This window comes from Sander vitreus, chromosome 9 (genome assembly GCF_031162955.1).
Source record: "Sander vitreus isolate 19-12246 chromosome 9, sanVit1, whole genome shotgun sequence".
Taxonomy (NCBI): domain Eukaryota; kingdom Metazoa; phylum Chordata; class Actinopteri; order Perciformes; family Percidae; genus Sander; species Sander vitreus.
In genome coordinates this window covers 16,857,713-16,918,660 of record NC_135863.1, presented here as the reverse complement: position 1 = coordinate 16,918,660, position 60,948 = coordinate 16,857,713, and the positions used below count along the sequence as shown (strand labels likewise).

The 60,948-nt window shown below is 39.5% G+C and overlaps 5 protein-coding genes and 1 long non-coding RNA gene across 13 annotated transcripts in view; 1 reads left to right on the top strand and 5 right to left on the bottom strand.

Moving 5' to 3' along the window:
* Nucleotides 1-691: 691 nt before the first annotated feature.
* sin3b (SIN3 transcription regulator family member B) lies at nucleotides 692-19,045 on the bottom strand. Of its 2 annotated transcripts, none has more exons than XM_078258977.1 (19): nucleotides 18,541-19,045; nucleotides 17,236-17,342; nucleotides 16,666-16,819; nucleotides 14,336-14,701; nucleotides 13,810-13,965; nucleotides 13,113-13,241; nucleotides 12,841-12,930; nucleotides 12,591-12,709; nucleotides 11,716-11,929; nucleotides 11,239-11,355; nucleotides 10,544-10,782; nucleotides 9,854-10,037; nucleotides 7,814-8,675; nucleotides 5,948-6,117; nucleotides 4,833-5,006; nucleotides 3,378-3,470; nucleotides 3,154-3,248; nucleotides 2,182-2,380; nucleotides 692-2,008 (listed from the first exon to the last, which is right to left on the bottom strand). In XM_078258977.1, the coding sequence occupies exons 1-19, from the start codon at nucleotides 18,649-18,651 to the stop codon at nucleotides 1,772-1,774; spliced, it is 3,816 nt and encodes a 1,271-aa protein (XP_078115103.1). In that variant the 5' UTR covers nucleotides 18,652-19,045; the 3' UTR covers nucleotides 692-1,771. The 2 variants fall into 2 exon arrangements, with proteins under 2 accessions (XP_078115103.1, XP_078115104.1); XM_078258978.1 differs by having other exon boundaries at nucleotides 12,841-12,927.
* Nucleotides 18,026-22,534, top strand: LOC144523430 (uncharacterized). 2 transcript variants are annotated; one of them, XR_013502509.1, is made up of 4 exons: nucleotides 18,026-18,214; nucleotides 21,025-21,118; nucleotides 21,684-22,053; nucleotides 22,176-22,534. It is a non-coding gene; the product is annotated as an uncharacterized LOC144523430 (long non-coding RNA). The 2 variants fall into 2 exon arrangements; XR_013502510.1 differs by lacking the exon at nucleotides 18,026-18,214 and adding an exon at nucleotides 19,131-19,241.
* On the bottom strand, nucleotides 19,385-27,265 carry haus5 (HAUS augmin-like complex, subunit 5). 2 transcript variants are annotated; one of them, XM_078258979.1, is made up of 20 exons: nucleotides 27,154-27,263; nucleotides 26,908-27,006; nucleotides 26,726-26,788; nucleotides 26,455-26,487; nucleotides 25,914-25,938; nucleotides 25,654-25,786; nucleotides 25,338-25,497; nucleotides 25,129-25,225; nucleotides 23,923-24,014; nucleotides 23,761-23,815; nucleotides 23,521-23,648; nucleotides 23,331-23,412; nucleotides 23,064-23,218; nucleotides 22,530-22,692; nucleotides 22,201-22,281; nucleotides 21,877-22,022; nucleotides 21,711-21,807; nucleotides 20,973-21,111; nucleotides 20,700-20,832; nucleotides 19,385-19,662 (listed from the first exon to the last, which is right to left on the bottom strand). In XM_078258979.1, exons 2-20 carry the CDS (start codon nucleotides 27,003-27,005, stop codon nucleotides 19,560-19,562), a joined length of 1,983 nt encoding a protein of 660 aa, XP_078115105.1. In that variant the 5' UTR covers nucleotide 27,006; nucleotides 27,154-27,263; the 3' UTR covers nucleotides 19,385-19,559. The 2 variants fall into 2 exon arrangements, 1 of the variants encoding a protein (XP_078115105.1); XR_013502507.1 differs by having other exon boundaries at nucleotides 19,573-19,662; nucleotides 21,877-22,042; nucleotides 27,154-27,265.
* Nucleotides 27,266-27,827: 562 nt separating this feature from the next.
* Nucleotides 27,828-33,000, bottom strand: LOC144523429 (fizzy-related protein homolog). Of its 3 annotated transcripts, none has more exons than XM_078258982.1 (14): nucleotides 32,936-33,000; nucleotides 32,123-32,240; nucleotides 31,832-31,960; nucleotides 31,603-31,666; nucleotides 31,361-31,491; nucleotides 31,050-31,132; nucleotides 30,773-30,956; nucleotides 30,547-30,612; nucleotides 30,349-30,451; nucleotides 29,955-30,139; nucleotides 29,633-29,866; nucleotides 28,803-28,907; nucleotides 28,607-28,699; nucleotides 27,828-28,512 (listed from the first exon to the last, which is right to left on the bottom strand). In XM_078258982.1, exons 2-14 carry the CDS (start codon nucleotides 32,189-32,191, stop codon nucleotides 28,471-28,473), a joined length of 1,488 nt encoding a protein of 495 aa, XP_078115108.1. In that variant the 5' UTR covers nucleotides 32,192-32,240; nucleotides 32,936-33,000; the 3' UTR covers nucleotides 27,828-28,470. The 3 variants fall into 3 exon arrangements, with proteins under 3 accessions (XP_078115108.1, XP_078115106.1, XP_078115107.1); XM_078258980.1 differs by having other exon boundaries at nucleotides 32,834-32,994; XM_078258981.1 differs by having other exon boundaries at nucleotides 32,838-32,979.
* An 11,026-nt stretch (nucleotides 33,001-44,026) lies between these two features.
* rx1 (retinal homeobox gene 1) lies at nucleotides 44,027-49,638 on the bottom strand. Its single transcript, XM_078258154.1, has 3 exons — nucleotides 49,329-49,638; nucleotides 45,408-45,661; nucleotides 44,027-44,503 (listed from the first exon to the last, which is right to left on the bottom strand). Exons 1-3 carry the CDS (start codon nucleotides 49,636-49,638, stop codon nucleotides 44,027-44,029), a joined length of 1,041 nt encoding a protein of 346 aa, XP_078114280.1.
* A 10,949-nt stretch (nucleotides 49,639-60,587) lies between these two features.
* The window catches only part of matk (megakaryocyte-associated tyrosine kinase), a 14,127-nt gene continuing 13,766 nt past the window's right edge, over nucleotides 60,588-60,948 (bottom strand). For all 3 annotated transcript variants that reach the window (XM_078258975.1, XM_078258974.1, XM_078258976.1), the window contains one exon: nucleotides 60,588-60,948. This exon is cut by the window's right edge and continues 1,016 nt beyond it. The gene's annotated coding sequence lies outside the window, so the exon portion shown is untranslated.

The window sequence follows — 60,948 nt, the reverse complement described above, 5'->3', positions numbered from 1 at the left end:
AGGAGATTGAGAGTGAAATCTAAATACAATCTAAATCTCAATTTGTAACCCAGAGAAGTCCTTAAAGTATTCAGAAGAAAATGGAGATTTGAAAATCTGCAATTGCGTGACGACTGGGCAACTCCTCTAAAATGTCGACTGAATACGTGGAAAATAGCAACTTGTACAATTAAAAGCAACCAAGCATAACAGCCATGCTATAAATCCTACTTTAACACGAGCTTGAGCTCATATTTAGTTTGGGCTAAAAATAACGTAATAATCATTTTCTTGATTAATTAATCAATTATTCATTTTGTCTAAAATGTTTGAAAACTGTAAAGCTCAAGATGAAAAATGTTTTCAATTGTGTTGTTTAGGTCCATCAACAGTCCAAAACTGAAAATATCTTCAGTTGTACAATAATAGAAAACCAACACATTTTCACAATTTATAAGCTAGAAGCAGCAAACTCATCACATTTCTGCTTTAAAAGTAAATTAAACAATAGATTATCAAAAAGCAGATTTATTTTCTGTGATCTATCGATCGCATCAGCTCTAATTGAGTTTTTATTGATACCGTATCAGAGGTGTCGTTTCAACTCCATTGCCATAATAAAGGCTCTAGTTTCTGTTTTGTTATCAACGTATTGCAATTGTACATTACATTTCTCTCAAAACAAACAAACAACCTGCCCGTCAACATCTAAGAAGGTCACAACTAGGTTGTTTATTTTATGATAACTGATACAGGATAAATGTTATACATTCTATTTTAACACTGATATTTTGCTTTTATTTTCAATGTCAGTATGCCAAAAAAAAAAAAAAAGAAAATACAAAGTAAACATTTAGTATCATGAATATGATACATAATTTGACTGCGTCCTCCATATTAAACCAATTAATTTAAGGTCTCCTTGTTGCCTTGGTGATAACTTGTTTAGCTACAACACAAAAAAGGGAAAAAATACAAAAAAAACAAAATGCAAAACATCAAGAGTTGGCTGACAGCAAACACTGTAAAGAACCACATGATCTTAAGATGTATCAACTCATGTAGATGCATATATAAAAATACAGGATCCCTGTTATATATATATATATATATGCACATACAGTAACAATGCAATTACTAGAGTTGTAGAGCCTGTACTGGGCATACAAACAGACAAAATGAAGAGAGCAGGATACACATACATACACAATTACCATTATCTCTCCATATAAACACGCATAAACCAACCAACCAACAGAAGGCTCTCTGGCTTTAGAAGCTAAAAACTACACTTGACTTAAAAAAAGAAGAAAAATAAACAGACATTCACATTTCTGAAACAAATTTCATGATCTCATAACTTCTCACCTGATCAACTGTGTCCATCAACTTTTAGTGCCACCAGAGAAGCTAGAATGATAATGATGATGATGATGAGGATGATACTGAGGATGATGAGCTCCGTTTGTGCCATTGTGTCCGACTCGTGCCAACAATCAGGGCCGAGTCTACTCTCACTGATTACTTCACTGTCTGTGTTGGTCCTTTTTCTCCACGTCATCAGTCCTCTCACTGTGCACTCATTCACTGACTCACTGTCCACTGGTATTAACAGTCCAGAGTCTGCACTGTGTTTCTTCATCCATCAGTGAAAGTGAATGAGTGGACATGTAGTGGAGGAAGGTGGAGAAGTGGGACTGCAGCGGTTTATGTCTGTGTTTAGTGTATGAATGTCCTGTACGTCCATGCATTTACCTGTGTGTGTACTGAATGTCCATCTCTATGCGGGCCTCTACGGGGAGGCTGGGGCTTTGCTACCGCTGTAATGAACCTGGTATCTGTTCACCGCTTGCCCTTTCACCTCAGTCGATAGGCAGGTAGTCTTGCAGGGGATCATGTCCTCTTCCTCCTCACCCATTAGCCAGTTCTGCACCGAGCGGCCAGCCGAGGCCGTAACGTGATTGGCCAGCCAGCCCTGGTGCCACTTGTCAAAGCGTTCATGCTGGCTCGCTGCCACTCTGTGCTGCGACTGCGGAGGAAGAGGAAAAACTGTCAGACACCAAGCAGGATTTAACAAGCTGAAATTCTACAAGCAAGGTTTCATTTTCCTGACACGCATCGTGACCCAGATTCTTCACATCCCATCTTAGACTCTTACAACAGGAAAATAGCGACTGAAAATAAATGCAGACTCCAGTCTACCTTCCTGGCCTTGACGAGTGCTCCTCTGCGGTACATGTAATCCTCAGAGTTCATGACAAACACCATCTTGTGAGTGTTGAGTTTAAATCGACAGTCCAGACTCCCGGCGTTCTCCACGCCCAGCTGGCGGTGCCACTCTCTCCTGCAGCGCATCGCCTCCACCTGCCGCACCTGCCAGCGACGGAAACGACGCAGGTTCCTACAAGAAGACACTCATTTATTAAAGCTTGACATACTGATTGGATTACAATGTTTGTGATTGACATACAGTACTTTGAGAACAACTGACTGACATAAATTAGACCCTGTTCATTTTTTTAATACATTTTTATCTAAAATGACATCAAAGTCAGATTTAATGTTTAAAACAGAAACTTCACTTTTCCAAAATTCGAACATTGTAACTTTGTATTATTTAAAAGGGTTTAATACTTACTCAATGTCTGAAAACAGTAAATATATATACAAAGATTTTGTTTAACAGAACACTTCCTTTCATGTGAAAATTCCATCTAAAGCAGATAACAGTTATTTCAGCACTGATAAAATGTTTAAAATGTGCACCGACATACAGGTAAATTAGAAGACCTGTAAAATCTAATGTAATCACACACATCAGCACAATATTTACCCTAAAGGTTAGTGTATGGAGTTCAAGTTCACTGAAAACGCATAATTTTAGTCGTAGGAAATGTCACATAAACTTGGTGCTGACAGTGTGCAGAAATTCAAACTTCTTTTGGTGTCTATGTAGTGGATGCACTGTACTAACAGGTGTTTTTTAAACATTTTGTCCACTGACAAACTGGGAAAGCAGAGATCTGTTGTAAGTGCATGGACCGAGTGACCACAAGCTGATCTGTCTGTGTAATTTACACAAGACAACCTTTATGATTTGGATATGCACAGATTTAAATAAGAATTGGTCTGGTGAAGTCTAAACCTACAAAAAAAATGTTAAAACCATTATACCTAGGAAGAAATACAGGTTTGAAGAAGTAGCCCTCGGCTTGAGAACACAGACTGGACTCAGTTCCTACAAACTGTTCCATGTAGCTCGACAGGCACTGAGAGAGAAGGCAGCAGAAACATTAATAACTGTACAGCAAGATCCATTACGATTCATAAATGTGTAACTATATCATATTATTTATTTCAAGGTGTCTGTACCAGTCTGTTTGTAAATGTGTGTTTACCTGTACATCTAACGGGTCATCAGCCTGGGCCTCCTCAGTGTCCAGCAGCTCAATGGTCATCGTCACACGACCCTTGTTTTGGAGAAACATCACCTGATGACACACACAAACAAACAAACAAACAAACAAACATCAGTAAACCACCTTGGATCAATTTACAACAGCTGAATGAAATCAGGAGTTTAAAGCTAGTGCAGAACTTTTACATATAAATGAACGTGCGTTACATTCAAGCCCTTGCCAAACAAGTTCACACACTGCAGATTAAACCTATCACTGCCAGGGAAAGCTCTGTATTTCTCAGTATACCGGAGTTGTGGTGTCTGGTTCCTGTGGTGCACCAGATGCCAAATGCTGATGAAGCTTATTGGTACTTAGAACAAGTCATTTATTAACTCTACAATGTCTTTGCATGAGCAATCAACCAACCTTGCTCAGTCACTTACAGTTCTTCACAGCGTAGTTGCTTATTCTGGCTCTCTGATTGGTTACACGGTATGTCAGTCTAACTGTATTACCCAATACCTTGACAGGCAGGAAAAGGGGAGAGACCACAGCGAGGCGCTGTTATTATGAATCCCACTGCTTTTCTTAAGCACACTAACAGTGTTTGTGTAATTACTCTCACTACCAGAGGGGGGAGACATAGGTTCCACACTCCAGCTTTAAAGCTGTAAAAATCTCTAAAGAAGGCGTTGTTAGAAGAGAAAGGTGCTCCAATTATATGTAACTGAATTCAAAGAGACCATGTTCATCTTGCTGTAGTACAACTGGCTGTATATAAGAAGTGTCGCTTCCACATCTTTATGCAGATTAGTCATAACATTGAAGGTAACTGTAACTAACTTTGGCTGTAGCAATAGATACATTAAGAAAATGAGTCCTAAAAAAGAAAATGATCAGGAAGCAGCACTCTCTGATCAAAACACTCCATTTTAAAAATATCTATAGTAATGTGCTTTGCTCTTCTGGGGACATTTAGTGTTCCGTTCTTCTTTTTTTTTTTTTTTACTATCTTCTAAAAATGAAGTACTGTACAAGATTGAACAAGTATAAGCAGCAAAATTCCACTGCAGTGAAAATGGAGGCTGATAATAGAAAATTGTGTCACTGCCTTAAACAGCAACATGTTAGGGCCAAATATGTAATTCAGTACTTCATTAGTCTCGCTTTGCCAGACCGTCCACACGCTGCGGACCGGAGGAGGGTCTGGCTAGTCCACACAGCATTGCGGGATGGGACGTTTATTGGCATTTCTTTAAACCAAATCACAATCGTCTTGGGCGGTGCTAAGCGCCAGACGGAGCCGCTGCAAAATAGTCATGCGAGAGAAGACTCAGATTGGACAGATATTCTAGCTAGCTGTCTGGATTTACCCTGCAGAGATCTGAGGAACAGTGAACCATAGTCCTCATAAATAGACTAATGCTTCATTAACCATGACTGTGTTCTCACCTTGAAACAGTTCTCCTCAGCCATGACTCTCTCAGCTTTCCACTGGTAGCTGGTCTCCCAGGCTGCTCTAACGCACTGCGAGGACAGGTTACCCCCCGCTGCCCCCCTCTTCCTCTCAGCCAGGTAAAGATCAACCACCTGCAGACACACCTCGTCGCTCACTAGGTGCTGCAGCTGAAATAAAAAAAAGGTGGGGATTAGAATACGTTAAATGTTGAAAATGTCTTTGTTGTTTAAGACGAGTGATCAGCGTGACAGTAAACTGGGCTTACTCAGCTCCGAAGGCATCAGAACATTTAGATAAGGTGTTGAAGAACGTTGGGAAAGGTCATGATGCGTCTGGTATTATTCTATGCTTATTCAGAACCTGGGGGATGGAGCCTGGTCAGCCCTCAAGAAGGCATGGGAAAGGGATCTGAGTATTACACTGGATGATGAGGAGTGGGACAGAATTGGTAGGAATATAAAAACTATGTCACACGATCCGCCTCATTCAGTTTAAATGTATGCATCACTTCTATTGGACTCCCTCAAAATTGTTTAGACTTGGATTAAGAGACACACCAAATTCTTGGAAATGTAAGACAGAGGACGGCCAATTACTTCATGTTCTATGGTCCTGTGATAAGGTCCAGGAATTTTGGATAGGGATACATCATAACCTGTGTCGGATTGCAGGGACCCAGGATCTATTCAGCCCAAGATTATTTCTTTTGGGAGATGGGTCAATTTTAAGCGGGATAGATAAAAACACAAGAAGCTGGGTCCAAACCAGTTTAATGACAGCCAGACAGATTCTTCTGAGAGTATAGAGGAACAAAGGGGTACCTTCAATCCAAGAATGAGCTTGTGAGATGGCGAAAGTAACAGCACTTGAAAAAAATGTCATATAAACGGTTTGCAAGATTAAGTGTTTACACTAAAAAATGCTCTTTGAAGGGCTCCTAGGAAGCCATATACTTTCATCCGTGTCTAAAATTCTGTATGGGTAGGGGGCGATGGCGATTAGGGGGTTCAGATGGGGAAGTGATGTGTCCATGTCGTGAGTTGTATGTTTTGTGTTAAAAAATAAATAAATAAATAAATGTTAGTCGTAAAAAGTAAACTCCGCTTACCTGCCGAATGATGTTGTGGATGACCTTGTCGATGGTGAAGCCGATGTAGGCGTGGATGGTGAACATCTCTCTCAGTGTGTCTTCATACTGTGTGGAGTCCAGGTTGCCATCCAGCAGGCTGCGCACCATATCCAGGAAGGCAGGGTAGTACTCCTCTAACTCCACCTCACCTGTGGAAGAAAGGGATGTCACATGTGTTACAACAGCATGTCTTTATAATGTAATCAAGTCTTCTGTGTAGAGGTGAATGTGGATAGGTTGTGACAGGAAGGCTTGAACAGGAGTTGGACATCCTGTATTCTCCTCTAACATGAATGAAATAACATTTTAAATGAAGTTTTCAACCAAAAGCAGCACTTTAAAAATGGAGGTCAGTATCATTAATTCAAACTGTTGCCGGATACGCATTTGTGCTCTGCGGTCAATTAATCAAATCGCAGAATTAGTTGCAGCACTACTCTGTGGTTCACTTGCTTTAAAAGGCTTACATTAGGAAAAGTGTTTGCATTATAAAATAGCCAAATTTACTGATTATGATAGCTGGTTTACCTGGAGCTCAATGGAAAACAGTGGTTCCCAAACTTCATTAATTACCAATGTATGTTCCAAATGTAACCTGTGTGTTCAAGTGTTGCTGTTGATATAATGTTAATTTGTGGATTTATTTGTTTAATCAAAATAAAAACAAATTTCAAAATCACTTGAGCTACACTACAATCTTTCCACGTACCTCCTGGCAGTGGTGTAGTCTACGTGATAAGCAGGTATACGCAGTATAACCACTAAGAAAGCTCCAGGATTTCCATATACCCACTTAAAAATGCCCTACAACATACTTTCCATTATAATTTTGATATATTTTAAATTGTCATCTGTGTTTTCCTTCTAGCACATAGGCTAAATGAAGGTATTTCCACCGTAAACTGGAGCATAAAAGTGTATCTGAATACAGGAAATTAAAGTTGTTAATGCTCAAAACTTCCCTCGGGGAGGAAATCCAGACCCCACCACTATGATATGCCCCCCCCAAAGGCAGCTTCTGGCCAATATATATATATATATATATATATATATATATATATATATATAGTATATATATATATATATATATATATATATATATATATATATATATATATATATACATACATACATACATACATACATACATACATACATACAGTACAGTATACCCACTACAATAAATTAGCCTACACCACTGCCTCCTGGCAACTGCAGGAGGCAGTGGTACCCTTGGTTAGAAATCACTGGGTTACAATAAACAAATGTCCCAAGATGGCTCAGGCTTTATAGAACATAAAAATATATTTATTTTTTTTCACACCAAAAACAGATAGTGTGACACCAGGTCAAATGAGACAAAATATCACTTAATACTACACTATGTTGATAACCACGGTCAGTCAAACCCACTGAACAGTACATCCATTATTCACTCTTCAAACACAATGCCACTTAAAATGCTGGTAAGGCAAAGAAAAGAATAGCATTACATCTGGAATAATTTTTAAACAAGCCTTTCCCTTTATAGTGCAGTGTGACTATAACGCAACACTGTGAATCCTGGAATAATTTAGTTGAACTGACATCAGAAACAGATTTAGATTCACTTTCTGATTCAGTGCTCATTAATTAAATCTAGTTAACTCAACTCCCTAATGATATACGCAATATGTATATTACAGCTCTTGATCACAGTTCAAGGATCTAAAACAAAACAGTCTCCTACACTCAGATTATTGTCCATGTTGAGTCAGATGTGGCAGCTGGTTGAATCGACTCAAATTAAATACTTTAAATCGTACCATTCTAGGATTTGCCTAAGCAACCAGTAGCTGAACTTACTGGGCTGTTTGAGGCGGAGCTCCATGGCGAGGTCACATGCTTTTTCTCTCCTTCCCTCGGCCATCAGCAGCCTCTCCCTGCTCTGCTCAGCTCGGTGCTCCAGCAGCTGCCGTTCTGCCTGTCGGTAAACCCGCAGCAGCCGCGTACACAGGGTCTGGTGCAGCCGCAAGAAGAAATACCAGTTGTTGTTGACGAAGAAAAGGTTGTAGACACCGTCCAGCTCCTTCTGGTGCTCTGCTTCAGGGTCGCGCAGGTCCACCTTCTCCCCGGTTGCACCTGAGCCCGTCTCCATGGGCGTAGATCCAGGGGTGGATGAGGCAGTCCCTGCAGGCTGGCTCGTGCTACTGGAGGTGGTGGAGGCCTCTGGGTCTGCAGGTTGGGATGGGCTGCAGCGCCTCCGCCTGGACTCACCGTTGAGCTGCTGGGGTTGGGACTGGGCAGGTTGGGGTTGAGACTGACTACCTGTGGCTGCTGCTGCTGCTCCTGATGCATTATTAGAATTACCATTTCCTCCGGCTCCTGCTGGTGGTGGTGCTGCTGCTCCAACTCCTAGTCCTCTCTCTCCCCCCTCCTCAGGCTCAACCTCCTCATCTGTCCAGTCTTCAGTATCACTGAGCTCGCCGCGGCGGGAGAAGTACAGGTCGGGGACAAAGTGCTGGATGATGCGCTTGATGTGGTCCTTGTCCTCTTTGTGGATGGTGGGCTGACGTTTGACATGGTAGATGATGAGCGAGGCAGCGTCCTCCAGGATCTGTTTGTCCTCGTATGTAAACACCATGTGAGGCTCGCTGGACGAGGCCGCACCTGAGCTGTTGCGGCTCTGCTGGCTAACTCCGCCCTCTTCTGTGCTCTGCTCCTGACGCTGAGACACACAGAAAAACACAGATGAATGCAGGTAACTTCAGAAAGACACACTGAAAAATAGTTGGTTTTAATGAGTTTCAATGAACGAATGATTAATCTTCCTACATAAACTTTATGATAATTTCCCTCGCAGCTACTAAGGATGAAAAGAAAACAACATACAAGGAAATGACAAAACAATATCAACTCAAGGTCCATTTATTTGCTTGCTTGTTCTAGAGCTTAGGTCGTATCACACAATCCTCATCAGCAGATTAAGTATACCCACGAACGTTGATTCTTATGATCGAGTCTTGAGTTGAGATTGTTGTGTCAACTCCTGTTTCTAAGCTCAAGAGTGAACTGTAAAGCTCAACTATACAAGGAGACCAAAAAAAAAGGTAAGTAAAAAAACTCTTTTTTAAATGAATGCTGGATATCCTTACCAGACTCTCCTCCACAGCACGCTGGAGGAGAGTCTGGCTACTCCACACAGCATTCGGGGATGGGAGGAAAACGTGCTCTGGTTTACTGGCATTTCTTTAAACCAATCACAATCGTCTTGGGCGGTGCTAAGCACCGGAGAAAAGCTGCGGTGCTGCTGCAAAATAGGCTCAGAAGGAACTTGTTTTGGTGGAACATGTGTACGTTTAAAAGTTGTTTTAGTCGTGCAACAGAAAACTCAAATTGGACAGGTAGTCTAGCTAGTTGTCTAGATTTACCCTGCAGAGATCTGAGAAAAGGTTAACCATAGTCCTCATATCGACCGGAGTTTAAAATGCCAACACAAAGGAAGCCCAAGGCAACGGATATCCAGCCTAAATGAGTGAAATCTGGCGGATTTTCCGGCAGCAACGGAGCAATCCCGGAAGTGGAACGTCAAAGATATAGACTAGGTATCAACCAACCCAATCATTACAAAGGAATCACCACCAGAATAAGGTGATTTCTATTGTTTGGTGGGCTTTGGGATTGAATGCATTTTTTGAAAATGTGAAGGGGTTATATTCCAAGTTAACGTGCTCATTAACAGTTTAAAATATAATGAACAATTGTATTGTGTCTAGCCTCTGGTATGGCTCTACAACCTAGCCCAAAAATTATAAATAAATGTAATTTGATACATTTTCACCCAATTATCTTTTCAAATTATGAGAGCTCTAGTGTTGAGATGGCAAACAGGAAGAAAGTGTTTACCTCATCGTAGACACTCTCAATCTCATTGAGAAGGCTCTTTGACCGCAGGGCTTTCATGTCATTCTGTTTGAAGTTGACTCCTTGGTGGTCGAGGGACTTCAGGTAGGCCTTCTCGTACTGCTCCCTCCAAATCTTATTGAAACCCTGCTGGGCCTCTCTCCACTCGTCCTCCTTGGCTTTCAACCTGTAGGAAAGACACACCTTTAATAAAGATACTTCTATAAATGTGTTACGTTAACAAGTCTGCCCCTGATCTTGCTTGGGCACAATGCAGTTTGTTTGTAAGGGTTAAAGTATCTTTGGGACGGAACATGTCAGTTTTTTTAGGATGCATTCTTTAAACAGCTGTTGCTGGTATAGTTCACCTTTGGTGGGCAGGATGCACAAAGATTACTGCCTGTTAATACAAGGATCTTACTCCGTCATCAAATCAACATTACTATCATACCGTCACTTAGTTCAACCTCCCTTCTGTTAACGTAAGTGTGCTGTCTAACAGCAAGCAACAATCTCCTTTCCATATTCACAATGTTGATATACAAGAAAATTAGAGCATTCTATCAATATGTCTAATTGACCATAATAGTGATGCACGCACAACAAGGTCCTAACCAAGAATTCAGCCATCGAATTTCTTCCATTAAAACGTGTTACCGGCGAATAAATTTGAAATAAAAAGACAGTCCTGACCTCTTGAGCACCACAGGCACAGCGGTAGCAGGACTCCTCTTCAGTCCCTCGATGATCTCAGGGGCTTTGTCACCATAGATACGATACACCGCACGACGCTGGATGACCTCAGAGGTGCCACCCAGGCAGTCGTCTAATCTGAATCGGTCCTGGTCCTCTGGGGAAAGACGGGAGAGCTTCTTCTGGACGCTCTCCAGCACCCTGATGGTGGCCAGATTTGTCTCCAGAACCACATCCAACTATAAGTGGAAAGTTACAGACGCAGAGCTTTTTAGAAGGCAGCCATCAACTAGAGCAATGATTCCCAACCAGGGGTACCCAGGGGGTACTTCTGCAGTTGCCAGGGGGTACGTGGACAGATTGTAGAGTAGCTCAACTAATTTGAAATAGTATAATATTTGCTTAAACGAATACACCCACATTAACATTAAGTCAACAGTCACACCTGAACACATGTGGGCTATATTTGAAACATACATTGGGAATCGATAAAGGGGTACGTGAGTTCATCTGATAGGGCTGTGGGGGTACCTCAGATCAAAAAGGTTGGGAACCACTGAACTACAGTATTAATATATTGTCTTTTACGAGAGCAGGGACACAAACATAAAAACATACACAGTAAGTTGTGATGTTTATACAAACCTCCCTGCTCTACAAGAAGTGTAAATAGATCCTTGTTAGGGTAGACGCACCTCAAATCTTTCGTCCTCGCAGCGATGCAGCTGCTCCTCATAAGGAGTCTTCTTCGAGCTGGCGAAGGTGGAGTCCTCTGACCAAGAGGGAAATGACACCCAGGTGTCGTTCAACACCTACACACATACAGACACATGTAAAATCAACAATGGGAAAACCCTTTCTATAGGAAAATTTCACAATGACATAATATTCTAGCATTTCTATCATTTACTACATTTACTCTAAAAAACACAGCAACATTCCAGCAAAAGGCAGGGAAGAAGGACACGGTATGCATGTAAATAATGCATGTTTCAAACTTTTAAGTATGCGGAAGAAAACTCATTCAACAGACCTCAAGGATACACACAATGCATCTTGTTGAGTAACATTAAATGTAAACAGAAACTTTTATTTACAAGAAAATTCCACGTCACCTTCAAGCAATGCATTGATCTAGTGACAACTCTCTAGGAAAATGTAAGAGGGTGTACCTCCTTGCAAAGGGCAGTGCGCCCGCTGCATTTAGGCTGCTGGTAGGTCTTGGGCAGTGCTCTGTAGCTGGATCCCAGGCGCTTGCAGGAGGCATAATCCACCTCCCTGCCCCCTCCCCCCTCCATGTAGCGATCCGACAGCCCTGACACAGCATGAGAGAGCTCTTTGTCCCCCAGAAATGACTTGAACTGTGTGTACAGTTCTGGAAACTTCCTGGAAGGAGATGGATGAAATCGTGAACGAGAGATAAATCAGGAGAACAGCAGCTGATCAAAAACCAAGTGTTACCGATCAGAATAATCCTACAAATTTGCATTATGTCATGTTAGTTTTATTTCTTTTGGTACAGTTTGGTTCATAATTGGAATGATCATGTAAGTTCCATAGGTAATGATCATATCAGTGCCATTTGCATATACCTTTAAGAATTCTTTAATATGGGTGCCCCAGTAGCTCACCTGGTAGAGCGTGTGCACCATGTATCAAGGCTAAATCCTTACCGCAGCGGCCGGATTCGATTCCAGCCCGGGCCCTTTGCTGCATGTCATCCCCTTTCTCTCCCCTTCCTTTCATGTCTCTCTCCAAGCTAACACTATCCAATAAAGCAGACATGCTGAAAAATCTCTTTTTAAAAAAAAAAAAGAAATTCTTAATAATGGTCCTGAAAGCCTTTTATACAGGTCACATTTTAACAGTGGTTGCCCCCCCTTTCAGTATTACCAGTATGCCTCTTCTACAACACCAGACATTAGCGTCTACACTGTCTGTCTGCTCCCTGCAGCTACTGTATCCAGTCATTTGTACATCCAGTCTCCTAATTTCATTAAACCAATTTAAACATTTATTTAGCTCAATCATCTTTCCATCCACTCACCCCAGGAAAGGAGTGACTAGCTGTAGCAGCTCCGCTCCCGAAACTACTTCCTGGTTAAACAAGGCGATGCAGCGCAGGAAGTTCTCATACACCTCCTGGCTTTTAAACAGGCGACGAACCTGAATCATGAGGGGGTTGACAGCAAAGTCAGACCAATTAATAAAACGATGTGGCAATGGGTCAAAAGAACAGTATGAACCAAGGATAATGAAGGAATTTAACACCACTGCCATGGAAAATGAAGCCTCACCTTATCAAAGAAGGAGAATTCTCTTAAGACTCCATGTTTGCCAACTGAAGCGAAGGACTGATCTTTGGTACAGGAATACTTCATTTTCTTCTAAATAAAAAAGGAAATTAATGCTTAATGATCTTTATATTTATATTAGTTATTAACGTTATTGTAGTTGAAGCATTTGAATTGTTGCTTCGAGAACGCTAACAAGAGTTGAACCTTTTCAAGGACAATAGTACATACATTGGTGCATTGCCTAAGGCGGTTATTCTAAATTGAGAGTTTACCTTGAGCAGTGGGGACATGTGCTGCAGTAGTATGGGCCTGGGCCTCTTTTTGTTCTGTTTGGTTATCGTGTCGTCGTCCTCCGGCCTTTTCAGTTGCTCTTTCCCTCCTGTCAATGAGCTCCCTGTGAACTACAGAAGATGAAGCACACAGGAAATGTGTCACAAAGTGTGAAAAAGGCCCATCACAATATTTCCTAGAGCAGACATAGTTGACATAATAAAATAGCTTGTTTTGTGCAACCAACAGTCCTTCCATTTACTTTCATAGAAGGCTTTTAAAAAAATATTCACATTTGAGGAGCAAAAATTGGCATTTTTTTAATGGAAAATGACTTAAACTTGATAAATCAGTTATCAAAATAGCGGAAATTGAATATTCTGTTGATCGACTAATCTACTAAATTGTGTTAGCTTTACTTTGGACTTACACTTTTAATTACTGTATTCAAAGAGTGTTGAGTAAAAAGCACTTATTTTGCAATACATTGACTGCTAAGAATATATGAGAATGAAACTTTTGAGCAGTAGTATGGAAATAAAAAAAGGTCATTAGCAAATTAGTTGTGATGTGTGTTAAAAAACTAAGAAGAAAATACGACAAGAAAATGTTTTTGGTGCCGAGACAGGACACTGATTGAGTCACAACCTTTTTCATTTTTACATTACATTATTTATCTCTGTGTGCTGCTTTACTGACCAATGATCTCTTGGCATCAGGTAAGAACTGCCCAAACTCAGCCAGCAGGTCTTCTTGCCCCTTGAAAAGACTGGCAACTTTAGAAAACACCTCATCTTCGGTCATCCCACTACTGCCTCGGCCGCCTCGACTTTCCTTCACCTCCAACTGCTCCTTCTGAGGGGTGGTACGGGAAAAAAAATGGTGATCAGAGGTGAGGAATCAAACCTCTGATTAAAAAAAGTTTAAATTATTTGGCCTGGCTACACATGGTAGTCATAGTCTTGGTGCACAAGGAACAGGCTGCTCTAGGAATTTGATACTGGACAAAAACACTTAAACTTTCCAGCTACTTTCTTCGAATTACTAGTATACACTAACAGTGCTGAGAGACCTCTGCTTTGCTAAAACCCTACAAGAACAGTCAAATCTTTAAGGTGGAAAAGGAGGAATGTAACTTCAATTCAGTAACTAAAACCTACATTGCCTATATCATAATACCCAATTAAAAAGCAATTTAAATCACCACAATTGATCTCCACAATACCTGATATGTGTGAAGAATCTCTAGGAAGGCTCTGTAGATCTCTGGGTGATCCAGGAAGCGGTTTTTAATCTTATTTACATAGCTGATGGCACTGTCAAACTCTACGGGGCTTGTCTCTGAGGCAGGTGGGGATACAGACGAGGTGGTCGCCTGATTCTGGCTCTCTCTGCTTGTCAGGGGAAGAGAAAGACGGCTGGGGGGCTCCGGAGGTCCTGCTGGGGTTGAGGAGGATAGGGTCTCTGATGGGGCCGCCTTGACTTCACTGGTCTGGGCAGGTCCAGCTTCAATGTTGGCAGCAGAGGCACTACCTGAGGTTACGGTCACTGCAGAGGTGGTGACACTCTTCCCCTGCTGGCCTGGGGATACCTGGACAGATAAGGCAGTTAAGCTGCATGGTAAGAGGTGCATTAATTTAAGTAACTAAAGTTGTTTACTTCAAATTAGATATGGGGAATAATATCTGCCAATAAAGGCCAGCCCAGATGGTGGTACGGTAATTTTAATACTAAAAAAAAATTAAACACTTAAACCCTTACTTAATTCTTTGAGGAGGAACAGGATCAAAATATTGAAAAACTACAACTCTCAGTAACCAAAACAATTATGAATGGTATCTTTTCACATCTACATATAATATAATGTGGCACATTGCATTGTGGACACTACTTTTTCCATTGCATTGAGAGAATTATTTGGGGCACTATATAGTGCATACATTTGACACTCAAAATTCAGACACTAATAAAATGGCAGATTGTAAATATAGTAAACATGGAGGGATTTCAGACAGTGTTTCCCTCAAATTTACAACTAAAAAGCTTGAAGTTATAAAAACAAATGTTCACACTATTTGACATTATTCATATCGTGGGTTTACTTGTGTAATATCACACACTTACATTGAGTGAAATATTTGCACTATTATGTCAAACAAAAAGATTCAACCAAACCATATTCAGTGACTAATTCTAAAATCAACATGGCCGTTCCACCAAAAACGGTTTTGATGCAAATCTCAAGTAACACTCTGTGTGTATGACACACACCTCCGCTGGTCTTCAGGTTGCCCAAACAAATTCTTTAGTTAAGCCATCCAAACAAAAAAATCTTTTACAGACAAACATACCAACATCATTGGCATTTGGTTCTTGGGATTTTTTCAGAGGGATATGTTTAAGCAGCAAAGTTATATTTAAATTCCTTATTTTGTGTCTTTCTGCATGTGAAACTGACAAACCTGAAAGTAGTCTCTGCATCCTTTATTTTTTTTTTTCTGTCAACCAAAACTGAAAACACTAATATTTAATTACCAAATGTGAACTGAATTGAAACTGAATAACACATCGGCTCAGTCACAATGCATCTAAAACATTAGAAACTTATTCTGTATCTTTGTATGTCTAATTGTAGACAATGTAACCACATATCTATCAAACTGTCTAGGAGAGATACCATCACACCCATTTTTTATACACATTACATACACTCAGTTGCCAGTTTCCTTAGGTACAACTTGCTAAAACTAATGCAGTCTAATACAACAACCCTGTATGGCAGTAGCTCAGTCTGTGGGGACTAGGCTTGGGAACCGGAGGATCGGCGATTCAAGTCCCCGTACGAACCAAGTACGGAGTGTGCACTGGTGAGGTGCCAGTTCCCCTCCTGGGCACTGCCGAGGTGCACTTGAGCAAGGCACTGGGCAGCCGCCTCTGTCTGACATAGGTCCTGTTTGCATGTGTCTGTATTTTGAGCCTGTGTATAATCCAATCCAAATTTATTTTGCTGTACAATCAAAGATAACAAAAAAATAATAATAAACACCAGTTTAAAGAAAAAATGACAATAATTTAAAAAAGGCAACTATCATAGTGTGTTAAAAGCCTGAGAATAAATGTGTTTTAAGAAGGGATTTGTAGGTAGTGTATAATAACAGAGTGATCCAAGGGGCTTAATAAAGTATGTCTTCTTGTTAATAAATCCTACCTCCATGAAGTTATGTTACAACAGTTTTTGTTGAAACTGTTTTGAATAGGTGTTGATTCAACTTTATGATAAATAAAGTGGCAACTGAGTGTATGTGTACAATTCAGCATGTCATATTTTGGATCTTTCAAAAACTTGGGATCTTGACTGCAATTTCAAATAGAGCACCCAAATGAAATTCAGTGTGGAGGTAGCACACCGCTTAAGAATATAAAAGTTCACACATACTGTACCGTTCAGCACACCATGAGTTTCTAATGATGCACCTGCTGAAAGTTTCCTAGCTTTGAAGATAAATAAAGCACTAGTTTTGAGAATTTATCAACTTCAGTCATAGAGAGTCTCACCTGTGTGGAGAACGGAGATTGGAGGAAAGCCACCCCATTCTTCGGGACCTCTATCCGATACCCCGGTGGTAGGAAGGCATTAAAGCCCAAGACTAGGTCTGGGTGTCCATGGAAGAGCTGCGACACGCGGTTTATCACCCCTGGTGTGTCGATGCTATTTAAGAGAACAGGCAGACACAGACATATTAGTGGTGTGGATGACAGAGGCAAATAAAAATTTGCCTTCTCTCTCATGTGCTGCATGAAGACAACCAACTCCTCATAAAAAAAAATAAAAAAAGAGTGTTGCAGCTTTGTTTAAAAAGAAACAAATAATTTATGTCATCCCACAATTAAATTACAAGAGAATATAATCTGCTGGATAATTAGAGTTGGATGATATCTGCAATTTCTTACTTATTGATAATGCCTTAAAATGTGTGGTTGATTCCTTGGTACTAAAACTTTGCAACGTAATCAAAATCTACACAGCTCCACCATTCAGTATCTCAAGAGACTGTATTAGGAAAATACAGTCATTAAAAATGCATTACTAAAACTCATTTAGTAAGTAACTTCTTGCATAAATACCTCTGTGACTTGAACTCTTTCATGATGTCTAGAAACTTGTTGTATATGCCAGGATCATTTGCAAAACGAATTTTGACTTGGTCCAGATATGACAAGGCATCTTCAACCTAAACACAGGAAAGAAAAAAAAATCATGAATGCAGCACAAAGAAAAAGCACCCTGGACCTGTGGAGAAGCTTTTTAACAAGCACCCTGTTTGTGCTGTTGATGAAGAATGATCTTACAGGAATGTCATCCAGCTCTTTAACATGTTGGACAATGGCTTGTCTACATTGTGTCTCATTAATAATTGTAAATGTATTGGCAAGTACTACTGTCAAATTTCAAGGGGTGCCACTATCAAACCGAAATATTTACATTTCTCAATACTATGTGGACATTTATTTATATGAAGTTAAATAAATAGATAATGTTTGCTTTCTTCATTGTCAGCTGAAGTGCTATATCAACAAATGCACTAGTTAACGTTAGCTGTACATAGCTGCACAAGCTGTACAAGTAACCGCTTAAAAATAAATGGGCGAATACAAGAACCACCAAGCGGCTTTTGTTCACTGGACCTCAGCTTTCTTTATTCACTACATCCAAGATAGGATAGGTTACGATAATAAAAAAAAATGTGTGCACAACGCGTTGTCAAAAACAGTCCACATTTAAAGAGGGTTGTTTAAGCTAACGTTAGCCAACAGACAGTCAACTGACGATAATAACTCCACGAACACTTACAACACCTAACGTTACCTACATAACGTTACACATTTATACAATGTGTTTAAGTTAGTTACAGCTGGTCCCTAGCCAACAGTATCGTGTTGGCAAAAACAGCATGTTATATTCAACTAATACGACAACAAAGAAATGTGTAATGAAGCTGCTAATCAGCTGAAATAGCCGTTCTTGGCTGGCCTGGCTGACGTCCTCCACTTTGTTCAGGGAGCTGAAAAAAAAACGAACAAGGAGGAACTTCCCACAACCGAGGTTTGAGTTAACGTTTGCTCACAGTGGCTGTTATTGACATCGTAAATAAGAAACTACTGCTAACTGTGCCACTCGACTGTCACTCAGACATTCATTAATTAAATACAGCCTCCACATCTAACCTTAAATGTCAATGTTTCGGTTGTTTAGCAATGAATTACTTTTAATAGGCCAGCGAGCTAACTAACGTTAGCCAGCCGTCCCTTTCACTTCTCTCGACGTTAGGGGAGAAAGAGAAAAGCCTCAAATCCAATGCAATGATCCGACGAACAAAATGGTTCTGACTCTGAGGGACTTTTCCCTTGTCGTGCCCGTTGTCTTCTTACCTTCAGCTTCTGGAAGTGCTGCTGCTGCACTTGCTTTTGTGTTATAACGTAAGGCTTGTCTTGAATTTGGTTTATTTGCTTCGCGGTGCTGTGCGCCTGAATCTTCGCCATTATCCCGGCGACAGGAGGCTTGAGAGCCACTACCACAACTTGAGAGGGAAGCTTCGGTGTTACCTCCAGTTGTTGGCTAGCCGACAAACCTTCCTCTCGGTCGGGAAGCCAGCCTGCCAGCAAGCAACCCTACTTTGCCTAGCTGGACAGTCTCGCTACAGCGCAAAAGGACGGAAAATCCAGCAGCGTGGAGGGTGATGACAGACAAGCTGCTACTCGCTGCGACTTTGATAAAACATCACCATCGATTTAAACAAGCTGAGACAAGAAGCGTCGGGAAATAAGCTAAGGGACAATGGTTGCCGTTTATCGTATTTAAAATAACTATCGCCTGTCTCTTTAAATTCGGCGGCAGAGGTCTGTCTTGGCGTCCGGAAGCCAGAGTAGGAGTGAAAAATTGAAAAAAAGAGGAGTGAAAAATTGAACTGCGCAGCCGCAACCATGGGAGGAGCCGAGTCCTCAGGAATCAGATTGCTCCACTCCCCCTTCACTGCTACACAGGAACAATGTTGCTCCGTGTGAAACGATAGCTACATACTTCTACATTGTACCCACAACTACAAGAATTGACGACAGACTGAGCACCGACTGTGAGCCAGATCAATACTTAGCTAATTATAGATATCTGCAGCTCATTCAGTGGGCATATGAGCAAACTGCAGCATCGATTCAGCTCGTTCAACAACTTTATTGTATTTTGTTAATGCATTGCAATGAAGACAGGAGCAAATAATTCGGTTTAAATATATTTAATAGTGACTGACTTTCACATGGTAAAACATCAAAAGAAGTGATGAGCATGACAAACATATTAGTGTGCATTTTCTAACTACTGTATTATGGTCATTTTTCCACTGAAAAGGTGCAGTAAGGGATCTCATTTATATTTTTAAACTACGTGGTGTCCCCTACGAGGCTTTGGCAGCAAGTTTCCACCTTCGTAGCCACTGTTGAAAAGTCAGTCCTCCTTTACTGACCTCAGGTAGGACATGTTGGGCTGGCCGATCCCACCTAGATGTTTCAACACACACAAAACAGAAAAAGTTAACCGGCAAACCAGACCTTTTACTCCTGACTGAAGGTATAAATCCAAAATAACACAAATGCATTCATATGTAGAAAAGGAAAAGAAAAAAAAAATCTATCTGCAAGCAGCAAATGTTTAAACCAGAGTTTACTATTAATGAACGATGAAGGAAAACTTATTTTCTTCTTTTCATTGTTTTGGCCATAACTTAAATTGAACATAAATTTGACTCAGCTTAGGGCTGGGCGATGTTGAAATATCTATCACAAATAATAGAAAATGCAATGCAATGTACTGCGTTTTCCTGTTATTAACTAGATCAGACAAATAAAACTGTTTTGTAGTTTAGAATCACAATTGGCTGAGAATCATTGAACAACAAAATTTTGTTCATTTAGTTCAACAAAATATGATTCCATTGAAACAAAAAAAAAAAATACAGAATTATTGACCAGCCCTAATTTGTTAATCTCATTCATGTATTTTTTCCCTCCATAGTAGACTTCATTATGGCAAAAAAAGGCAAGTAGTCAGACAATTAGATAACAAAAAATTCAGTTTAACAGAGTTATCTAAACCACTTATTTGGAAAGCAAAAACAGAAAGACATCATCTATTGCATTGTCAAACTGCGTACACAATTAATGCAAGTACAGTATTAAAGTTGAACCGGGAAGGAGAAACTAATGGATGTTCAGAACAGGCTGTTTCAGTGACATCTTGTCACATTCACGTTCATTTTCACTTGCAAGTGTAGTTTAGGTAGCATGGTTAGACAACAGACTTGTTTAAAACCTGCACGGTTGCTTGTGCTGCTTGCCCTCATGCACTCCACTGCAGAGCTGTGTCAAGCAGGCTCATCCCCAAATCTCAGCAATGAAGCTGGTTGGTAAAATGTTAACTGATAAAAAAAAAAAAAATTCTCCTTAACAGACACTTTAGAAAGGAAACTATAAACATGCTAAATCGTGGTGCATTCATTGTTTTACAATAGGTTATCTACTTCAGAAATGTGCCTCACCAGTAAGAAATGGCAGTTTTGACTTGTGCCCCAGAAGAAAGGCCTTGGGCGCTACGTTGGGCAAGGCCTCTCACTCTCGGTAGCAGAGCCTCCAGAAGCTTCTGATCCTCCTCCACGACTCTGGACAGCAGAGCTAGGAGGCACAGCGTAGACACACAGTAGTTTTGTTGTTACTAAAATGTATAAAAATTCCTAAAACTTCTTTTAGCATTCATTTATTTGCATTGCTTAAGCATGATAAAAGATTCACTCTTGATGAATTTCCCTGATTACCTTTCTGATCAGATGCATGCAGCAACTCTGTTTCCTTCTGTATTTTCTGTAGGGTAGCAGAATGAAGTTGCCGTAACTGTTGGAGAAAATGCAACTCAAGCTGCTGGGAGCGCGCATGGGAACACAATTCTTCTGGAGCCTGAAGTGTAAGACAAAGGAGACAATTTCAAAGTCAGAGAATGAAGCAAAGGACAAAAACATACCATGAAATTAAATGCATCTATATAAAAGCAAAATATAACTTCTGAGTAGGGCTGTGCAATTAATTGAAATTTAATTGTGATTATGATTTCGGCTCCCAATGATCACAAAAACAGAATAATCGAGAAAAACATTTACACAACAACAACGCTGTTGTGCCTCTGTGTAGTAAAACCGATTTTCATGGGTAATATTTTTTATAAGGCCTGCTGGTGAAAGGACTGGGGTCGAGCAATGGCACTTGCAGTCAGCTTGCCAATTAAAACTACTCTGGGCATGTGGCGTTTAAGGAGCAGTGTGAACTTTAGGAGCTGCCAGCACAACTTTTATAGGAATGCAATGAGTGTCTGCAGGCAAACTTCATATGCAAAGTTACACAATGTTTTAGAATGTTTAAAATGCATATTAATGATAATCTATTTCATTATATTCCTCATATGTTTTAATCATTTGCTCTGGGCAAGAAGAGAAAGGAGGAGGAGATAATTTTTTTTCTTTTCTTTACAACAGACTAATGCATTATATGCCCATACTCACCCTGTACTGTGGGAAGGCCAGGCTCTGACACAAGCTGCTAAAGGTCGGGGACTGCAAGCGATGGATGGACAACCACGATGCAGGGATTCTTTGCATTCTGAAACAACGGAAAAAATGTGGAATGACTGGGGTTTACCTCTTCAGGTATCAGGCAACTTATTCTTACCCTTCAACGGTCCTACGGTCCAGAGCAAGAAGCGAAACCGTTCCCAACTGTCGGGCCTCCTTGGAAATTGAGTTCCTTTGACTGCTGGCTGTAGTGGTGACAACTTCAAACTGTGGCACCAGTTTGCCCTGGACAAATCCCTGTAACTGAAACAGGCATAGAAATCCTCAAGAGATGGTAAAAAAAAAAAAAAAGTTTTGTGGAAAAAGGTTTTTTATTTTATTTTTTTAAGCTTGAAGAGGTTAAAACATGTATTTCACCACAATGAAGCAAATCTTATAATAATCTCTCGACATCAGTGTCACAGATGGAGAACATCCACACCTCTGTGTGCCGACGAATCAGCTCCATCTTGGCCGTGGAGTTCCCCTTAATCAGACCTCTGATATGTTCCTGTCTGAGAACCTGGAGAGACACAACAGCACATGTTTACTGATATATATGTTGGAGAAAAACTGACACCTGCGTTCTTATTTCATAAAAGGTTTGGCAAATCAAAATGTTTATCTACAGACCGTTAACCAACCACACACACACACCTAAATAATTACTGATATATTACGGATATATTTTGAAACATGTAGAAAATGCTTGAAACAGGAGTAACACTGGCAAAGGTTATGAGAGGTCTCATATTGTAAGTTCACTCTCACCACTAGTTGTCTGAAGTCAAGGATGCTCTGCCACTGGCTGTGGAGGTTCCTAAGCGCCTCCTGACGGCTTCTGGCATGCTGGTCAAGTTGGATACACCTGTCTCTGATATGATCTCTGGTCGCCGCCTGCATCACACACTGAAGTTCCACTTCTAAAGCTGACCTGACAGCAACAAAGAAAAAATACTAAGTAAATGCTTTAAAACAAGTTTTTTATTTGCCCAGATCACAGCTCTAATTTGACTATTAGCTACTCTTTGTGTTAGCAACACATGTATTGCAAATGCAAACACAAAAATAGCAAAATAAAGACAGAAAACATGCAAAGAATGAGACAAAAAAGAAAAAGAAGAAATTGTTAAATCTTCAGTTAAAAATGCTTGACAAAAATGAGCTACTACAAAATAATTCTGCTCCTTCTTCCTGAAGTTTATAGTCTGAAATGTCATCACCAAAATATTATTCCTGGGATTATAGACTCTTTTCATGACTTGTGGGAACCTCATAAACAAACTCTACAGTGAATCTGCTTACAGTGCCAAGGTGTCAATGTGGAGCTCATCGGCAATGCCAGACACCTCCTGCTCCACCTCCTTCTTGCGGGCCTGCAGCTGATTTTGGAGCTGCTGGACTCTGGAGCGAGTCCGGGCCAGTTCTACCAAACTCTGCTCCACCTCTTCCCAAGCAACCTGGAAATGACAACAAATAAAATAAAAAATGTTTTAATTCCAAATGCAAGGATATGTCCTTTTACTTCCTGAATATTACATTACAGTGTCTATGTGTGTTTGTGTATAGCACCTCTAAGAGGCTCTTAACGGATGGCAACTCATTATCCTCTTCTGTTGACATGTCCAGTAGGTGATTGTTTTCATAGCAGAACCTGCAATTAAAATGCTACATAAATACTCTAACACTGAAAACGTTGTTGTTGTTTTTTTAATAGTCTTAAAAAAGGTAGAGAGAACAATATAATAATGTTGAAGTTTACTGTAGAGCCGTCACATCTTCTGTCACATCCAGAGAGGCGAGTTTCTTCTCTAGTTCGTCCTGCTCTCTGGAAGCTAAATCCTCCAATGCTAAGAGGATGTGGTTTGGCGGATAATCACCCATCAAGTTCTGATGACATGACAAGCAACAACAGGTTAATTCAAAGTGAAAATGTACAGTAAATAAGTGTGTATATTAATACTATAATATATTAAGTGAAATTTGATCAATATGCACTAACCTCCACAGCACTCAGCCAGTACTGAAACACAGCAGTCCTTTGTTCACGAGTCATACTGAGAGGAAACGGAGAGATAAGTGATTAACTCAAAGAAGAAGTTGACAACATTCTGAAATTTCTGAATAGTGGATTTTTCAAATACTGTATCACTGTAATCCTTACTGTTTGGCTGCAGAGTGCGCCGTTTTCAGTTCACTCTCTTGTAAAGACTGATAGAAGTGGACCCTGTCATCACACAGCTGTCTCACTTCACGCTAATGGGGAAAAATAAAAGAAATGGGATTATTTCCCTCAGTCTGCAGCTGATGTATTACAGGCCTCTTGGTCTACATTAGTCAGATTTGTGATCTGTGATTTAAGATCAACTGGAATAACTTCTAAAATATACAGCTGGCAAACATAAAATCAGTGCATATCTCCACCAGCTGTAGAATGATGATATTACTATCAAGATGGCATAACAAGATACATAATGAAACAACCAGCAACAATCCCCCTCATTAATTGCACCCCTATACGATACTGTATATACTAATTAGTTTCCTCTATAGTGAGCTGGAAATTGAGATTTCGTCATTCTTGACAGCTGGAGTCGGATAGTCTGGATCAATGGAAATATATTTCCAGGATAATTGCCTGACATTCGGCACGTGAGCCCTCCGCTTCCACTCTGTGTGTGTTGCCGTTCACAAAATTCCTTTGCTTCGGGAAACAACAAACTTTGAACTAGCAAGCTACACGCTGAAAAGGTTTTGAAGAAAATTTGGATCGTGCAACCAGGCAGGCCTGCTCGGTCCTATTGGGGAACGATTGTAAAGATTTACAAAGAATATGTTTACAGCATTTACTATCTAACTGGGATGTTTTGGAAGCGATTGGTGGGGATTGCTGTGTAGGAAGTACGATTTTGCAGAGCCACCGTCACTGCTTCTAGAGCTTAGCGCCGCCCAAGACGATTGTGATTGGTTTAAAGAAATGCAAACAACCCAGAGTGTTTTTTTTCTCCTATCCCAGAATGTATCTGTGGTGTAGCAAGACCTCAATCCACAGCGCTGTGGAGATAGGTCTGACAATGCGAGACTAAGAGTCGCATAACTGCAGTTGTTAGCAGAGAGTAGTGTACATGTGGGAATTCAGACACTCAAATAAAATCAGGGATGTTAAATATAGTGCACTATATAGTAAATAGGATGAGGATGATTTCGGACACAACCAATGTGTAGCATTTTGTCAGTTTGCCTAGTAGTCACTCTATCTTTCTGACTGTAACATGTAGGTAATGGATAGCAGCAATACATTGAGATAGATAAAGTGCACCCTACTCAACTCTACTCGTTAAGATACAGACCATATTTAGGCAGCTCTTACCAGGACCTGTGCCTCTGCTGCGACTTTAGAGTTGAGGTTGTCACCATCACTGCTGCTGGAAGGCTTATTATCAAACAGCACTTCAATCTCTGCTTTCCTGCAAAACACAACACAGCTCTTACTTATGTACTACATGATTAGTACAGGTGTGTAACTGATCTTACTTCATTCATTTTTATTTTACTTTAACTTTTAATGTTCTGCCTTACCTGGCCATCTGTTCCAATGCCTGGCAGTGCCCACTGACCGTTTGCGTGTCATCAGAGAGCACCTTGCGGCCCAAGATGCAGCGCTGCCTGAAGGCCTGCAGGAGCAGCTCTCTGCGCCGGCTGTCCTCCACCTGGGCCCAGGTACGGCTGATGAACTGCTCTATTGGTAAATTGCAGAAATCACTGGTGTGGGAGATCATTAAATATTGTTTGAGCTAAGCAAACGGCAGCAATGAGCTGGCTTTCCTCCTTCTGCGAAGAAGTAATGTAGTCTTCAGATCAGATACCCAGCCCTTATTGCATGTGATAGACTAACCTTGTGTAGCCAACTGTTCTTCTGTTCCACTGATTTGAGAGTCCAGGTGAGTGATCTCAGCTCTGAGCTGCTCGATCTTCCTCTGAAGCTCTCTCTGCTTAGCAGCCTCACTCTGGCCCTCAGCCTGCTTCAACTGAACATGCAAAAACAAAAACACATCTTAGTTTATCCGTGGCTTTCTTACTGAAAATTCCATCGAGCAGGTATATCTTGAAATAGAAATAAACCACAACAAGGAAGGAAAAGAAGTTGTAGCCTACCTCTTTGTCTTCAAGAACTTTGTACCTTGAAGATCATAAAGTCAAGGAATTTACTGGATAAATGCTGAACACACAGTGGTCGTGGCTGAGGAATTTAGCATACTGAGTAATACCAAGTATAGGAAGTGGGCGTATTTAGTATTTTACAGTAAGTATTTTTGGGGTATTTATAAGACAGCAACAGACAATCAACAGGAAAACAGAGAGAGAAGAAATAGGATGTAGCAAAAGGTTCCTCGCACAGTTTGAACCAGGGACAACCAGGACTCCCCAAGAAAGCATCCCCTATATGTATGCCACCCATGGCAATCACAGACGGGGAGGGTGTCCATGTGGTGGCAGAGAGGCTGTACATTGACAGAAGATACACATAAAAACAGCATCAAGTCTTGCGCAAGATACAGACTCTCTTCTGTCTAAGTGACCTCTCACTCACATCTACAAGAGCAACACAATGACTAAAATGTACACATGAAGTTGCCATGGTCACTGCAAAGACACTGGTGGCTTTCAAATCCTCAATCAGAGCCTGAAAGGATACCACTGGAGATTGCCACGCATGATCCTCACGTTCCTGGAAAAACAGAGAAACAGTCAGAAAGCTGTGATCTATTATTTGCCCATCTTCCAAGTCACAGAGTGTACAGAGGGTGAGACTGCAGTTTATTTTAGAGATTAAGCAATTTCTCAGATGCCATGATGTTCTTTCTTTTGAGCAGACAAATGGAGACTGAGTGCGCTCTGAGATGACAAACAAGAAGCCAACATTACCCCAAGGGGTTACAGAACAGTAAGGCAGTGTTAAGACTAACCTCTGGTGAAAAACGTGTTGGATAATATATTTCCATATTGACTTCCCTGTCCCGATACAGAGCCTATAAAACAAATGATCAGCATTAGTTTGTTCCAACGCTACGAATTAAGCATCAACTGTGAGGACCTGTACGTTAACATACGTTATCAACAGCGATAGTAAAGACACGCTGATACCCACGTTTTAAAATAGCTGTCATTTGGCAGGCTGTCCGGGGACAGATTGAACTCCTCTGTCGCCCAACGTTTCATTTCCCGCACAAGATTTCTGTCCGCCATCCTGACAGGCAACAGAAAGTAGTTAAACAACTTGTAACGTTAGCTAGCTAGCTAGCTAGCACCACCACCATCAGGCTGCATTCTTGTCAGCTAACGTAGTAGCTTGCGTCGTTGACCACATTTAGCTAATTGTAGTGGTTGAACTTACTCTGTTCTTGTTGAGGATGCGACTTTACTTTAATACAGGTAATCGACGGAAATGTTTCTAATTAACTGAAATGTTCAAACTTTCAACTTCCCGCCTGTTCGCAGTAACGTTATTTCCGGTCAGCATATCCGTTTAGACCTAGACAGCGCCGCCTCTAGTCGGTTGTTGTCATGGATACACAAACTGGGAAGATTCCACAAAATAAAAACACAATAATATAATGTATGGTAACTTTACATATACAAATAAATAATGCGTTGGATGATTCAACTTTATTCATTAATGTTTTGTTTTATTTCTCAAATACTCTGTAGTTATATCCCTGGTATGATCACTTTTGTTAGTATGTGTTCCATTGGTATAAATAAATAAATGGCAAATTGTAAACAGTTAAATCCGTAAACAGTTAATTTAACTTCATGGTTGTGAATTAAATTGTGAAATAAACTACATTCAAGCACCCCAAATGTTGCAAAATCACCACTCAAAAGTAAAATCTTGCTAACAATCCAACCATTTTTTTTCATATCATGAGCTGCATAAACGTTATACAATCATGCTCTTTAAGTAGTAATTTTAAGATGCAGCATTACAAAATATAATCTAACAACAAAAGTGCAACTAAACTAAATTAAGTCCCAAAAAATAAATGGAACAGAAACGGGCATTTTTAATGGCAAATAGGAAATATACACCGGTTCTTCAGTTCCATGAGCTTTTATTTCTTCCTTTACGACAAAGAATCAACTATGTAGTATATGTCTTGATGCACAGCATTAGACTTTCTGTCCACAGGAGCAAAACTGCATTATTTTAGCCAACCACTTTTAACCTTAGTATCTAAGGATCACAGTAAACATGGTGCATATACTGTAAAGGCCTTAGTAGGTGATTATGTTTTTGTTTTTTGTTTTAGTTATAATATGTAATAGCAGTTTTCTCCATTGAAGCCATTACAGCCTTCACTGCAATGGCTTTCACTGCAGTGTTAAATAAATAAGACCTGAGTTAAACAAAAACTAAAAATGCTCCCTCTACATTTCAGATTATTAGAACACAAAATGTTAAGTAAGGCCTATGATTTCTTGTTGTGAACACATAACAAATTGAAATCAACCCACATATACATTAAAAAAATACAACATTCATAATGAGAGCACAAAAGTCAAAAAGAATTTTGCAAACAATTGTTAGCATGAAAAAAAGTGCTTGCTGCGATTGTACTGTATGTCCTTAGCACCATGTTGACGAGCTATCCAGTGGTCATGCCAAGATCCACTCAAACTAGAGTTTTACAGTTTTAATATTTGCTTAAAGTTATCGTATCCTAGTGAAGAGATTTAAAACTGATACGGACTCCTGAAACAAAAGATAAAGAAACTTGGTCAATTATTTTGCAGATATGAGGGGACATGTGATTACAGAATGCTGTTCCCAAAAAGTGCTTTCTCACCTTAGTTGATCTTGTTTTACTGAATACGTTCCAGAAGCGAAGAGTCTCATCTCCAGCTCCCGTTACAATCGCCTCACCATCCGGGGACATGGCCTAAATAGAAATAAATTATCACCAGCAAATATGACTAGCTTTTTCATTAACATGACCAATGGCAAGACCACAATCTTATCAGAGAGAAAACACACACACTGACCAGGTAGAGCACTCTGTAGGAGTGTCCTGTGAGTTTGGCAACCTGAGTGAGAGCTGGATATTTCCACACCAAGATCTGGTTCTGAGAGTAGCCATGAGTGCTCACCTGAAAAAACAGGCAATATTATAATCCAAGGAGGCTTTGTGTAACTCACTATTAATAAATGAATTATAGTTAGACACATATATGCTATTACTGCAAATAAACAAGACCATCGTGTTGTACTGGTCTCAACAATGCATATTTTACATGTGTGCGATAACTTCTGTTGTGATTTGGCTATATAAAATTCACTTGACTTGACAGAGGCAACACTTCTTCCAGTGAAAACAGGTACTTTTTTTAAAGTATCTCACAATAAAATATGGAAACAGCGTAAGTAATAAAGAGGTTTATTTAAAAAAAAAACTTTGAGTACACAGTACCCCATACATTCCTAATTTTAGGAAACACTGGCACAAGAGAGACCAACAATTGTCTTAAACATGGTTTATCGAAATGTATCACAATTTACATTCGTCATTGCGTTTCGGAGTATTTACCCCCTTGGACTTGTTTGCTTGTTAAATTGCAGTGTCAGTGGGCTCAGGAATAAGCAGTGTCAGTAATTAGGCTGATAAAAAGCTTGGACTACTGTCAAAGTGAGAAATCTCTGAAAACTGATACAAATGAAGTACAAGTGCCAACTTTTTACAGGCATTGTCTTGACGAATAAAAATAGGCCAGGTAGCACCTTATTCTCAATGCAAGTGTGACCTTCATGACAATTGTTTCTTTATAGAATAAAGTCAGCAAATCATTGTGCACAGTATGTATCTGGAGTCACTTACCAGTTCATTAGCATGTTTGGACCAGGCCAGGTTGCAGACCTGAGAGCCGGTGTCCATACACTGCAGCGGCTGTGAGGTCAGGGTGTTCCAAAATCGAATGCAGCGGTCGGCAGTGCCGCCCCCAGAGGCCAGCAGGCCGTGCTGGTGGGGGGACCAGGCAATGGCTTTCACTGCAGCCAAGTGATCCATATACGTTTGCACTGGGCTCAGCGAGGAGTGGTTCCAAACCAGCAGCTAAGATGACAAATAACAACCACATCAATGGACACAATGAGTAAATGCACAAAGATGAAGGCAAATTTAATAAAAATAACAACTGAACCTTGTTGTCGTTGCCACCAGAAGCGAGCAGCTGATGGTCAGTGCTCCACTTTAAGCCACACACTTCCTGTCTGTGTCCCTGCAGCCGTCTCTCTGACTGGAGTGGAGGGGTTCGCACATCTCTTTGGAGAATCAAACGATCACGGCTTCCCGAAGACAACTGGTCTGCATTCCATGCTAACGCTCCTGCAGACATAAATTTGAATTCATGCTGGGTCATACTCTCAAAATTTGACTAAAATGTCAGGACACAATTATCAAGAATGTCAAGCATTAATAAAGCTTTCTCGTTTTTTTTTACTTCAGTTTATTTGTGTTTATTGTGACTTCGGCATTCCGGTTAACATACTTTATAACCCATGTTCAGAGATTAAACACAGCAAAAATGTTCTCACCAACTCTAGCTGTGTGTCCTTCCAGGGCAAAGAGTTTCTTGCCAGCAGCAGCGTCCCAGATCTGAACATAGCCTTTGTGAGTCCCCACTGCCACCAGGTTACCCTAAAAACATGAAGATTCCTTTTATTCAGAAAAACTAACTGTACTAAAAGTTCACCTTGACAGTTTCCTGTAAGCATAAAGCTGTGTGTACTTACCCTTTCAGACCACCCAACTGACGTGACCGAGTCTCCCTCCACCGATAAATCACACAACCTTGTTACCTGAGGAAAGAACAATTCAACTAGTGATTCACTGTGGCTTAGCATAGTAATAAATGCTGCCAAGAAACACATATATATATATATTAAAATATACAGTACATACACAGCAAAAAACTCAAATTCATGTTTCAAAATCAGTTGTCTAATCACTCTACGGTACCTGGCTGGTACAGGCACTCCACAGGTAGACACAAGTACCCAGCCCGACACTGAGCACGTTGAGAGACGACCAGTCCACCAAGTTGAGGTAAAAGTCATCCTGCAGCTCTGGAGCATCCAGGACTTTAAAAGGGATCTTTGAGATCTTGCGAGTTGGCTTTCGTGGTGAACGCAGCAATTTTTGACTGCAACAAATGCCAAAATGTACTGTTTCTTTGTTTGCAGTGTGATCAACAATAACAGATCTAAAAACTAAATTAAAAAAATAGAGCTTCTACCTTTTGTTGCTGACAGGTGATAGAGAGTAGGGGGAGATGTTGGTGCCATCGTCTGGTGATGACCTCTTGATATTAAGTGAATACTGCAAAGAACACCCAAGCAGAAACCATCATATTCTCTACCAGCTTCAATTAAATAACATAAAACATTGAAGAAAAACTGTTCACTGACTGAATAGTGGTATTCTACTTTTTGGTATTGTTTTTAACCCCCACTCGAGAGCATATTGTACGTGCATCTTTTCCAACATTGTATGATCAATGTGCTATATAATTCAATACATAAGAAGTATGAGGTTAAATTTTCATACAGTGAAGAGACATCTCTTTTCTGGGGTTGATGGCTGTAAACGCCTGTCCTCCGTCTGAGGGTCCTGGATCTTTTCTATTCCTGCTCCCAGCAGCTCATTCTTCAGCAGAGCAGAGTAGGCCAGCCCGTCTGCTGCATGCATAAAAAATATAAAAATGATTATTAACAAAAGCACAAAATGACAATCCTGGGTGAACATAAGCAAGTAATATAATTCGCAAAATAGCATTTACATTTATTTACCTTTAATGTTATCAGAAGAGGCATCCTTTGTTTTTCTGTTCTGACTTGGTGACTTCTCATTTTCCTAAATATCACAAAGATATTGTCATTAATTTGTAATACAAACTTATCTCAGACAGAACATTCATACAGTTATCAACTTTATCCAAACCCACTGTAACCTTTAGACTTTTCTCTTGCAAAAGCACAGACACACTCCTCAACAAATGTACCCACAAACTGTTCATACATTGATCCTGTGAAAGTTGATACTCCAGTTTGCCCCCGCTCTGGTTGGAATGAATCTGTCTCCAAGCTTACTGGGGGAAGATAACGGGGAGCTGGTGGGTGTCCGACCGCACAGACTCTGTGTCAGTTTCTGTAAAACCAACAAATTATTAAAAAAAAGTGTATATGTTTATGAATTTATGGACATTTGGTCAATTTTCTGATCATTTCATTTATAATATAACTTGATAATACCACAAGTTCAGTGTTGTTTGCAAGTTCAGTGTTGCTGTGCAACATTTACAAGACTCACAACAGGGCTCAAGTTGTCATTTTGAGTGTTGATTTGGCGGAGGAGGCGATGTTCATATTCTGGATCCATCTTAACCTGAAACCCTGATCCCACAGCCACAGGCTGGGATGTTGGAGATCTGGCCAACACACAAAAACATGATTTCAACAGTTGAATTTAAATGCTATTTTTGTTTGTTTGTTTTGTTTTATTGCTTGTCTTCTGGAGGGCTTCTCATAATGCAAGGTTACACAGTTAGCCAAAAGGTTATGTAGCTAGTATCCTGAAAATACTGATTTAAACCTGTAAAACCAGAAAGTTAGCAAGGTTGGAATTATAATTCTGTCTTGCATGTTGTTGATAGAAAATTACAACCTTTTACACATCTCACAACACTTTTTAAAAGATATCCTGCTTTGTAAAATACCCGCAGATGATTCTTTTTGTATCAAATAAATAATCATAACAGGATGTCACTTATTTAACGTTAATCTTAAAACTCAGTTGATGCTTGATTTGGAGAAAGAACTAACTTCGTTAACGTTACGACACGACATTTCAACCAGTTCAAAGCAACCAATGACAATTTTTAGAGCCTTGTTCGTAGCTAAATGTCATTGAATATGCTTGTTCATGTTTGCACTGAAAATGTAAAGCTAGGTAACGTTAATAACTAGCGTTAGCTAATTTAGCTGGTTGCTAATCTAATTATATCTGCACAAGACAACATACATACAACAGCGAGCCAGTCCCTGAATATCAGCACACATACGCCAAACAGGAACAACAATTCACGGCGATATCAAATGGATATATGGGTTTAAAGATATTCACTCTCAGATGTGTAATGTATTTCAGTTGAGCTCAGGTGAAAATGACATTGCATTGTGGGAGTTTTGTCACCCCCGTGACGTATAACTTTCAAATCTAAACACGGAAATGCCACATTTGTAGTCAATAAATGACATGACTAGGTGTGTGTAAGGGCGCTTTCATATAGTTCGGTGGACTCGGTGCGATTCGGGGAGAAGTTGTAACATTGTTGCCTTTTTTTAATTTGGTTCGGTTTGCTTTTCACACTGCACGTTGTCATACGCACCAAGCAACACCACATTTATAACTTCTCGGGTTTCCTGGTTCTGTAGGCTATCTAATATTGTAAAAGAAGGCGAGCAGCTGACAGACAGCGATTGAAGGAGAGAGAGAGAGAGATGATGATGATGATGATGATGAGAACAAATAAAGACTGAAAAGTCTGAAAGTTATCATGCAAGGTTGAAATTGCAGGCTAGTAAATGCTCTGTTTTTGGTTCACTTCCTGTATTTGGGTCAGATCGCGTTCTCACGTGAAGTGAACCGAGCTCTAGTTCACTTGGAAGCGAACCGGGACCTCCGTTTTCAAGCGGACAAGAGTTCGTTTGTTTGATCTGCACCAGAGTTCGGATGAGCCTTCACACCAGCCCACACGAACTGGACTATCCGACCAAACGCTCCAGGGTTCGTTTTAAACTGACCTAAAACGAACTAACTACTATCAAGTATTTCACAACCGTAGGCTATATATCTTACTTTTCCATTCACAATATATGTCTATCAGTAAAAATCTTCAGATACATACACTACTGTGCAAAAGACTTAGGCAGGTGTGGAAAAAATGCTGTAAACTAAGAATGCTTTCAAAAATATAAATAATATTTTATATATATAATATTTTATATATTTAATATTATAATATAATATTTATGATTGTTTATTTTTATCAATTTACAAAATGCAAAGTGAGCGACCAAAAAAACATCTAAATTACATATAATATAATATTTGGTGTTACTACCCTTAGCCTTCAAACCAGCATCAATTCTTATAGGTGCACTTGCAAAAAGTCAGGGAACGTTGAGGATCGTAGACGCAGTGGTCGGCCAAGGAAACTTAGTGCAGCAGATAAAAAACACATCAAGCTTCTTTCCCTTCGAAATCGGAAGATGTCCAGCAGTGCAGTACCTCTGACATTGAAACAAGGCCAACAACTCAACTATGCACGAAAACATAGGAACTGGGGTGCAGAAGAATGGCAGCAGGCGCTCTGGACTGATGAGTCAAAATTAGAAATATTTGGCTGTAGCATAAGACAGGTTGTTCGCGGTACAATAATGAGTGTCTGCAGGCAACAGTGAAGCATGGTGGAGGTTCCTTGCAAGTTTGGGGCTGCATTTCTGCAAATGGAGTTGGAGATTTGGTCAGGATTAATGGTGCCCTCAATGCTGAGAAATGCAGGCAGATACTTATCCATCATGCAATACCATCAGGGAGGCGTATGATTGGCTCCAAATGTATTCTGCAGCAGGACGACGACCCCAAACATCCAGCCAAGGTCATTAAGAACTATCTTCAGCGTAAAGAAGAACAAGAAGTCCTGGAAGTGATGGCATGGTCCCCACAGAGCCCTGATCTCAGCATCATCGAGTCTGTCTGGGATAACATGAAGAGACAGAAGGATTTGAGGAAGCCTACATCCATAGAAGATCTGTGGTTAGTTCTCCAAGATGTTTGGAATAACCTACCAGCCGAGTTCCTTCAAAAACTTTGTGCAAGTGTACCTAGAAGAATTGATGCTGTCTTGAAGGCAAAGGGTGGTCACACCAACTATTGATTTGATTTAGATTGCTCTTCTGTTCATTCACTGCATTTTGTTAATTGATGAAGATAAACTATTAACACTTCCATTTTTGAAAGCATTCTTAGTTTGCAGCATTTTTTCATGCCTGCCTAAAACTTTTGCACAGTACTGTAGCTAGATAGATCTTCTCAAATGTGCAGGGGTCTAATTGTAAGGAAGTCAATGTAAAATTTTGGGAACCTCTGATGTAGATCAAACTGGACAACTGCACAGGTTGAATACGAGTTAATATAGGCTACAGTATGTTGTGTTTTTACGTGGGTGAGTTACTTGTCATGTCAAAGTACCAAACATAGAGGGCGTGCTGGTTGTACTTTCAAACACTCCAGACCCAGCTCTATAAGATGTAGTTGTCCTAGGGCTGCTCGATTATGGAAATAATATCATAATCACGATTATTTGGGTTGATATTGAAATCAAGATTATTTAACACGATTACTCATTGACTTTTGGAAAGATGTTGCAAATATTGAACCTAAAAAGTAGTGAAACAGTTAAACAAATCAACAGTAAAAACACCTTGAACAGTGAAATTTCCCTTCATACTTTACCCGTTTGAACTTTTTAAAAAAAAAAATTCATTTCACAAGACAAAATAAGAGTTTACTTGCAAAACGTGATGTGCAAAATAATTGTGTCTTTGTGATCATTAGGAGCCAAAATCGTAAAAGCGATTTAAATTTTGATTAACTGCACAGCTCTAAGTTGTCCCAAGTCCTAAACCAGCCCATGCCTGCTTTTTTCCTATATTAATTTATTTAAACAATTGCTTGTCTTTCTACACCCCATCCTCGCCTACAGTCTGACAAACACACATTATCTTATGTTACAATCTAAACATGGGCTTTGAAACAGGTCGATCTCTGTGTGAATTCAGAACATCAATAACAATGTTGCATGTAAAAATTAATACATAAACAAGATAGGATGAGATAAACTTTATTGATGTCATGCAGGGAAATTCAAGTGAAGTAACAAAAGTAGTAGTTAATATTTACTCAAGTACTGTAAGTACCCTTCTGGCAGTAGCCTACTTTACTTGCATTCTACAAAATTCCATTTTATGCTACTTTCTACTTCAACTACATTTCAGAGGGAAATATCGTACTTTTTACTCCACTACATTTACTTGACGCTTTCATGATGCTTCTATAATACCCAGTAGTATACAAAGTATCTTAAATCGGCTCCACATTGACAAACTACAACAATAAACAACTTACATGTATTTGTTAGTGGTAGAAACACAGTAACATAATATTCTATAATAATATTACACTTTGAAACGAGCCATTCTGCATAATGAGTTTACTTTTGATACTTTAGGTACATTTTGCTGATAATAATTCTGTACTTTTACTTAAGTAACATTTAAAGTAAGGGCTTTTACTTGCAATGGAGTATTTTCCGACAACAGTGTGTTGACTTATACTTAAGTAAAGGATCTGAGTACTTCTTCCACCACCGCTAAGTTGATATGATGCCCAAAGGAAAGATTCTCCAGACCATATTTACTGAACATGTAGCTTGTAGTGTAATGCTTTACTCAAGGACACTTCAATATCAATATCAATATAGCAATCGTCTGTGGGATGAAAAATTCACTCCACTGAACAGTTTTGGGCTTATTTGTCCAAAATCCACAACAGTTATATCACGACTGTTCTGAGTAAAACTGTAGATGCAGATTTGTGATGAAATATTTGTTAATCTAATCAGGCGTGAAGCCTGGTTTAGGTTCATGACAGTTCAGATGTATTTTTAGATCTGATGGCCTGTGTGCCTCCTCCTATTTCAGATTATACTGTAACATGATTATAAATTCATAATGTGTGTTTACGAGTATAATAAATGTTTAGACTTTTTTTTACATGTTTAGTTCTCATCCAAAAACACTGCTGAATGTCCTCTTCTGTCACCACCCTATTCTATACAATAACATTGTCTCTGCAATGCACTGCTAATGAGCATGTAGCTCAACAAAAGACTGAGCACTGTGTCTTTAATGCTGACAAGTGTAGTGATAATAATCACACACAGAGGGCCCCCTGTGAACTTCACTGTGTGTTTTCTGGTGAGTGAGCCTATAGAAATTTACCACATCAGACACACAACTTAGTTCTACAAGTGTTAAGGAAGCAACCCCTCCCTCTCTCTCTCTGTGTCTGTCTGTCTATCTGTCTCTCTCACAGACACACCCACACAACACTGGCGCCAACAGGCAAATCCCCCCTTCTACCCCCCCTTAACTGACCTCTAATTATGTCATGCGAAAAAGCTGTGTCCCATTGAAAAGCTCTCTTAATCAAACCCAATTAATTCCGCTATTTTCCCTTATTGTCCTATGCGAGGAACGCGTCTCTCCAATAAGACTGTTAACTCCAGCCGTGGCTCTTTCAAAACTACTGGGGTACAGGAGCGAAATAATAGACTGCACAATTAATCAATTAGTCATTAGGGACTTAGTTGTTGTTAATGGACACACTAACTGTGTGAGGTGAGTTAGGGCTTCCTCAAAATCATTTGTCAATTTAGTCAACAACCTTTAATCTTTAAGACTGACGTCTTTATTTTTGTGACTTTACAGTTAAAAGAAAACATGAACATGTACAAAACTAGAATGGATCCCCTTAATGCTTATACTGAACAGGTGCTACTGTAGTCCAAGTTAAGTCTCAAGTCTTTATTAGTAAACTGCAAGACAAGTTCATGCCTTTCAGAGTTACTTCCAAATGCGATAACTAAAAGTGTGTTTAGCTCACATTTGAATTACTTTGAGATTTTGCATAGTGGAGGATAACTTTTTTTAATATTGACCTCCTGCTGCTCAAGTCACTGAATGTTAACCATTAAAACGACACAGCATTTGAATAAAGCTGTGTTAGTAGTGTTTTCTCATAGCTAATACAATTGTCAATGCATAGGCCAAATAATTAAATATTCAAGCTGCGAGGCTATGCAAGGCATGTCATACATCTTTTTTGGTCAAAGTTTTTAATTCTCAAGTCAGGTCATATCTGTAGGCAGTCAAGTCTCAAGTCTTTGCTGACCAAGGCCATGGTACACTGTCAAAGCTGCTTGCAAAATTGCTAAGTAAGTAGACATTAAATTAAATTGTGTCCACAATGTTAAGAATGAATCTCCATGCTCAAGTCTCAAGTCTGTATTCTTTCTGACATAAGTCTGACTCAAGTCCAATATCTTTGCTTCTATGTATTTGTTTGCTTTTACTTGCAGGTGAATATATTATAACAGGGAAAATCTTCTATTGCTTATGTTTCAGTGTTGTGTGAAAAGACAGATTTATGTTCAGATGTATTGTCCTGTATCAGATCAGGAGGATTAAAGGCTGTGTTCCTGTGTCTTACACCCACAATACTCAGGATTTTTGCCATCTTGGGATTTATTTATTGTTTGACATCAAGCAGTATGTGGACAGATTGGTTTTTAGTGCAATCCAGATGTCCAGATTAGATGAGAATATGTTTTGGTTATAATGCTGTTAGAAAATGAATGCATCGGCAAGGAGCAGTGAGTTGAGACAATGTTAACATCATATGGTAGTCCTCACATTTTTCTTTTGGCACTCCAGAACACAGACAAAAATGTGCAAAATGTTCAATAATTTTAGAAAACAGGTACATTTTTTGAGAAATTCAGGGACTTAGTAAGAGGTAAGATATAGAGCAACTTACAGAAACATCAGCGAAAATTTCATTTGGCTACATTTGAAAACATTTGAGATTTTGCAGGGTAGAGAATAGCTTTCCACCAGAACTTTTTTTTCTCCATGTTGATCTGCCGCTGCTCTTTTTCCCATGCATTTCTTTGAGACACTCACTCCAACTAAACGCATGCCTACCCCGGGCCCCTGACTGTGGCTACAGCCCCGACCCGGCCCCAGCTGAGCAGTGCCAAGCTGTCCAGCAGTTAGTTAGTGTCTGTTCAGACCCAGCTCGGCCCGGACCGGCCCGGGTACTAATCCTCGGGCTGTCAGAGGACCCTGCTCTGAACTCATCCTGCAACACAGGAAAACGCTCTAATTGGGGGATTTTCTACATCATTAACTCTGATGAGCAGCCACCCCTCCCTCCATTTTCCTCCCCACTCTTACTCCCTCTGTCTCTCCCTCTTTCTCTCTCCCACACTTTTCGCCTGCTTAATCTCTTTCTTAATGTTTCTCTTTTTCCTCTCTCCCACTCTGACTTCCTCACCTTCTCTGTCTCTCCTTTCATCCTCTCTTGTCCAAAGCATTTTTTTCTTCCCTTTTTCATCCATTCAGCGTAATGTTTGTTCATCTCTTTTGGAGCACCATGAAATGTGATCTCATAAACAAAAATGTACATGTGAAAGTGCAACAAATCTATCTAGTCTTACCTGTGCAATTGTTACACTTCATACAGAGTTAAATGCAATGTGTGTGATCCCTGAAATTTGAGCTTAAACATGAGTTTTCTTTTGTTTTTCTTTACAGATCGAGTTCTGTCACGAGTCATAACTGCATTTACTTTTGCTCCAGTTTGTGCCTCTAAGTCACGTTTTACAATTGCATTTCAGTCACAGAGCCAAACATCCTATTTTCTGAAAAAGAAATACCTGGCAATCTCTGAAAACCCTCGAAAGTTATTTAACAAAACGCACTGCTGTTCTGACTCCTCAAAACACCTGGATGAAAAAATATTCTGTCCGCTGCACAAGAATTTTTTTTTAACCTGTTTCCCAAATTGCAACTAATTTTTCCTAATCCACATAGCTGGAAATGACTTATGACATTGCCCGTGCCACATAGAAAATATGAACACATTCTTTTGTATGAAAATATTAAATACTAGAAAGACATTGATACATCCTTTTTATTGTGCAACACAGATGGTTAGAAAAGTCTGGAAATGCTTTTTGAAAAAGTTATTTTTTGGAAAATCAGATGCTTAGCTCTATGACTTGAATGTAATAGTAATCCATAACCACTGGTGTGTAATTCAGTATCTAATCACTTCAGGACATTTAACATTTCTCTGTTACATCCACTGGCCTTTACATATGGTCCTTATAGTGAGGTCCTTCCAGGCCTCCATCTGTCCAAGAAAGTGATTCACACGCTGAGGAGGCCAGCTAGCATGGCGGCACCGGTCCCTCTGTGAACATGTGTTGCAGCGGCTGAGCCTGCCGGCCTGCCTGCCTGCCTGGGGGCAATTAGAGAGTCGGGCCCTGTGGTCAGAGGCCCCCCTGGGAAGCCCTGATTGATTGGAGTCTCATCTTCCTAACAGGCTGGCACCCTGCCACCAAACCATGGAACAGCAGAAAGGATTGGGAGGGGTAAAAAAGAGAGAAAGAGCTTATATGACAGAGACGGGGCACAAGCGTTTGAGAAAAAGGAAGAAAAATGTCTATGCCCATGTATGTCAGATGATAACGATTATACTGTAGTAATCTTGGACTGCTCTTTAGACTTCCTGGGGTAAAAAAAAAAAAGAGTGACTGTGTGGGAATGAGTGCACAGTTCAACATGAAAGCACTGCCGTGAGAAAGTGGGGATACATATTCTATCAAACTATATTTATTTTCAGTAGATCTTCATTCTTTCCAGATTATGGACATCAACGATCCAGACAAAATCAACAAGAGAGAAAACAATGGTATCCTAGGACAGATATAATTAGGACATATAAGAAACAAAACATACAGGAAAATATCCTGAACATAATTAAAAACATAAAAAAAGAACTAAAACTGTCAAACTTCTAGTGCATTTTTGTCCATTATCTAACCTTTGGCTTGTTCTTGGTCCAAAATCACATTTACTGTATGTAGCATCCTAAAGAAGCTCTTAAAGGGGTGGTTCAGAATTTTGGACATAGGACCTCATTTCCAAGTTAGCCTGTGTGTTATTTATCAGTGGAGACAGTTTTCAACACTTTTCATCCAGTCCTTCCAGTTGCAGAGTTCGCTGGTGCAAGGCTAGCGCAAGTCAACAGTATCTGCTAGCCTGCCATTAAAAGCAGTCTTACCCACTCCACAGTACACCCGAGGCAAATAAATTATAACGCCAGACTATTGATGTAAATGTCTGTTGATAGAATAATGTTAGAATTAAAATTACCCTTGCATTGCATTGCAATAGTTATACTTTGTTCCCTGTAGTTGGTAGCATAGGCTACAGCAGTGGTGGAGTGATATTACTTAGGCTACCGAGAAGTTTATTTACCTGCCGCTGTGAGCTCCAACTAATTCCACTCTGCCAGGCTATAACTCACATAACGTTACCGGTACATGAAAGCACACGGGCTAGCAATTTGCATGTAAACTGTCCGAGCTTACATGACGTTTCTGTCAGCAATTACCTAAAGTTAGCGGTTAGCCCAGCCAGGTATCTACCAAGATACCGTTAGCTAACGTTGTCACTCTCCACAATGCATTGAACAGTAACGTTCCACTAAAGTTGTCGGTCTCAATTTATCAGTAGCAGCTAGGCTAACGTTATGAAAGGGGCTAACTTTATTAGCTAGAGTAGCCTACCAAAAGTTATTACCTGTTCATCAGTAGCTGTTGGTGCACCTAGAAAGACGGATGGAACCACATTCGTTGTCAGTGATTTGTGGTCCTTTAGATTGCGGGGTTTTTCAATGTCGTCTGGTCTAAAATGATCGCTACACATTTTCCAGTTGAGTAGAGTCTCCGCCGGTATCTTGATGTCCAAGCCAGCAGCTACTAGGTTTCCCGACTGGAGTGCAATTCTCTGTTTACTTTATGGTACTACTAACCGGAGCTAAGTAACATTCCGCTGCTGCTGAGAAACTAGTCGCTTAAAATGTAATGTGATCATTGAGATGCAAGGGTAGTTTTATTTCTAACATTATTTAACAGACATTTACATTGATAGTCTGGCGTTATAATTTATTTGCCTCAGGTGTATTGTGGAGTGTGTAAGACTGCTTTTAATGGCAGGCTAGCAGATACTGTTGACTTGTGCTAGCCTAGCACCAGCGAACTCTGCAACTGGAAGGACTGGATGAAAAGTGTTGAAAACTGTCTCCACTGATAAATAACACACGGACTAATTTGGAAATGAGGTCCTATGTCCAAAATTCTGAACCACCCCTTTAATGTGCAAGGTAATCCTCATTTCATCTATGTTGTGATTTCCTTTTCCAATAGGGATTCTAAACATCACTAACCAACAACAATAAAAAATTGCATGGGAACTAATGACGAGCAGCAGATGAATAACTGTGTTTTTCCCTCTCTGAGCAGTACAACAAACAGAAATGACCTAATAGTGTTGTTGTTGTTATTGCTGCTCTAGTCAGTGTGGATGTATGACATGCTGTCAGCACGAAATATCACAACCACACAATAGGTAGTTAGGGGGAACAATTGTTTCCTTTTTAAATAAAAAATTAAAAGGAGTCTGATATTGCACTTTAAGATACAGGATTTTCTTCTCCCTCTTGTTCCATAACAAAGTCAAAAAAGTTACCATATAACTTTTTGTTATGTGAGATGCTACCTGTAGATGTCTCAATACCAAATACAAATCTATGTAGCTCTACTGCTCATATGAAACACATTGTGGTTAGATTTGATCCTCTCTATTTTTAAGACAATTAGAGCTTGACTCTGTAACAGATGGGAAGAGACCAATACTGTGTCACTAGTGACCATAGCAGCTACAATCCATGTTTTTCCTCCTTTGATTGAGAAAAATAAACAAAACAACTTCCATGACAAAATGGTTAGTAATAGGTTCCTATTTAGTGCAGCCTGAGACAGTCCCCCCTGCCCACCCCTTCAATTTTAGACAAAGAGGATACACTTGGATCAATTGTGCCGAACAAAGACTTAACTATGTGGGGTGACGCATCACACAGGGCTCTTTCTGCTGCCCTGCACGTACACGCAGCCACCCAACACTGAGCTGCCAACAGGTCTTCTCCTCCAACAGCCACTCAAGCAAAAAGAGGGTTACTCCGCTCCCTAGCTTTTCTTTCTTTTAAACTTCCTTCCTTCCTTCTTTAAAGCATCTCAGCACAAATCAGAAAAAACGATTATAACTGTGCACAATTATTTTTGGTATATTCTCAGCTGTGGACCACTTTGAAGGTGCCATCACATTTCTGACTCTAGTACACTTTCCCACCAAACAATGATCTAGTCTATCAGCATAATTAAGAGATTCTCCTCTCCCTGTATGTTGAAAACCAACAATAGGCCTCACTGGTCCTCTGCTGTCATCTTCCTCCAGTCATAACAGGTTATCTAGGCTACAGGCTCAATATATATAAACTGGGCAGCCAGTAAGTAGCAACATAAACCATGCTTTAGTTTGGAGTTTAGCTGAAAGGCAGTAACACGTAGTTTTTTATAAGTCAACAGATTAGAGAGACGTGCATTTAACAGTCGCAGTCAGATACACTGCCGTGATTTTTAAAAGCTGCTCTCACATTAAACTGAGACTGGACTTTCATCCACAAAGTACTCTGTGACTCTGATTAGCTGACCCATGAAAATGGATGAACAATTGGGTTAATTAGTTAAAACACAAACTTGGTGGAAAAATGGCCAGCTGAATGTAGGATGTTTTGTCCAATTCGATTTTTGATGGTTGACAGAAATAACAGAAAAGTGATAAGAACAATAATAAAGATTTTCGTATTAGCTTAATTCCCTTTTCAGGCAGCTGTCCTCTGACACAAGCTTTCCAAGGGACATTTAAACTTACTTACATATATGTTCAAAGTATGTATGTGACCCCTGAAAACCTGCTTATATCACTTGACAAGCTGTTCATGAATATTGATGGAACTATGCATTCATCCAAAGGGAAGCATGTCTGTAAAGATACTATAGTTTGCTATGTTTTAGGAAAGAAATGTCCTTGCTTCCAAGGTCACCAAGAAGACTGAGAAGATTTGCTTTTACAGCACCCAAGGCAACGCTAAACACTTTTACATGGGAGGGAACAGATGTCTGGTAATTGGAGGTTTAAAATGAACAATTTAACAAGACTGTAGAGTTCACTTGTCTGCTTAATGTCCTTGAGATGAGGAAAAATAAAAAATAAAGTCCAAAAAAGAAGAATCCTCAGTTTTCACAGTTCAACATCCAATTCCTTTGCTCTGTGGGTATCAGACAAGTCACTGCCATATTTTCCAACATTTTACTTAATGTCTGTTGACCCTGAACCCCAAGAAACAATTTCAAAATCTCCCTTTCCCAATGTCATTCACATGGACTGCCAGGTTTGTTAGTCACATAGGATGCCAGGTCTTGTCCATTGACTGGATGTGTTCCTTGGCTTTCATTCTTAGAGCAGCGATACTGGAGCTGCGCTGGTCCACGTCCTCCAGAGGATATTTATTAGGGTACGGTGCTGTGCACTGGTATGGAGGAGGCGCCATACTCTGCATCCCCTGGCCCATGGGCGGATGAGAATGAGAGTGAGTATGAGGGTGAGGAGTGGAGTTGAGGAAGCTGTGGCTGGGGTAGCTGGGCTGGAGGCCTTGAGCTGGACCCATGAAGCCCGGGATGCTGTGGACCGGTGTGGCGCTGGACAGGGGAGAGGACAGCCAGGGGTCCAAGGGGAGGGAGTTGGTCATCGGACCCATGCTGGTGTGAACTGGTGCTGGGCGGTTAAAGGAAAGCATGGGCGAGTCGTGAAGCTTCATAGTGCTAGCATCCATTTTTTCCTGCCGACGCCACTTAGCTCTGCGATTCTGGAACCAGACCTAGAGGACAAAAACAAGTGTTACTCTTTTCCCTGAGTAGCCTTGCAACTACATGAAGTATGTGGTGACCCAATCATTAATTCAAAATGTAATTCGAAAATATTTTGAAAAATAAACATGTTTTTCAAGTTCCACACTCACAGAAACACTCATACTAAAGTTATTTAAATCAAAATATATATAGCCACAAGTTGTAGTTACCTACAAGGCCTACACATTGTTACCCTCTACCTCTGGTTTGTTTGTCATCATAAATCTGCAGCACCAAACAAACATTTCTTGAGAAGATGAGCTTAAATGTTCATTATTTATTATTTCGTTATCAGTCCACTCTCTGGAAATGTTCTAACCACCTGTTCTCCATGACAGAAACTCTATATTTAGTTCACATGATAACAACTGAATCATCTCTGCAACAACTGAGCAAACTTTAACCACTGATAAAGGCAATGAGATGCGACTAAAAGCTCCTGAAAATGTCTAGTGCGCAGCCATTAACTTGCAGTTAACTTCAACCTCCCACTGCTGAACCCACCTGCTTCTTGCCAACCTTTAAGGTGTCATTTGGTCTCGAGCCCTTTTGATCCTCTGAAAAAGCCATCCAGTGTAAAGGCTGCACCTTCTTGTCCTCACAAATCTATATGACATTGACACTGTGCATGCGACTGTTGCAACACTTGGAAACCCCTGCTTGCGTTACTATGTAGTACAATCTCCTCACCTGAATACTGTCAAGCCAGAGGCCAAAAGCTTGGCGTGTTTGTGCTGTCCTTAGACCACCTTGTGATATGGCTGTCTGATTATTCTACTGCTATAATATATTAAGGAGTGGCCCAACATGAGAGAAAAAAATAGAAAATGCTAAATGCTTATTTATGTAAACAGACATTGTGGTTCCTCCTACCTGAACTCGGACCTCCGGGAGGTTCACCTTCATGGCAAGCTCCTCGCGGCTGTACACGTCCGGGTAGTGGGACTTCTCAAAGGCACGCTCCAGCTCGTGCAGCTGGTAGGTGGTAAAGGTGGTGCGGTTGCGCCTGTGCTTCTTCTTGAGCTGTTCATCCTTGCATGGCTCTGGAGACTTGCCTTCATCACTCTCGACACTCGTCCTCAGCTCACTCAGCTCCTCATCACATTTGTTTGTGAATAAGCTGGTGTCTGTTAAGCACACAAGAAAAATGAATCAGGAGTGTATATTTTCTTTATATATAAGTTTAGAATTTGTGATTATTACAACACTATATTACAAATATGACCTAACATTCAGAACAAAAAGAAAAGCAGGGTGGTTAGCTGAAATGAAGAATATAGTGGCCACTTTCCAGTAGAGCAGACATTAGTTTGACACTTGCAACAATAGGCTACTGTAGGTCAGTGAAGCAAGCAATCCCCTGAACTTCAATGAAGCTCGAAACATTCCTAATCGGATTTAAAAATGTTGTTTCCAGTGTTGATCTTCTCCAAAGGTAAACTGCCCTCAAAAAGATGTTGGAAACAACAAAACGTGTTCCATTTCTTTTTATGGACTGAACTGTGTTGTTTTCACAGCATCACATACAATATATAACATTATTTATTATTGACAGTGTAATGCAAAACCAAGACTTTAGTTAATTCCCACAGTATAGATGATTGTGATTAAAGCAGTAGCCACAAAAAAACATTAAACATGAAAAAGGCTTTAACTGAAACTGTCTCCCCTCATAATCAAGACAAATAATTTCTCTTAGTCTTCCTCTCAACTGTTATTCCTCCCCTTAATTCCTAATCTTCTATAATATTTTTATCACTTTTAACACCAGAGAAATACAGATCACATTTCAGAGAGAAGAATGAAGTCCCTGTCGAGAGAAGACTGTATTTGTCTAACCAGCAAGTAATTGAATTAGACAAAGTTGATGATCTGGCAATCAGATAATTTGCTCGTGTGATCTATCAACCTAAATCAGGTATTATCGTTTAGGTTGTGTTGGATATGTTGTGAATTACAGAAAGTAGATTAAATTGACTTTAATTACTTTACTGGTTGAAGTATTTGCAATGCAATTTCGCGGCAGAAGTGCAAATTTTGCATCTCAGTAAGAATATTAATATTAATAATTATTTGGTCCTGATTTGGCCCTTCTACAATATATAGTTAGACAAAAAAAAAAGTGTTTTTGGCCACTTGGGGACAGTGAACAAGTTGTGAACACAAGACTGACACATCAGCACCTTTTAAGTTGATATGGTGAACCAGGAGATAGGGAGCAACATTATTATCTATTTGGAGTCGTTTTGTGTGTCCACCTGCTGAATGCAAGTCCAATAATCACCCTCTTTTAGCTCTGTTTTTGGTCTCCACCAACTCCTGAGGGAAATATCTTGCTTTTTAGCTACTAAAGAAAGTCTCCACTATATTCACCAGCTAACTGATTACTAGTTTGATTACACAGACTAGTGTCTGTCTGCTGTTTGGTGCTGAGGATGGTACTTTAGCTTATTAAAGCTTTTTCACTGAAAACAGCTGCCTGCTGCGGCCAAAAACAACAATGAGAGTGAACCAAAGCATTACATTTACGGACCGGACCGTTAAGAGCAGAAACTCGCTGTAAAGCTCCGTAAAGCAGAGGGGAGCTGGAAATTCGGATTATAATTCTCTGTAGGTCGATCGATATGAGCCACACCTTTCACATTTCCATTTCATACATTGTTAGTGTAAAAATGTTGATTATAGCTGTTGTCAAATTTACAGTTTTTTTTAAATGTCAAATTTACTCTTATCCATCGTTTTGAATGTTAATTTTCCTGATTATAGTAGTTTGTATTTTAGCGTTTTCTCAGCATCATTATTCAAAACATATTGACAAGTTTTCATGCTTCAATAAAACTGCTGACAGTTTACAAATGTCAGCATGTTTCTGTGTCTGAGATGTGTTGATGGAGATGGGGGGGGATGTGTGTGTGTGTGTGTGGGGGGGGGGGGGGGGGGGGGGGGGGGGGTCTGTTTCATTGTGGTCTTTCAACTGGCAAACGGGAGCAGAGGCAAAGTAGGATTTTTAGGGGTTCATTTATCCACCTCTCATTAAGCAGCTATGACAAAGGCCAGGCTCTGACAAAGGCAGAGGTCAGGTCTGGTTCAATGACCAGCTCTTGGCCTGTCAGCCCATCACAGCCACTGGTCTGAAGGCTGCCCACTGTTTATCAGCCAGCAGAACATCTCAGCCCAGAGAGGAGGGGGCCGACTGACACCAAACACAGAAAAGTTGCTCATTCAGGGGGAACTGGGCTGACTTCACAGGACAGTTACATACAAAAGAGTGATGTCATTGGTGTTGATGTACGTTAATCAAGAAAAACAAGAGTGTCCACAGAATTTGAATCACTTCATCTCCATGGAAAAAAAAATTATTGTGCCACAAAATCAACCACCTGCCAGATCCTGCATGTGAAAATAGCTTCAGATTAAATAGGATGAATTTTATTCTGAGGCAGAACGATAAAAATAACACCGGAATGAACTACTGTACAATCTAATCTGCACAGAAGAGAAGATTAGGTGAATTCCACAAGGGGATTGGATTTGGCTTGGGGACATAAACCGTCTACACCATCTTGTCCTGTGATTTATCTCTCAATCTCAGCCCACACAGTTAATGCAACAGGCTCCACATGGCAACAGCGTGTAACACAGTGATTCTGAATCTGCATGATATGGTTTTAAATGGATACAACTGCAAAAGAATGCTGCACCAACACATAAGATCCAATGGTACCTAACCCTCATTTAAATAGGTCAGATTTCTTATTGGCAGTTGCCTCTGTGTGTCAAACATAGGCTATTATGATGTAAAATGATGTTTGTTTGTTTGATTGATGTAAATAATTTGTTTCCATTGCCTTTGCAGTTTTTAAATTTGTAGGCCTACAGTGCAGATTTGTCAACATGCAAACATTATATTATGATTTGTTGTATATTTAGTTGCAGCACTGCGGTGCTGATGTGTGGAGAGGGAACTTTGTTGACACTGTTCTTGATTATAAAAAGGTTTATTACATCAGAGGTTCAGCATCAATTTACAAGCTTCTGCAGGAGCTCGGAGAGATGACCAACCCAATCTTCAAATATTGTTGCTCTCTCTTTTCTTTGTGTGAATCCAGTATATATCCTTTACATTGTAATAACATATGGCGTGATATGTGTAAGTATATGATTGGAGTAGGGAACTGACCAATCAATGCCTTTTATCTGGCATAACCCCAAAAACAGGACTCTTCTGTCTTGGGGGGCCCTCTGTTCATGTTAACAGTTTCCAGATGTTTTCAATACAAGTGGGATAAAGTTCATGCATCTCCTTATACCAAATCTTAAGTCAAAGTGTAAATCGTCAGATACCACATTTAATAATAAATGTTTTGTGGATGTTTTCAAGCTGGCTCTTGAATACGTTTGAACCATGTTTTGGTGGACAGAAAACTTTATAGTCAGTGGTTATGTAAGATTTATTATGTTTGCACACAGGCGTCAATATCCTAACTTCAGTACAGCAAAATCAATTATATATCTAATCCAATTCACATTTCTGAAACACTAAATCCAGAGCTCATACATTTCCAGCCTTCCTAGACCAGAGGTGCTGCTGTTTAATCAATATGCTTGACCATCTCTTTTTGTTTTGAGGCAATAGATCGGATGTTCATAAACTTTATCCTCAATGACAAACTCTGAAGCAAGATCTGCACTGAAGTAACCCAACCTGAAGGAACCCAACCTAAAGGTGACGTGAAGTGCTCTTAAAGGTGATACTACTGTAGAAAACTTTGGCAGGTCAGCAGCTTGACTCACCATGGTACTGCTGCTGCTGCTCTGTGCTGCTGTTTCTAAGGGAGGAAAGGTGGCCGCTGTAGGTCGGGTGTGATGAGAGCTCCTGCTGCCTTCCAGGCTCTGCCAGACCATCTATGTCCACTTTATGTGGCCGTGGGGCCCCAGCAGGGCTGAGCATGGGGTCCTGGTCTTTACTGAAACCCAGAATGACATCGATGCTGTGGACGCAGCCCCCCACAGTGACGCCCCCACCCTTCCCCATTTCGTGGAAGTGGCTGGGTGAAAGGCAGCTGTCGTCCACCATGCTCATGGTATCCAGTGATAAATGCATTCGAGCGTCTGGGCCCTGCAATCAGAGGAAAGGGGTTTAAGTGAAGGACTTAAGGTACAGTAGAGGGGCAGAGAGCACCTGGTTACCTTAGATTAAAGGTATCTCTGTCTATCCATCTAAACCCACTTATCCTCTGCAACATTTTCATTTACATTCAATTTCCACCTTTTATATAAAACAATGACATTTCTCATAAAAACCAAACCCATATTTATTTGTGTAAATGCAAGTCTCTCTATTGGAATACAAAAAATACTTTATTAGACATACCAGTGGCACATATCTTGATATTCTACTGATAATGTTACCTCCCAATACTTTACTGTGACCTTAGAACAAAAATGTGTCTTATTGGTGTCAATATGTCAAATGTTTGTTAGAGATTTTAACCGTATCAAGAATCCAAATCTTGGAGGAGCAACAAATAATTTCTAGGAATTACAAGTATGTATGCAGTTATTATGGACTGTTTCTATGCAGCAATTCATTCACAGATTATATAATGTTTGAAAAAGTAATGCATGTGGCTGAAGAACAATTAAGGTTTACAGTATGTGTTGGAAAAGATATGTCTGCAAAAAAGATGGCCAAATCTAGGACATCCAGTACATCACATTGGTGTTAATAATATACACTTAAGTTAAGTAAAGTGAATTGACTTAAAGTATTGTGTACAATAGTGGTTCTGCATTCTTGTATCTATATGTGTTCTGCTACACAATAGAATTACATCAAAACATCTACAGACATGAGAAAAGGAGCAGATTTCAGGTAAGCTCACACATGGAGGAGCAGGAGTGGAGTTTCGATTAAAAGCCTTTAGTTTCAACAGCGTGTTTGTTCAGTGCATCCTGAGATTTACCTACTGAGCACACCACTATCTTTTTGGACCCACACATCCACAGTTGCATGGCAAGTATCACAGTTGAAGTTTGATGTCAATAAATAGTATGACAGCCATAAAACAAGACAGTGATAGAGCTTACCTTTTGGAAGTAATTACGTTGAACTGTTAAAGTTGCTGATGCCAGTGCTCCACCTGTTCCTCTTGGCAGCCTCCAACTTCACTCTTCTAAGATCCTTAATGTGCAACGTTTGCAGTCACTCTTTGCTTACCTTGCATCTCTCTGAATAATTTCTCTATGTAGCAAACAGTCCTGACAGCAACACTCCAATTAAGTGTGACTGAATAAAGCCACCCTGTGGAAAGAGTGCTCAACAACTGAATTCAGACGCCATGCACTCCAGCTCAGAGAGGGAGATGTTGACAAAGCTAAGGGGGCGTAGGAGTCGAAACGAGGGGATTAGGAGAGGGTTATTAATTGGAATCCTTCCCCTAAGAGTGATTGGCAGCAGTTTTTTGCTCAAGTAATTGTTTTTTAATGTCATTTCCATTCACCCCCACAGGAGGGGGGCCAGGCTAATGGAGCCTGGACAAGACCTTCTTTCATAAATGTATTGTTTTAAAGACAAAAGACCCACTGAAAGTTTTCACTAAGCACACCCAGCCCTCCATTAGGTGGAGCTACATGAAAAAAGAAAAACTAAAATGATAACATAGACAAGACTATCTTCATGTTGATGTTGAACCTATTAATGTAATATAAAACATTATATCCAAACAAAACCATCATGTATATTTAATTAATCAAAACTGTAAATGACACTACTAAGTACGATTATTTTAAGTCTCGCCAAAATATTTACGTCCAATACTTTCCTACATGTGATCTGTCTTGGTTCAATCTCTCATCAGACATCCTGGTACAGGGATAAATGCATTTATTTGAGAATGTTTTATTCACTCTAGTGAACAAGGAAATAAGGTAGGAGCCAGATACAGCAATTTAATTTTGCAATATTCAAAAAGTGTTTTTTTAAATAATTAAAGAAAATGATAAAAAAAAATATATATCTATTTTAAAATTTTAAAACCTTAATACATATTTCATATATTTATCCTGTTTTAAATAAATTTTAGGTGGAACGATACTTACTTCTAGGCAGGAAACTATGTAATACATCTGCTTATGTCTCATTACAATATTTAGGTTGATTTGGAAAAAAACAAGGTTTACAATAACAAAACAATAACATCCGCTTGTTGTTTTGTGTAAAGCAGCTGGAAAATGCTAACAAAACCTACTTACTTACTCTGTTTACTTGCTCTATACTTACTTTAGAAAAAAACATAATTTTTCTGAAATACTTCAATAATGTACATTATGAGTGAGACACTATGAAATGTATCTTGTATTCAGTATGCTGATGTTAATTCTCTTTAAAATTCATAATTTAAAAATAAACCAAAAACAATCAGGGATTTCATAAAAGTTCTTGTCAGAGCTGAAACGACTCTGAAACGTTGCAGTAACACTATTTGTATAGTATACACTATTTGTATGACATTATAACTCATGGTTCATACAAAATAAACTGTTCTTCAGTCATATAAAGGAAATGCAACCCATCAGGCCTGCTCAGTGGTCAAAAAGGCTATAGGGAACACCGATCCAACTTTTTCAGTCCCAATACTGATACCTGGGCTTTGGGTATAGGCGAGATACAGAGAGGTATAGAGAGAACTGTTTATCCTATAGATCCTGTAGATCCTATTCCAGTGTTAAATTAATAACACTCACTAACCTCTCTGTGTGAGGCATATAGCAACCGTTGGTAAACCGTTTTCAACAGGAAGTACATTTCAAGTGTAAACCTTTTAAATGCAGCCACAAATTGGTCAAAAATGCCAGCATATAATGCATATAGTATATAAACATAGAATAGAATTTAATTAATCAGTCCCATTGTCACGATACCCGATCCAGCTATTTGAGTCAGATATATATATCCAATCGGTGCATCTCTACAATATACCTTCAAACTTTAAGAAAAAGTAAAAACTAAATTAATGAAATCAGTAAAAAGAAGTGTTTGTGTTCTGGGAGGAACCTCCATTATTCTGGCGTCAGATGACTGTTATGGACCAACTGGCCTGGTGGAGGAGAGGGCAATGCAACAGTAAATCGCACATATTCAGTGCATCAGCCCAGTCAGTGAAAAGTGGGCTGGAAACATTGTACAGTAAGATTCCTCTTGTGGAGGTGCAGTATTTCTTCAAGGCCTTTACTGGGAAGCTTTTTAACATGTCCCTTTTAGAGCTGCTGTGAACTACTTTTGACAATCATATGATGACAATAAAAGGTTGTGATGCTTTATGTTGACTGGAAACAAAAGCCCTGCTGCTGCTTCATTATCATCACGTATACTTGGATATTGTTTCTTTGTGTTCTGGAGCATGAAAGTGTCTGCTAGCAGCTTTAAAGCAGTGGAGTTGACTCCGGCTTAATGTCATAGTAATCAGCTGGGACTCTAAAGTGATTACCTGTGACCTGAAACATGTCTAAAGATAAGTTAGAGAAACATCAATCTAACAGCTGATCAGTTGCAGTCTTTACTATTGGGAGCACGCACACACGACAAAATAGCAGTCCATGATTCACAATTAATTAATCTTGTTTGTCTATTTTCATTTCATTAAATACACCCCTGACATGTCTACCTTAGAGTTTACTAGTTAATCCATTGCAGAGACATCTGACTTGAACACACAAACAAGATCAGCTTTACTGGTTCTGGCTTAAATCATGCCAACTGGTGGACAACTTATTTATAAAAAATAAACATACATAAAAATATGCCACTGAGGTACTCCAGTGATTGCTGAATGCTTGAACCCCTTCAATACAGCTTTCTTCCTGCTGGTGGGACAGTCAGTACGAACTTATGCTGTGCAGCCAAACCGTTGTTCAAACTTACCAGACTTTATTTTTAATTCTGGTGACGATCCTAGTTTCCATAGATACCAGATATACCAGGCTGAGTTTTGGGAGGAAACATAATATATTCATAATATTTTCACCTGATGGAATGGTGCATTTGTAAAAATATATATATATATATATATATATAAAATAATATTGAGTCCTTATGCTTTATTAGTTTCACTGGATGATAAGTGGTTTAATAAACAGACTGTAATGTGTGTTTAAACATTTTTCAACAGTGACAACTCATTGGAGTAATTCAAAGGGTGAAAAAGAGTGGAAGGCAGACAGTGGTGGATATACAATCCAGCTCACTCGAACTGTGGCTCTCAAATGCTATCATAATTTCTTTGAGAATTTTAATACCAATTAATATACAATCGAACATCATGAATAATTATCTACGTTTCAGCCCAGAAAACCAGAGTGTAGCACCATAACATTATTTTGCCTCAACAATCCTTCATTCCCCTTACAGTCACCAGTCCCTTGTTTGCAAACTCACTGTCAACAGGCTTACGGAGTAATGATAGTCTAAGGTGCTCGTTTATCCCCTCATGATTTTGTTAATACATTTTTGTCCTTCCATTGTGTCTCTGTTATCCTAATTGCACACAAATTGGTTAAGAAGGAGTGCAGTTATCAAGCTGCTTAGTTTTATCAGATGACAATGTAAGTCCCTCTGATCCTATTAGGGGTAAAAAGCAGCTAACGTGTAAATGCACAGTGTCAGCTTACTGAGGGAAGAGTGAGAGGAAGGGAGAGAGGGAGGGAGAGAAAGGGTGATAGTCAGTGGTGTGACAAGGAAGGTAAATTCATGTGATTCTCTGGTTCTCTGTCGTGCAAAATCACACATGCAGAAAGGGAGAACACAGCTGTAATCGGCTGTTGAGAATTCCATAAAACTGTTGAGATTTACCGTGTTAGGCTTAGTTGTTACTTCCTATAGATTAAGATCTTCTTTATCACGTAACCACAGAATAATGCTCATTAAAATCTTTCTATTTACTTTACTGAGCTGTATGTAGTTTAGTATTAAAGGTGACATATTATGATTTTCTGTATTTTCTGTCACATCTACAATGTTATAATTGTGGATGTTCATGTTAAACGTGGCCAAAACTTCAAATAATGAGGTAAACGTATCTTAGAGAAATCCCTGTGAGCTAAAACGTTCAGATTTCCAGCTGTTGTAAACGCTCCGGTTTCAACTGTTTTTTTCTACTCTTATCTAGGTGTCACGTAACACTTAGCCGGCCTTTTATGGGACATGGGATTGGTGATCTGCTCCAGGCAGGAACTACTGAAGTGGTTTTTTGGTTAACATTGTCGCATGTTGCTACATGCTAACAGCAGTAAAATATGTCATCTTGGCTGCCAGTGTTGTTAAATTCTCCCCAATTCCAGGTCAGATTACTCCTGAAACATTTCCGGTTATGTAGTATTTGGTTCAAAAGTACTTATCTGCAATTTTTTTGACGTTAACCTACTGCTAAATATGAAGAAGGTGCATGCCAATGCAAGATAGCTGTAATCTTGGCGGCCATTGTTGGTAATTTCTCCCCAATTTCGAGGCATATTACTGCTGGGACATGTCCATTAGTGTAGTCTTTGGTTTAGAAGCCTTGATTGCTGATTTTTCACAAGACAAAGTACTGCTGCACCTGTTGCGGTAGCTCCAGCTGTAACTTTTGAAACAACAGCTGAGCAAAGTGGAGAACACGCTAGCCAATCAGAGCAGACTGGGCTTTCTGTCCCATTTTCAGGAAGTGACATGAAAAAAACTTTCACGTCTTTTTTTTTGTTTCACACCAGGCAACAGAAAGTTATGAAGATAGTTGTCCCAATCAAAAACATGTAAAATTATATTTTATATAGTTATAAAAGTTATTTTTATGTGTAAGTTACCTAGTTAAAGCTGGATCACTCACAGAGCTAAGGCTAACTTAGCTCAAAATGTTGAAAACCAGTCCATCCATAAGGATTATTATTTGAGTGCCTGAAATTTGTCAATATGTTTTACTGACAGTTAAACATGTCACTATTCTTATATGATGCAAAATAACATAAAACATCCATCTTTTTTTCTCTCCAAAAGTTGAAACTAAAAAGTTGTTGCATAATAGGAATGACCCATATAGCAAATTCAAAACAAAAGTTTATTAAATGAATAACTACACGTTTACATATAGTAATAATAATAATAATAATAATAATAATAATAATAAACTTTATTTATGTAGCACGTTTCATACAGAGTGTAGCTCAAAGTGCTTTACAACAAAGTCAAAAGACCACAAACAAAATCAAATTAAAACAGTAAAATCAATGCAGACACTTTTGTGATTGTGTGATAAAACCAAACAATCAAATGAGCATCAAAAGACAGAGACAGCAAACATTAACAACAGGTATGCCAACAATCGTAGAAAATAAAATCAGAACACAAGGGAAATCATTGGAGCAACAAAACATGCAGACCATGATAATAAAGCAACAAGTGACAATTAGTGAAAAGCAGTGCTGAATAAATAAGTTTTCAATTGTCGTTTAAAATTTCCACAGAGCTTGCATATAGAGTAAAAATCCAGTACCATCAAAATAGGGCAGTTGCAACAGTCATTTAGACGTAATAAAACTCATACTTCGGCATAATTATTCAAATATTTTTTTAGTTTATTTGAGACCAGAGTTATTAAACCACTGATCTGCCTTTTATGTCAATTTTATCTAATTGTCATTATTATTGTTGTCATGAGGGACAATTGCAACTGTGCCCCCCTCCTCCCCACCAAAAAGCCATCTTAAAACTAGTGATGCTAGCCTAACACATTAGCTTTAACACATGGTACTGAAGTCTGTTAAGAGCTAAGAAACTGCACCTTCAAACTATATAATGATAAAGATATATACTTAAACAGTTTAGACAGTATGACAAAAAAATCTGGTCGTAAAAAAAGTTACTTTTTCACCTTGAATTTCAGTTCTCCCATAAGGAACAATGACATGTGGCTGTTAACTTCCAGACGGATGGAGGGGCCTACTGAGCATGTGCATTAGGAGTTTCATGACTCTAGCTCATTCCTGATTGGAGAAATCAGCAATGTTGCAACTGCCACACGATGCAACCGTCCCCACTCTCCCCTACTACGCCTACTAATCCCATTCTGAGGCTGCAGCACCATAATTAACAGCATTATAATTCATAATCTTTTATTTCAAAGCTTTTACATCATTCTCCTGCAATCCTGTGGAACTCCTTTTAAAAACGTTTAAAACTAGTTTTAGAGCGAGTCACACTCTTCTGACGGCGCTTTGCTACAGTGGCTTTACTAATATGCTCCGCATCACCAATGTTGTAAAGACAAATGCCGTTTGCAAAAAAAACGTAATGCGACACAAATAATCTGCTGGGATGTAAGAACATAGATGGGTGACGTTAGTGATATGAGGACGGATAAGGTTATGTAGGCCTAGTCTAGGTTACATTACTGATCGACTGGGAAGAAAAACAATACCGCTGAAATAGGAAGTTATCTAAAAATTAAAATGTCGGGGTTTCAATATCATCTCCCGACATATAACACCCTGCGAAGTAAAGCAGCTTTTTCATCAACGGGATCGTCGACAAAAGGAAATGGCATGTTTTGAGAATTTTTTTTAATAGTCTGCCTAACATAGTTAATAAACCAATTTTTTTTTTTATTCATGCCGATAACAAACTGCGCTAAAATGCGCCTGATACAGACTGGATGAGGAAATGAGAGAGTGCTGTGTCAGAGGGAGGAGACTGAGAGAAACTCAAGGTTTATTGAAGAAAACCAGGGGTCCGTTTCAGGAAGGAGGTTTAACAAACTCTGAGTCTAACCCTGATCTCTGAGTTGATTTACCCTGAGATGGAAACTCTGAGTTTTCGGTTGCAGAACAGCTGATTTGAGCTGGTTCAATCAACTCAGAGTAGGTTCCCTCAGAGTTAAGCGCGTGCACCACCACTATAAAAATGCAGCATGAATGGAGCCATGACGCTACGATTCACCATGGTAACAACCACAAACAAATCGGTCGGCGGAAATACTCATGCGCACATACAACGAGTTTGAACATGTAGCCCTATTTAGTTTAAAAAAGCAACACAGCGGCTGCTGCAAAATAGCGAGAATTGGTGTAGGAGAAAATTGCTGCTCGAGTCAATGCGTAAGCTCTAATATAGTGTATTAATTTCATATTTAATCACAGGTAACCTATAATATTACTGGTGAAAACTGGAATGGTAGTAGGCTACACCTATAATTTCATTTAGGTGCAAACCCGCAGGCGAAAAAAAAGTAAACTACTACTAATCCCATTCTGATGTTGCAGCACCATGATCATTAACAGAATTATAATTTACAATCATTTATTTCTTTTTAATGTCTCTTACTGGTTTGTGTCCAGGGAACTCTACACAAACGTTTAAAACACGTTTCAGAGCGAATCACACTCTTCGGACGGCGCTTTGTGGCTTTACTAATATGATCTGCATCACCAAAAAAACATAATGCGACACAAATAATCTGCTGGGATGTAGAGCATGTCCACGATGGGTGACGTTAGTGATATGAGGACGGATAAGGTTATGTAGGTCTATCTATCACTGTATAACTGATAGACTGGGAAGAAAAACTGTAGGATACCTCTCAAATAGGAAGTTATCTGGAAATGAAAATGCATCTATATAGTCGGGGCCTCAATATCTAACTCCCTGCGAAGTAATACAGCTTCTTCATCAACGGGATCGTCGACAAAAGGACATGCCATGTTCGGAACAAAAACGTTTTATATAGTCTGCCTAACATGGTTAATAAACTAACACAGTTTTTTTTATTCTTGCCGATAACAAACTGTGCTAAAATGCGCCTGTTACAGACTGAATGAATGAATGAGGAAATGAAAGAGCGCTGTGTCAGAGGGAGAAAACCTGTTCCCGACCAGGTTAGGTTCACAGGCTCAGTTACCATAGTAACCGACTCTGAGGTTAAGTTACCTCTCTTTCTGAAACGGGCTGGAGTTACCCCCCTCTCTCAGGTTTGATTAACCTCCCTTTCTGAAACAGAAAACCCAGAGTTACCCTCATCTCAGGGTTAACAAACTCAGAGTTTTCACTAAACCTGCTTTCTGAAATACCACCCAGGCCAGATTAATGAAGCTTAGTTCGCTGTAAATTAGCCTATTAGGGGTCGTTTACTCTTTCAGTTAAACCAACTAGGTTAAGCCACAATCTCTTTCATCATTTCCAGCTCCCAGGTCCTCATCTCATTTATCCAGATCTCAGCATCTTCTTCAGTCATCGCCATCACCACCAGTGCCTAGACTCCATCCATACTCACGGCTTCGCGACTCCCTTTAAATATGATGATGTCACGATGGGGTCTAATCGCCAAAGACTATCATTTATCATTTTATTGTGCACACATCAATGAAAAATTGTTCACTCAAAATGAGGTCTCTCTTGATTGAATTGCTCCAAATGACATTATGTTTATAACGATCAACTACTGAACTCAGTTAAACTGTAGAAAACTGCGTGTGTGTTGACTTACTGCGCTTCTTATGTGTGTTAAAGTCTGGTCTATTTGAGAGATGTATTCTGTGCCATGAAGGTAAGAAAACACAATTTATTGTAAAAGTCCTTCAGTCGTGCTATGTTGTCAATTAGTGGCGGGGGAGTGAGACAGACAGACCGTGGGGCGCTACATGGCTAACTTAGCATTAGATTAATTGAATGAAAAAAATGCTATGTAACTGTTACGGAGTATAATTCCCTGACATTGTATGATTTACAATGATGTTGTTTTTGCTCTGTATTCCAAAAAATAAGATAGAAAGAAAACACCATGAGTACTTTAAGGGGATCTTAATTTGTCCAATTACAGTTGGTCCACTAAAAAATTTGGGGACTAAAGTCAATATAAAAATATAAAAAGTGTTACACTACATGTTAACACCCTAAAATTAAAGCTGAAAGTCAGCATGTTGACATCATAGAAAGTTAAGACCCTCTGAAAAAACATCTTGAGAACTCACTCATCAACATATGTTGGACCAGGATAATAGCTTTGCCCTGATATTCCTGCATCAGTGCTATACAAATACACACTGACAAACAGCAAGGACATCACCACTGGTATTCAGGAAAAAAAAAATCCTTCACTCAACAATATATAACTCCTCTGCCATCAAATCTTTTATTATCTTTTTTTTTTTTTTTACATTGGGTTAGTCCAGAAAATTGCTGCTCATCATATTAAAGAGCTTCAGGAAAACAGAGCAGATTGAGCAAATCGTGGAGGACCCTTGCTTGCACTGCACGATAAAGAGAGACGAAGGATCAAGCCTCAATTTGGGGTCTGTCTCCTGGGACAGAGACAAATACCAGGCTTGTGTAGACTTAAGTCAAAGGACATTTTAATTTGCTCTTGTGACGTGACAACAATCCAAAAAAGAGACTTCATTTTGTGCTGAGTTTTGAAAGATGAACACTTCATAGCATTTCTATTAAAAAGCTGCTGACAATTACATACAGTGTGATACATTAATAAATAGAATACATAACTGTATCTGTAAAATAATCATGTGCAGCCCAAAGATTAGGAAAGCAGAAAATATTCTGCACATGCAAAAATCCCAAGAGAACGGTGTCGATGGATAACACAAAATCACTCTTATAATCTCAAAATCCTCATAAACAGGGAGCAGAAAGTAGAAATAGATGCCGTATTTCCCACAGATTTAGATTTACAAAACAAATTATATTCGAATGAATTGAGGATGCTGACTGGTGGAGTGCCCAGCCAGAGTGTCAAAATAGTAGTTTGGTTTCTAAAACACAAATCTGAAAACGTAAAATGTCAAAGTTCATCTTTGAAGTCATAAGGCTACTGAATTATAACCAAAGACTTATAAAGTATCTGCTGCAAATTAACCTCCCCCTTTTTTTAAGTATATATTACATTTATTAAATACAATTATTCTTATGCCGTAAACCAGCAATACTATTTTTATACAAGTTCTGAGTCCTGAAACATTTTTCTTTTCTCCATCTCTCACCTTCCCATACGTATGTTTAATCTTTTCCTCTCATAATCAGAATCAGAAAAGGATTTATTGCCAAGTATCACTTACAAGAAATTTGCCTTGGTGGTTGGTGCATACATAAACATATTAAACATTAATATGAAAAACAATAAATACAGAAATATAAATATATATATATACTACCAGTCAAAAAGGGTTTTCCAATGTTTTCTCAGTTAGCCTTTTAAAATGATATCAGATTAGTAAACAGAATGTGCCTTTGGAACACTGGATGAATGGTTGCTGATAATGGGCAATGTAGATATTGCATTAAAGATCATCCACTTCTTTCTACAACAGTTGAGAACCCTTTTGCAATTATGTAAGCACATAATGTAATCTGAAAACTGCTGCCCTGATTAAAAAAACA

What these genes read in the sequence shown, in the direction of transcription:
- sin3b (XM_078258977.1), bottom strand. Translation starts at nt 18,651, where the DNA reads ATGGCGAAGATTCAGGCGCACAGCACCGCGAAGCAAATAAACCAAATT. An exon ending in GCACTGCCCTTTGCAAGGAG is followed by an intron (nt 11,356 to 11,715) that starts GTACACCCTCTT and finishes GTATGTGTGTAG; the next exon opens with GTGTTGAACGACACCTGGGT. An exon ending in CACTCGTCAAGGCCAGGAAG is followed by an intron (nt 2,009 to 2,181) that starts GTAGACTGGAGT and finishes CTTCCTCCGCAG; the next exon opens with TCGCAGCACAGAGTGGCAGC.
- rx1 (XM_078258154.1), bottom strand. Translation starts at nt 49,638, where the DNA reads ATGCATTTATCACTGGATACCATGAGCATGGTGGACGACAGCTGCCTT. An exon ending in GCAGCAGCAGCAGTACCATG is followed by an intron (nt 45,662 to 49,328) that starts GTGAGTCAAGCT and finishes TGTGCTTAACAG; the next exon opens with ACACCAGCTTATTCACAAAC. An exon ending in TCCCGGAGGTCCGAGTTCAG is followed by an intron (nt 44,504 to 45,407) that starts GTAGGAGGAACC and finishes TTTGTCCTCTAG; the next exon opens with GTCTGGTTCCAGAATCGCAG.
- haus5 (XM_078258979.1), bottom strand. Translation starts at nt 27,005, where the DNA reads ATGGCGGACAGAAATCTTGTGCGGGAAATGAAACGTTGGGCGACAGAG. An exon ending in AGAACAGTTGGCTACACAAG is followed by an intron (nt 25,498 to 25,653) that starts GTTAGTCTATCA and finishes ATTTACCAATAG; the next exon opens with AGCAGTTCATCAGCCGTACC. An exon ending in TGGCCTTCCCACAGTACAGG is followed by an intron (nt 21,112 to 21,710) that starts GTGAGTATGGGC and finishes CTTACACTTCAG; the next exon opens with GCTCCAGAAGAATTGTGTTC.
- LOC144523429 (XM_078258980.1), bottom strand. Translation starts at nt 32,871, where the DNA reads ATGTGTGCTGATATTCAGGGACTGGCTCGCTGTTGTAT. An exon ending in AAAAGAGATGTCTCTTCACT is followed by an intron (nt 31,133 to 31,360) that starts GTATGAAAATTT and finishes TGTTCTTTGCAG; the next exon opens with TATTCACTTAATATCAAGAG. An exon ending in AGGACACACAGCTAGAGTTG is followed by an intron (nt 30,140 to 30,348) that starts GTGAGAACATTT and finishes TTATGTCTGCAG; the next exon opens with GAGCGTTAGCATGGAATGCA.